Source organism: Grampus griseus (assembly GCF_964374135.1).
Source record: "Grampus griseus genome assembly, chromosome: X".
Lineage (NCBI taxonomy): Eukaryota > Metazoa > Chordata > Mammalia > Artiodactyla > Delphinidae > Grampus > Grampus griseus.
Genome location: NC_138999.1, coordinates 27,168,024 through 27,240,112, shown reverse-complemented (window position 1 = coordinate 27,240,112; position 72,089 = coordinate 27,168,024). Strand labels below are relative to the sequence as shown.

At 37.2% G+C, this 72,089-nt stretch overlaps 1 pseudogene across 1 annotated transcript; it reads left to right on the top strand.

Moving 5' to 3' along the window:
• Positions 1-18,720: 18,720 nt before the first annotated feature.
• LOC309840004 (lysosome-associated membrane glycoprotein 1-like) lies at positions 18,721-51,344 on the top strand (annotated as a pseudogene). Its single transcript has 2 exons — positions 18,721-18,781; positions 50,543-51,344. The product of its transcript is annotated as a lysosome-associated membrane glycoprotein 1-like (transcript).
• Positions 51,345-72,089: the final 20,745 nt, after the last annotated feature.

Below are 72,089 nucleotides of genomic sequence, written 5' to 3'. Positions count from 1 at the left end.
CGCATATGATTTCAATTTTTTTTTTTTTTTTTTTTTGCGGTACGCAGGCCTCTCACTGTTGTGGCCTCTCCCGTTGCGGAGCACAGGCTCCGGACATGCAGGCTCAGCGGCCATGGCTCACAGGCCCAGCCGCTCCGTGGCTTGTGGGATCTTCCTGGACCGGGGCATGAACACGTGTCCCCTGCAACAGCAGGCAGACTCTCAACCACAGTGCCACCAGGCAAGCCTTGTTCAATTTTTTAAACAATTGCTGATGGTTGTTTTATGGCCCAAGATAGGGTCTACACCCTGGTATCTGTTTCATGGACACTTAAAAAGATTGTATATTCTGCTGTTGGTAAGTGTTCTATAAATATGTAATAGATCCTGTTGGTTAATGGTATTGTTAAGTTCTTCTGTATCCTTGATGATTTTCTGTCTAGTTGATCTATCAATTACTGAAAGTGGAGTTTGAAGTCTCCAACTATAACTGTGGATGTGTCTATTTCTCCTTCCAACTCTATCAGTTTTTATTTCACATATTTTGTAGCTCTATTTTTGGGTGCAAATACATTTAGAATTGATATTGCATATTGCTTCTTGGTGTACTGACCCTTTTGTCATTATGTAAAACTCCTATCTATCTCTTATAATTTTCTTTGTTTGGAAGACTACTTTACCTGATGTTAATTTAGCCACTCTTGTTTTATTTAATTAATGTATGCAAGTATATATTGTTCTAACCTTTTACTTCAGCCTACCTTTATCACTAGAGTTTAAGTGATTTCATCTAGATTGCATATTGGTGGGTCATCTTTTCTTTATCCACTGTGCCAATATCTGTATTATAATTATTTTACTTCAACTATCTACACTTACGGTAATTATAAATATGTTATGGCTTAAGTCTGCCAATCTATTACTTTTGATTGTTTTCTCTGGTTCTGTTCCTGTGTTTTTCTTTTCTTGACTTCCTTTGGGTTGCTTGAAAAATTTTTAGGATTCTTTATTATAGTATTTTTTAGGACATCACTCTGTATAGTACATTCAGTGGTTATTTTAGGTAATACAATATACACACATAGCTTTTCACAATCTACTGATCTTGCTCTTTTACTACTTTAAGTAAAGCATAAATATTTTACTTCTGTTTATGTCCCTTTACCCTCCAAACTTTGGAAATATAACTATCTGAACTATTTCCTCCACACCCATTAAGCACCATATCAGGTGGTGGTACAACTTTTACTTCAACAATAAAACATGATTTAAGAAGCTAATGGGAAGGTGAGTCTATTATACTTATCCTTATTTTTTTCCATTTCAATGTTCTTTCCATTCTGAGGTTCCAAGCCTTTTTTTTTTCTTTATTTCTTTTCTGCTTAGACAACTTCCTTCAGTCACTCTTTAAGGGCAGGATTGCTAACAACAAATTAGCTTAGTTTTCCTTCATCTGAGAATGTTTTTATATCCCCTTAATTCCTTAAGCAATGTCTTCCGTGTCATGGGAATCTCGTCTATTTGTATCCTCACATTTTGGGTCCTATTTATAATTGTTTGTTCCTGTCATGTACTTAGTGCTAAATCAGTGTTCACTGTATGAATGAATCTTCTTTCACTTTACCCATATAATCACTGCTTTAATCAAGGTTGTGATAATCTTTCTTCTGTATAAATTCTTTCTTCCTGGTTTGTCCAAATTAAGTACTAGAACATCCATTCTTTAATTCCCCTGTAAATATGAGTGTTTACACATTAATCAAATAGGTATCTGTTGAGCACTTATGATATACTTTAACACTTAGAGGGTTAGTTTTGAAGTAAAATTAAAAAAAAACCTCATGCCTTTTACAATATTACACTGTAGCCAAGAAGAATGTAAAGAAACATGAAACAGCTTATTAAAAATGGATAGCAACATATACTTAAGTTCGAAAATCATAGGGACTCCTTCACTTTAAAGGCCTCTTTATATAAGAAATCTATTTTAAATTTCCACCTGCATATCCTATGGTCAGAATTACTATGAGAGTACTATGCACATAAGAAGGCTATTTTATCTAAATCGAAGTTCATTCTCATTATAATTTTATAAAGCTCTTCCAAAATCAAGGAGCTAAGGGAGATACATGTTGAGTCTCAAGATTCATTTAAGATATAAAATATGATGCCCAAATACCACAACTAGTTAATAAAACCAACAAACCAAAACCCCACAGATCCTGGCTACTAATCTTTTTTGTTGTTTCTATCCAATCATCATTTTATGATCCTATTTCTCAGCCAGTCTCCTTCATTCCTCTGAAGTACATCTAGTTAAAGGCTTTTCCTCTAATCACTGTAAGAAGTAAAATTTATAAAATAACTATTACTCTAAGTTCGTGTAGAATATTGTCACATTTTACAGAATTTGAACAATGTACTTACAATTACCCACAAGTTGTGTCCAGAGCTAATTTTTTCCCTATTACTTTCTCCCTTTATTTCTTTCTTACTAATTGGAAGAGAAGGCAACACCCCCTTCCCATTTGGAATTCCAATACTCTCCATCCCACTAATAGCTCTGGCATTTGCTATATCACATTCTGCCCTAATTAAGTGGAGCACCAAGAGTAACATCCTCTTGCTTTATGTGGTCAGTGTATTATCAAATGCTCTTCTGCATGAGGTGATTTGTCAGGATGCTAGAGGCAAGACTTTTTCCTCCCAGGTATCCACCCTCTCTTCTGCTTTTTTTTCTTTAAGGGGCCATCATGTAGGTTTTCCCCTTCCTGGCTGTACCACTAAGCGTCTTCAAAACTGGACCAGTGTTGATTGGTTTTCTCTGACAGCTCCAAGCTGAGAACTCTTACACTCCAAACTTAACTGGTATTATTCTTTCACGTACATCTGGTCTCTGTGCCTGCCAATGTAATAACTAACCTAACTAATAATTTCCACTAATAGTGGGGAGATTGTTGAGCCACAGATAATATCACTCCCAGGTAATATCAGCCAAGGTATTTGTAGGCATTCTTCTGTAGATGAAGTGATCACCCATCTTTTTTCAAACCTAAAAAATGACACCAAGGTTGGCAACTCAAATTTTGTAAATATGAGTAGTAATGCCATTGTAGACTAGGTATTTGTTACAAATGGGCCTTTTAAGTATCTCTCAAATCACACTATGTATATAACACCAATTATTCCAACATTTTGGACAACCCTGCATTAAAAAAGGCAATTCATTTTGACTAACAATCCTTCTTAAGCTTGAAATCTCTTAAGAAGTAATCCAAAAATCTCTGGTAAATATTTAATTGCCTTAGGTCTCAAGTGTTGGCTTATTAATTAAATCTGAATAAAAGTGCCACATTAAAGACCTTTATTCTTTGCAAATGGTTAACACGAAGTTTCCTAACAACCACACTTTCCCTAATACACGATAAGAACATAGTAATCTATCTTAGGTTCACAGTAAGCACTTCATATTTCGAGTTGAACCTGTGTATTCAAGTATCATATGGGAACAAACAGCAGCTGGGGGTCACAATCACGTATGTCACCTAGAGGAAAACAATTGACTTTTTTCCCCTAATCTTTCAGTATTTCAATGAAGCTCAAAATGCTAACCTGAAAAGACATGTATGCATTTCGGTAGAAGAGAACTTTCAGTTCATTCTTTCAAACTTTCTTGGAATTGAAAAGAGCTCTTTTGTGATAGAGAACGGCAATTTAGGTCAAAGAAATAATAATAACCTCAAATAAAAGAGCAAATTTACCACGAGCTATGAGCACGGTTTACTTAACCGTTATCTTACATTTAATAGATAAAATTTATAAATGACAAAATTGCCCTTACTTTTAGATCATGGATAAAAATTATAGTCATTATATACACAAAATTATATATATATATAATTTTGACCAAGAGGGAATTCCTCTTGTGTATATTTTATGTGGTTGTAGTAACTCTAGACTATTATTTCTGTTTTTGATGGTAAATGAAAATATCAGATACCCCAAATCTTTTTTGCAACCTACAGCCATTAGTTTATTGTAACAAGCTTTACAATTGTGCACTGCATCATTTACTGCAGACAATTTACTTTTTGGGTTCACTATTGTTTCTCTTTGTCCCTTTCCTTCTTCCTTTGAGCCGAGTTGCTAATGATTCATGAAAGGAAGAAAAGGAAAAATTTACAGGGAAATAAGTTAATGCAATAACATTTGTGTTTTCTTCCAAATGCTCAAAGTGATAGCCTGTATATGCTTTCTGAAATCTAAAGCAGCATCTCACAAACAAAAGACATTTTTAATCCCTCTTCACAAATGGATTTTTCCTCCCTCTTTTTATTTGTAAATAATCACAAAGATAACACATTTTGGAGAATAAGCTAAGAGAGAGTAGCCAAAAACCTAAGACAAAATACATGAAAAAATGTCTACATGGACCACATCCTTTAGTTAAAATCCATACTAAGTCAAAAGATCACCTTTCATTTTGCCTTATAAATAAGTTCAGCATTTAAATTCATAAGATTTCTCACCAATGTGACATTGTGGACATGATTCCTTATCAAAAGCAAAAGTTTCACTTCTGTGAGGCAGCCAATTTATTTTTCATAACAGTGATGTATGTGACAAATCAGACATTTGTTTTTCATTTAAAAAAAGTCACAGTCTGGATACTCAGCTTCAATTGTTTTGCTGTAGGAACCAAAAAATATATACTTCTTATTGTATTTTTGCAAGGACATAGGCACAGTGACAGCACAATAACTCCATGCACAGCTTAGCTACTCACAAGTGGAGATGGATCCATCTAGTCATTGAGTAACAGATCCTTTTGTGCCAAGAATTCGCTCTTTAAACATAGAATCAAAAGATGTTACAAAAAATGAGGGACTAAGCTTTTACATCATTTTGCTACATAAAGATAGAATCAGAGGATATTAAAAAGAAAAACAAGGAACTGACCTTTCAGATCATCTCTTTCAAATCTTTCTATCTATGGATAAGAAAACTAAGGCTATAAAGAAAAGGACAGCCCACAATAGAGAAGAGTTAGTAACTGCGCTGAGACAGAAACTCTGAATGCCAGTCCAATGCTCTTGTAACTTTTAGGAGCTTCTAAAGGCCATGATCCTTTAAGGAATCGGGTGGCTCCTGGTTTCTGCACTTACTGCACACCTTTTAAAATAGTCCCTGTGTAAATAAACTCTGCTCAGAGTACTTTGAGTGTGCTCTCTGTTTTCTATTAGGACCCTACGGATATACTATCTCTTAGTCATAACACAAACTTTCTGAGCTTCAATTTTTCATCTGTAAAAAAAGAGGTGATGAAAATATAGACCTCACAGAAATGAGATGAAAATTGAATGAGATAATGTATGCAAATCACTTAACAAAGTGCCTGACACATAGTAAACAATTAATGTTAATTATCACTAGTGTGTGTACTAGGTCTTACTCTTCTCCATAAGTAAAGGTGTATAGGGAATTTTGATATCTAGCATATTTAGGAGATAGAACGTTGTGGGAATCTCAGTAGCTACTTGAGAAAACTATCCTATTATGCATTTACCAATTTCAATTAATACATAGATACAGAGGATCTAATTTTAAGGTATCCCCATCTTTTATACCCAAACGTTCCCCAAATAAAAACTATTAATAACGAATCCAAAAATCTCATAATATTACCATTTTCTATCTTGTATCATAAGTGAGGTCATAACTTAAAGATCTGTATCTCACATTTGATACATATTTTTAGAAAGAAACAAGTTTCTTAAGGGACACAATAGGCATCACGGGATTCTGAGGCTAACCAATACCATCAACGTGATCACTTATCATCATACAATTGATATATACAAGGGGGACTGAAATATTTTAATCATAATGCCAAATAAACTTTCTTTTGCATTATTTAGAGGTTTAATATGGACTATGTACATATGTACTAAATCCAGTTCTTTCACGAGATTCAAGTATCTGTTTAAGGGAGTTCTTTTCTTTCAATCAAAGGTTGACATAAATATAGCAGAGTTGGTTTATATTCTGTTTACCTGAAACTTTTAATGATGATTTAGAACACGTAAATTTGCTCCCTATTTGTTCAGTGAACCTTCAAAAGCGGAAAGAAATAGGTCCTCAAGAGCACAGTGGTTCCCTTAGGGTGAACTAGAGTTAAAATATGAGTTTGAAGTAACTCCTAGTTAGAGAAGAGTGGCATGAAAATAATAAGATTAAATTAATTTAGCTTTTATCAGCATCTCTGGGAGACTCTGCTTACAGGATGCCCAGGGATGAAATAACATTGGTGCCTGTCAGTCATATGCTGGAATCTTGGCAGACAGTCATGGCAGTGCTTATACAGACCTTACGAGTACACAGTTTTTACTTCTTTTCTCGTTTTCTTAAGCATTAGGTATTTTTTTCTATGCCCAATTAGAAAATAATTGTTAAGAAGAATTTTTTTTTAGCTTTTCACATATTTTGTTCCTCGCCAAGGCCCCACAAAGTAGTCGTAAAATTTTAACAATCTATTGTTAATTCTTTAATCTTATAGAAAAACAGCAAGGAATTTTGAGCAAGTATCACCCTCATTAAGAATCAAGGGACAATCTACTCTGAATATCCAAATAAATGTTAAAGCCATTAATATCAAGATCCCAATGACAATTAATTTCACTTTAAAGAAGAGACATCAGGAATATTTTAGACAACTATCAGGACAAAGCTAGACAAGTTCAGGGCTAAACAAGATAAGTCACAAGGTGAAAGGTAATGTTCAGAGTTTCCATAACAAAGTTCCAAAGGTGTAAATGTTTTCTTGGGGGAATGCTGGATGCGAAAGAAGAGATAGATACAACATTTACCATATGTCTCTAGGTAGCAAGATATTTTGGAACATGTCAGACAAATATGAGCTCAGCTGAGCTCTTACAAGAATATTACTATGGATTAAGTACTTAGGGTTTCCAAGTTCAGTTCCCTTATTTCTATGATATGGTACAAACCCACTTAAGAGGTTGCTGTAAACATCCATTTGTTCATCATTTATTCATCCGTTTAAAAATATTTCTTGTTTCTTATGTGGCAAGCTCTGCTCTAAGTACTATGGATTCAGTAATAGAAAACCATGGTTTCAAATTTTGGGAGCTTATAATCCATGGAAGACAGATACACCAACACACATCAAAATAATGTGTGGTAAGTATTACGAGAAGGGAAATATAGAAGCTATGATCACATGTAGCAGATGGAAGCCTCACGGGAAAAAATGAAGAATATTAGGTGATACATATAAAAAGATTTTGCAATAAACCAGTAACTATATTGTGTCAAAAAAGTGAATAGCAAGTGGTCTGGTAAACATACCAAAATGGTTAAGACAGAAGCAGCAACTTTAGCCAAGGCATGTACTTTTGGGGATCTATAAAATATAGAAGCAGGCCTTAGGGTAAGATGAGATTGGAAAAGTAACTGGGAAAATATCTTTAATGGTATAAATGCCAGGCTAATAACTCTGGACTTCAGTCTATATGTCCTGTTTATGGTATGCCAAGGAGAACTTAAAATCATAGTACAGAGAGTATGGTATAGCTTCCTAGAGCATTAACTTACTCGAAGGTATATAAAAATCTACAAGAGACACATTGAAGAATATTACATGATATTCACATGACTTATAAAGAAAAATATGAAGTAGATAAATTTCTGACTGCTGGTAGCAACTTCAGCATTCAAATTTATTCACCTCTATAATTAGGAGATTTTAGGAATAGTTATTTACTCATTTACTGGCAGGGAATCATGGAAAATTTTAGCCAAGCAATGTCATGCTCACAGCACCTAGCAAGACTGCAATTTATTAACATAAAGAGGTTAATTTTCTATCAAGTTTTCTTAGTAAAAATTTAGATTTTAATGTTTATTTTTCTAAGAAATTACTTTTAGTCTCACTCCATGTATATATAAAATTCTGAGGAAAGTGACACACAAAAGAGATAAATCTATGTTTCAGTAGTGGTACCTGGCAGAATTTTTGGCATTCAGATGTCTGCCAAGGAATGATGGGCCAGGTCGACAGTTCATGGTTATACTCCTAGAGAGGAAATCTGCATCCTCAGCTTCAAATGAGAAGATACTCTGCTACCTAATAAGGGATGTTTAAGTTAACTCCAAGGCAGTGATAGATAGATACACAGATACATAGATAGACGGATAGAGTAAATAAAAGTTTTTCAGAAAGATTCATTTCCTTAAATTTGCTATAACAAAGTATTACTTGACTGAAAATAACGGGAAGTTTTTAGTGTGGTAAATCTAATGAATGCAGGTGCCTTTTGAATAGTCTAATTTCTTCAAGGCTCCAAGAGAAGACAAGGAGGAGGTACAAGATCAAGCTGTGACAGCCAATCTCTCCAGATACCTAGGGTAATGCCAAGAAATCCAGGAGTGCATCTTTCAGCCTGCTCTGCTAGAATTCAAGATGCCATACAAGCATTCAAGGGCTAGACATAGCTTGCCTTCAGAAGACAGTGAGCAGGAAATAACATGGATACTACCTCCTTAAAGGGTGTTTGTCTATATTCACATACAAATTTCTTTCAATCACATGGTATTGACTTATCTTTCATTATTTTGTTATAAAATTAAAATAAAGATACTGAAATGAAAGAAAATGGACTTTTTCCAAACAAAATCTACACTTGTCAAAGTATTAAAACTAATAAATGTAATGAGTATAATTAAATAAATAATCACCATTTTGACTTTTTGAGAAAACACAATTATTTTACAGGCCTTTCATGGGAATACTGTTTTCATGAAATACATTTATGTTTGTAGTTGTGGGATCTACGTAGCAAGACAAATTTTTACATGGACTCTAACAGTGTATACACACATACATAGAATAAGATACAGTTTGCAAATAGTCCAGTTGTTTCTTTCCCTAGTTTTTTTTTTCTCCACAAAAGTTCCTCTACTCATTGAACTAGCATCATTCATCCAATCAAATTTGGCCTCTGAGTTATGAAAGTCTTTTGAAACCCATAGCACAGAAAATCTTGACAACCAAGTCATTTTATTTTCAAGAGCGTAGGTATTTTGCAACACAATAAGCTGAGTCTGGACAGAAAACGTATACACTAAATGTTAGATTTGAAACAGATAAAGAAGACTCAAACTACGCTATCTTCACAGCTTAGGTAAAGGTTGTGGGGGCTGAACAAAGAGTTCCTGGGAGAGGGCCTGGTATCATTTCATCCCAGAATGATGAATACATCACACAGGTTTGGGGGGGGATCTGAGAGCAAAGAGTTGTGATTCACTCTCTGGGTGAACTCCAAGAAAGAAGCAGGTGTCACAGTAAATTTTTTCATTCTTGCCTGGCATAATATTTCTGGATTATAATGATGGTAGGGCACATATAAAGGAAGAGTGCTTGAGAGCAAACAGCATCTATGGCCACAGAGAACATTCCTAAATTATCTGTGCCATCAAAGGGGGTGGCACAGAAATGTCTAAGAGAAGATTCATTTTGCCCATCAACAAAGTAGCATTACAGTAAGGTCCCCATCTCTCTTGCTAGTGATCACCCTCCCCCATAACCCATGGCCAACCCCCGGGGATAACAGAAGACCAAACAGATAAATGAATTGCAATTCACCTGTAAGTGACTAGACTAAATTTTCTGTCAGGTGAAAGGACCCTGAAATAGAGATTGTTACATTATAGAAACATTTCTTTAGCATAAATCGTTTGTTGCTCTAGCAAATTTTGCTATATATACAGATAGAAACTTGAAGAAACACAATGGTTGTTCCAATTTTCCCTTTGCTCTAGCAATTGCCTAAGCTATACCTGTTTATAAAAATTCTCTTCCTTCTTGCTTGACCCTATCAAAACTCCTATTCACCTCTGCTCAGGAGCATATACTGTGAAGTGACTATAATAATATGATGAAAGTAATTCACACCAATTTATGGTAAGGCTGAATCTGAGGAAAAAGATAAAGAGAATGGTGGGTTTCAGAGCAGTGGATCTACATACTTTGTATGTCCAAATGGAAATATATGTAACTAAAGTTGCAGTTTATAGCCTCTTTCATCTGCCATACCCACGCTCACACCCAGAGGATATAAAGAATCGTGCTGCCTTCAACTTTGCAAACGGCTCTCATCTCATACAAAACAGTTATTGCTTCATAAATTTGAATTAGAATAATGTATGCTGAACACGTATAACATTATGCTAGAACCTATCAAACACATGAGTATTCCCCTAGATAAAAAAAAAAAAAAGACAACTACTATCTTAAAATCCTTCCCCAGGTACAGATGGGTGATCTGAATATATGAATATCTCAGATGTCATCTTCTTTTCTGTAAAGAAAGAATAATAAGGATAATAACAATACCCACTTAAATAGATTTTTTTTTTTGAGGATTAAATCAGATCAAGTTAGAGAAACAAGCTCAAAAACCTTGGATCTCTACCCATGGACACGTCTGTCTCAGGCTTAGAAATGTCAAATCTATTTACATTTTTAGAAAATTTTATTTATTTATTTTTGGCTGTGTTGGGTCTTCGTTGCTGTGTGCGGGCTTTCTCTAGTTGCAGTGAGTGGGGGCTACTCTCCCTTGTGGTGCGTGGGCTTCTCACCACAGTGGCTACTCTTGTTGCAGAGCACCGGCTCTAGGCACGCGGACTTCAGTAGTTGTGGCACGTGGGCTCAGTAGTGGTGGCTCGCGGGCTGTAGAACACAGGCTCAGTAGTTGTGGCACATGGGCTTAATTGCTCCACAGCATGTGCGATCTTCCCGGACCAGGGCTCGAACCTGTGTCCCCTGCGTTGGCAGGCGGATTCTTAACCACCACGCCACCAGGGAAGCCCCTCTATTTACATTTTTAATGGACTGGATATACAAATAGGATAAAGTAGGAGAAATAAGGGCTGTACAGTCTCTATATATTGTGAGAAACTAGCTATAGCCTCTGACACGTGATTTTGATGATATAAATTCCTACGTGAGAAGAGGTAGATTGTTAAAATATATCCAAGAAGAGCAATTTAAGAAAATGTGAAGGATATTCAGAGGATCTGAAAAAGAACAAGAAGTAAAGAAAGCCTTTGGACTTTCAAGGTATTTATATTGATTTTTCTATCACACAAAAAAATACCATCACAGTACTCAACTTTTTACAGATTAGAAATCACTCCTTGTTTTGATTTTGTGAAGCACTGTGGTATTAATCTGTTTCCTTTCTGCCCATCCCAGGCCCAGAATCTGGAGAGTGATGGGCCACCGCTTTGTTACTTCATTCCAAAATTTCTACAGAACTCAGCCTGGAAATGGTTGAATGAAGTAATTAATAGTAAAAGCTGTAAACTTGCAGGTATTTCAAGAAGAAACATAACCCTGCATTCATGACTTGCTTTTCCATATTCTCCTTCATCTTCTCCCACCATCTCAGATGTTGGGGATACTTTAAAAGTTTACAAACACTGTGCAGTACTAGAAAAAAAAAAACAAACATGGATGTGGAAGTTAAAACTCTGGCTCCAACATTGTGTAGCTCTATTATCTTGGTGAGTTATCTTCCTACTCTTACTGTCAATTTCCTAAAGTGTAAAATGGGAAAAATAATACTTCACATGTGAAAATAAATATAGCTTTTAATTTAGTACCAGGAACAGAATGGATGATCGGGTTTTTTGAAATGAATAAACTATATTAACTAAAATTTATTTGGCATTTGTCACATAATAGGACTCCATAAATGTTAATGAAATAAATGGAAGAATGAATGAACACATGAGTAAACTAACCAACATAGAGGAAGGTTTCCAGTGGTATGTCATGGAGTTCTCTCTTTGGCCAATTGTTGTTTTTGCCTCAGTTGCTTATACAGGAGAAAAGCCATGCTCAGACTATAGGCTTTCAGAACATCTTTGTAACCATGTGTGTGGCTTTTACGCTGCTAAACATTACTAAGAACATCTTAGATTCTTTTGATCACGACTGTTTTATAATGTCTTTCATATGATGTTCTAAAATATTTTGCTGAATTTTATTTACTATTTTATATGTATTCCTTAAACATAGAACTGACTACTAGTAAAATTAAGGAAAGGTACCAATAAAAATGACTACTTTACTCAAGGTTTACAAGTTTTACCAAGTCTGCAAGTTTACTCAAGGTTTACAAGTGCTGTATATAATTAACTCGTCTCATACATAAGACAAAGAAAATAAACGTTTTTATTAGAAATATGAGATGTGCACATAGTTGACACTCATCTCCTACTATCAATTTTAAGGCAAGTCTCAGTGCCTTACTATGTACATGAAATGTGCTACTGTGAAACATGTATAATATTAAGGAAGGCTGTATCTGTGGAGAATAGTTTTCTCACAGCTATCATGAGATAAATGTGTCTGTACCAAGATTGTAGAAAAGGAGACATTTTTTCATAGTCTTCTATAACAGATATGTAGGTGAAGAGAATATACTAATCATAATGAGCACTTTTCTGTTCCCCAAAAAATCCATGTTTCCTTAATTAAAAATTTCCTAAAGTTCATATATTTTTTAAAAAGTAGCTCCAGTATTAAAACAGCAATCACTTCCACATCGGATATGTTCTCAATGCTGTGCCTGAGGCAGCTGCCAAAACTTACACAGAGTTAACAGCTGTCACAGAAATCTGAGGACTCAGGGAGCCCACGGCACCAGAGAGTCCACCTTTTAGATGGAATGTCAAACCAGGTCAGAGCATATGACTTCAATATTCGTGGGTCAGAGAGGAACATCTGTGTCTGTAGGGGTGGAGGTGTAGGAGGGTGTACATGTACACTGTGCTACTCAGGAAGCATTTGACTGACAATTACTGTCACAGTTAACTTTGCTATGCACCTCTGAATATATACTTAAATTGAAAACCCTTTCCAGTGTCCTAAATTAATGTACGAAGCCATGGAGTACTATCCTTCCAGCTAAGTTGAGGCTGCATAAGAAACCTATTATAAGACTCATATCTTGGTTATAGACTGAGGCGGTTTTCCGATTTAGAAAATAATGTCATATGTTGGGGATCTAAAATGATATGGTCACTAAAGCACAGACGCAGATGCCAAGAATCTAGTCAGCAAGTTGACATATTGTATCACAAACTATTCATAAATTAAGTTTTTCATTATTTTAAATAGCAGGTTGATTAAAGTTGAAAATTCCATTATGTTAACTCTTACATTCACAGCATTTAGATCTGCAAGTAACTTTGGTGGTTACCCCCAATATCTGCTCTATCTTTTCTTGTGTTCATTCATTCATTTATCTTACAAGCAAAACAACTGTTCTCTTATTTTCTAAAATTCATGGGAATAATTCAATATTTATTAACTCAAAAATTTCTTGCTACGAACACTGCAAGCAACCTAAGTGTCCATCAACACATAAAATGGACAAAGAAGGTGTGGTGTGTGTGTGTGTATACACACACACACACACACACATATATATACACACACACACATACATACATACATACATACATACAATGGAACATTACACAGCCATAAAAAAGAATGAAATTCTGCCATTTGCAACTACATGGATGTACCCAGAGGTTAATCATGCTTAATGAAATAAGTCAGAGAAAGACAAACACTCTATTTTATCACTTATGTGTGAAATCTAAAAAAGTAAAACAAATGGATGAATATAACAAAACAGAAACAGACTCATAGTGAACAAACTAGTGGTTACCAGTGGGGAGAGGGAACAGGGGCGGGGCAAGATAGGGGTAGGGGATTAAGAAATACAAACTAATACTATGTATAAGTAAGTAAGAAACGAGGATACATTGAATCGCACAGGGAAATATAGCCATTATTTTGTAATAACTTACAATGGAATCTACAAAAATCTTGAATCACTTTGTTGTACATCTGAAACTAATATTGTAAATCAACTATACTTCAAAAAAAATTATTGAGGACTTCCATGGTGGCACAGTGGATAAAGAATCTGCCTGCCAACACAGGGGACACAGGCTCGATCCCTGGTCCAGGAAGCTCCCACGTGCCGCAAAGCAACTAAGCCCGCGTGCCACAACTACTGAGCCCACCTGCCACAACTAAGACCCGGTGAAACCAAATAAATAAATAACTAAATTTTAAAAATTTACTGACATATCTCTCTTTTTCCCTAAAGCCTATTAAAATAAGAACAATACTTTCATCAAGTTGATGTTTAGAAATGTTAATTCTTCAAAAATATGTAATAATTCACACTTCATAAGATTGTGATATATAAACCTGATACAGCAGCTGGCATGCAATAGATAGCAAAAACTTGATGCTTATTTTTTTTTTAACTGAGATAACACTGGTTTACAACATTATATAAGTTTCATGCGTACAACACTGTATTTCTAATTTTGTATATACTACAGTATGCCCACTACCAAAAATTTACTTTCCATCTGTCACCATACAGGTGATCTCCTCTACCCATTTATGACAGATCTCAAGATGGCTCCGATTCAAAGAATCACACATTTTGAGCCAATGATCACTATGAATCTGTTTCAGAAAAACAACATACAAGCTGATATTATAACCCTAACTTTATGAGTAAAAGTTGCAATTACTTTTTCCATGTTTATATTAGGTTAGGCCTCTAATTTGAGGGTTTCTCTCACCATGCACAGAGTAACAGGGTTGTAATAAGCTTTAGTTCTAGCCTGGGGAATCCTGTTATTTTTGTCCTGGGCAACTCCTGAAAACAGTTGTGCCAATATCGCAGCTGTTTTGGATGAAACATTTACAGTTGGAGAAAGATCAAAGTCAACACCTTGAATGGAGACCAGAATCTGATAGATAACTGATCTGGATATAATTCACAGGTGTTGCAAGCCTGCTTTTGGCCCTTCCGTCTGTTCTGCATCAGCCTGATTTTCATTAGTTAGCACTTCAGTCAGTTCATGCTAATCCAATATTCCTAACTGGACACTGCCATCATATGACCCAACTCTCTGGCTTAAGTAATCAAGACCAACATGTTTAGGGAATACATCATTAAGTGGCTATATGTGCCTAGCAAAGGACACAAACTGTCCTAGCCTTTTTTTTTTTTTTAATAATGCAAAGAATTCAGGACATCCTATATGCAACACGAATTTTCAATCATGGTATCACAGAACCTTGCACAGGGATATACTCTATGTCCACTAAATGGTATTTTACACTGTGTTTGAACCTAGGCCTAATTCCAAAGCTTAAACAACATCAAATTTCAGAAAATAAAGATGAAAAGATATTATCGCTGTACTTAAGGGTTCAGGGTCAGTGTAGAACAAGAATGTGAAAAAAGCACATATATTCATACCTATCTAATGTATGTAAAATAAAAGGTAATTGCTGATGTAGACCATCAAACAAAGAGTCATGGTGGTTCAAAGGAAAGCAAAAGGCCATAACATCAGTCTGGGCAAGGTGAGAGGAAAATAGATTTCATGTAAGAGGTTGCATTTATCATGGACTTGAACAAGGGATGATCATTTCAAAAAGCTGATAAAGAGAAAACTGTGAAAATCTACTCTGAGAGAACACCAATACACATAAAAACACTGAAATATTAACCTATTATAGTGCACTGCAGAGGTGTGGATGTAATTCATTTCAAATAGAACAGAAAGTTTCAGGAAGAGTCCAGAGGCATAAAGTTGGAAATTCATTTTGACGTCAAGATACTAAATCCCGAATTGAAACAATTTTATTGAATACTACAGGCAATGGGGAGCTATTGAAGTTTGCTGAACAGAAGGTTGACACTGATAGACCTACCCTTTGAAAAGACAACTTTAATTCCAGTGAATATAATCAATAGGAATGGAAGATTACTCAGGAAAGTATCTATGTGACTGTGTAAGAGGCTTTGAAGTATACTGAGGACATAATACAGGTTGATGACATTGGTTATGGTAAGGGAGGAAGAAGACAGGGCAAAATTAAGGCAAATTCTATGGACTTTGCAAGTGAATTGGAGGCTGCAAACAGAGATACAGGGAAATTAAGATATCAAGGGGCCCACGGGCCACCATCTCTAATCCTGACACATCATTGAGTAATAAGTGTTACTTCTTCTGATTATAATAAGGATTAACTCTGTCATATCTCCCAGAAATTCTGAAATATATGAGGTCCCATGAGGAAGAAAGGAGGGAGGAAAGAACTATCTCCCATCTCTCTTCCCTCAAACACACATACTACTTTTTAGGCTGTTGGACAGACATAGACACTGACAAACTGTCAGGGAACAAAAAAATAAAAGGCATATTGATATGATACAATTTTCCAGTAGTTATAATGGCTACAAAAGAATTCACAACCAAAAAAGTCTGGAAATATAAATACTGGAAATACAAAAAGAGATCATGACATGTGTACTCCCAGTAACATGGCATCGTGCACATGGTCAAGGTGAATAAAAATTGTTAGATGAAGATGACAAATGAATTGTCATTATCATGTGAGTTATAACAAATTCTATGAAAATTATATGAGTTTAATGATGCTAGGAGAAATACATAAGCATTATATATGCCATAAATTTCATATACTGCCCAAGTACTCTTTAATGCGTCCTAACATCTGCACCTCCATGCCTCTCTTTATTTCTCTGATGGTGAAAGAATAACTGTGCCCTTACCAGAAAGACAGTCATGAATATAAACTTATTTTGGTGAAAGATGATAAGTTCAGTTTTGGCTAGAGTTTCATGAACTACTTGGGAAACCTAGAAGAAACAACAACTAGGAAACATGAGGATGGAGTTGTAAAGGATGTCAGAGATTTCAACTAGTTTATAGAGAAAAGTGGAATAAATCACTGTGTAAAACTGGAAAGTGAAAGAAGAATTCACAGGCCACAACACTTGGTTGAAAAGATGTAAGACTCAACACCAGGTTGAGAGTAAAAGCTCCTGGAGATCATTTTGAATATTGATTCCATAACTCTTGACCTTGATTCTATAATTCTTGTTATCAAATGTACCTGAATTCGCCTCATGTGATTTGGTGGCAAAACATAATTCCAAGTAGCTTCTGATGGACATGGCACAATACAGTCTGGCTGTTTAGAAAACACTCCTTGATAAAAAGCAGCGATCAGGAGGAAATCATGCAAAAGAGGTCATGTCCTGACTGAAGAGTTACAGGGTAACATTTACTGGTATCTTTCTCATTCTAGAACTGAATTATTGTCACACACACAAAAAACCAAAACTCAGTTTGGCAATTAAAGGTCTACGTATACCAGCAGTTCACAGCTGACAGTCTAATGAGCAGAATATCAGTACTTAAAATGTGCAAGTCACAAATAAAACAGGGATAAATCATTTAAGAATTAGTGATCCTGGGACTTCCCTGGTGGCACAGTGGTTAAGAATCCACCTGCCAATGCGGGGGACATGGGTTCGAGCCCTGGTCTGGGAAGATCCCACATGCCACGGAGCAACTAAGCCCGTGTGCCACAACTACTGAGCCCGCGTGCCACAACTACTGAAGCCACGTGCCTAGAGCCCATACTCCGCAACAAGAGAAGCCTCCACAATGAGAAGCCCGTGCACCGCAACAAAGAGTAGCCCCCCGCTCGCTGCAACTAGAGAAAGCTCGCACGCAGCAACGAAGACCCGATGCAGCCAAAAATTTAAATAAGAATTAGTGATCCTGAAATGAAAACCAAGGATCCTCAATTGTATGTGTAGACTTTTTATTAATCGCAAAAGATGTAATATCACTTAAAGGAATAAGGTTGGAGGTAAGGTTCATATGGGAAACTGAGAGCAGCTCTGCATAAAGAAGAATACTGGAGAACACGGTGGGAAGAGAAATATGATAACAAAATATGATACACAAATCTGTGGAGGGAGAAAAGTGATCATCCTAGACAAAAAAAAAAAAAATTCTGTGCAAAAGCCCTGCGGTAGGAACATGATTCGTATAGTGGACAAAAGACTTGTCTGGATTGTGTGTGAGGAGGAAGGAGTACTTAAAGGGACATTCTTCCATCTAGTCACTCATTTATTTATTCAACATATATTTATTGAATATATCTCAAGTGCCAGAGACTGTTTTAGCACTGTGGTTATGGCAGTGAACAAAAATTTCATACTCTTGAGAAGTCTGCATTTGGGGGCAGGGAGTCATATTACAAATAAAAGTGTGAGAGCCAAGGAGAGAGAGCTATGTTAGAAAGGTCACAGAAAGCCTGTGTGGGGAGTGATCTGAATGAAATGAGAAAGGAAGTCATACACAAATCTGTGGAGGGAGAAAAGTGATCATCCTAGACAAAAAAAAAAAAAAAAAAAAAAATTCTGTGCAAAAGCCCTGAGGTAGGCATATGATTCGTACAGTCAGCCAAGAAACATCAAGAAGGCCAATGAACTTGGAGGAGAGTGAGTCAAGGGGAAAATGGTGGGAGATAAGGTAGAACAGGAAGTCAAAGACCAGATAAAGTAAGCCTCACAGGTCAAGGTTAAGAATTTGCATTCTGTTTTAAGACCGACAAGAAGCCATTAGACAGGCATAATCTGATGTATGTTTGAAAGGAATCTCTCTGGCTGCTGTGTGGATAACAGGCTGAAGAGGGGTAAAACTAGGAGCAATAAAACTAGTTATGAGGCTGGCTACTGCAGTTGCCTAAATGAGAGTGATGGAGGGTTGGACTAGGATGAGACAATGAACGAGATGTCTAAGAAGAATGGTTCTCAAAGTGTAGTCACTGGACCAGCAGTACCAGGTAACTGCTTACAAATGCAACATCTCCAGTCCTGCACCACCTAGTAACTCAGAGGCTCTGGGAGTGAGACCCATCAATCCCTGCGTTAATACACCCTGCAGGTGCACTGGATTGGACGCAAGTTTGAACATTACTGCTTTAGAAGCAAAGGCTCACCTAGTTCTGTTATGGGTTCTGAATAATTTCAGCACTTAGGTGTCTCTAAGCAAATTAAATTAGAAATACTAGTGAAATGTAAAAAAAGAATAATTCTGCCTTAGAAGGAATTTGTTTATTCAATGTAAACATCTGGAGCAATATGAAATGGTTAAAAAAATTCAAATATGGGATGTGTCAACCCAAGTATACATTGTCCTTAGTACCCAAAGACTGACTTTCTTGCTCTAAATTCAGGCCACATTCTGATTCATTTCTAATACAGTATCAAGCTACTTAGTACAAGCTTTAATTTAAATTGCCAACACTCTTTCAAGAAACAAAAATATAGCTAAATTTAATGACCTCATTATCAGTGATAAACAATTACTTTGCAGATTTTTAGACAAGCCATGTCTGCAATATTTTTAAGACACTTGTTTTTACCAGTAATGGACATCTACATTAACAGAAACTGAAAACCCAAAAACAACATGAGTTGTATATAATGAATGGGTGCCACAGTCTACAATGTAAAATTGAGAAGTGCCTAAAAACCTGAATATTTTGAGTTGCTATTTTGGGCTGAAAGCATAATTAGTCATAACACAGACTTGAAAGCAAGAAGATTCTAGAAAGCTAACTACCAAAAATAAATCCATTGGGGAAAGCCTCTCTGATTTGATGGTCTGCATTTCCACTTGTGATTATATTTAAAATATATTTCAGAAAATCACTTTGCTGGAAGCAGAAATTTGAAGGAACAGAATTAAAAATGATTAACCTTGAAACAAAACATTTAAAACATACACACATACATATGCATTTGTGTATCTATATATCTCTATATACGCACATGTATCCATGAAATATGACTATAGATATACATGAGAAAGAAATTCTCCAACTTTCAAGCCTAGTTCACTAGGAACATTTTTAAACTGAATAAATAAAACATACCACGTAGTGACTAAAGACCATTCTAAAATTCATCAAATCATATTGAGAATTGAGGCCAAATGTTTTAGATGTCCACCAAAGATAGAATAAAATGTGACTAACATAGAGGCATGTATTTAAAACCATGAGGCATCCGAGATAACCAAATGGTGACTTTCATAAAAACTGCAGTGAATATTCTAAACAAGAATGTCTGACTACATAGCATGTTCAGAGCTGAGGACGCATGCCAAAGGGCTTAAGCTGTTAGGGCAGTTTTGCTCCAGAGTTATATCACACAAAATATAATAATGCTATAAGTTCTGGATATTCAATGTACAGCATGGTAAGTACAGTTAATAATACGGTTATTGTATACCTGAAATTTGCTAACACAGTTGATCTTAAGTATTCTCATCACACAAAAGCTTTGTGACAAAAAAATAATAAGCTTTGTGACTTTGTAAGGTGATAGGTATGTTAATTAGCTGGTGTGTGGTAATCATTTCACAATGTATATGTATATATCAAAACATCAAGTTGAATACCTTTAATATAGGTAATTTTTATTTGTCAATTAACCCTCAATAAAGCTGGAAAAAATAAACATCTCTACCACCTAAAAAAATCTAATACTCCTCACTGAAGCTCAACACATTGGGATTAAATTACAACCCCAATGGACAGGGGACATATTGTCATGCACCCCACTAACTTTACACTCAGGATACTGGCAACCCCACAGGACAAGAAGTTCACAGGAACAGCAGGGTTAATTTTGCATTATATCTCTCTGGCAGAAGATAGTGTTCAAAAGGTAGGATGGGCTCTCTTGATCACTCTGGTAATACATATTCACAGTACATCCAGAAGACAGGGCAACAGACTCAATGGCATAGAAGTTTCTGTTTACACATATAATTTATTAATTTAAAAAAAAATTATGCAATTTTTAGAGATTACTTTCCATTTACAGTTATTACAAAATTATTGGCTACATTCCCCATGCTGTACAATACATCCTTAAGCCTACCTTATATCCAATAGTTTGTACTGCCTGCTCTCCCACCCCTATAATGCCCCTCCCCCTTCCCCACTGGTAACCACTAGTTTTGTTCTCTATATCTGTGAGTCTGCTTTTTTCTTATATTCACTAGTTTGTTGTATTTTTTAGAGTCCACATATAAGTGGTATCAGAAAGTATTTATCTTTTTCTCTCTGACTTATTTCACTTAGCATAATGCCCTCCAAGTCCACTCATGCTGCTGCAAATGGCAAAATTTTACTCTTTTTTTATGGCTGAATAGTATTCCATTGTATATATGTACCACATTGTCTTTATCCATTCACCTGTTGATGGACAATTAGGTTGTTTCCATGTCTTCGTAACTGTAAATAATGCTGCTATGAACACTGGGGTGTATGTATCTTTTTGAATTAGCGTTTTCGTTTTTTTCAGATACATGTCCAGGAGTGAAATTGCTGGTCATATGGTAGTTCTACTTTTAGTTTTTTGAGAAACATCCATACTGTTTTCCACAGTGGCTGCGCCAATTTACATTCCCACCAACAGTGTACGAGGGTTCCCTTTTCCCCACATCCTTGCCAACATTTGTTATTTGTAAGCTTTTTGGTGACAGCCATTCTCACAGCTGTGAGGTGATATCCCATTGTAGTTTTGAGTTGCATTTTCCTGATGATTAGTGACACTGAGCATCTTTTCATGTCCCTATTGGCCAACTGCATTTCTTTTTGGAAAAATGTCTACTCAATGCTTCTGCTTATTTTTTAAATCAGGTTATTTTTTTTATGTCGAGTTGTATGAGTTGTTTATATATGTTGTTTAAAATTAATTTTTATTGGAATATAGTTGCTTTACAATGTTGTGTTAGCTTCTACTGCACAGCAAAATGAATCAGCCATATACATATACATATACCCCTTCCCTTTTGGATTTCCCTCCCATTTAGGACACCACAGTGCATTAAGTAGAGTTCCCTGTGCTAGGCAGTATGTTCCCATCAGTTGTCTATTTTATACATAGTGTCAGTAGTGTATATGTGTTTGCCACATCATTTGCAAATATTTTCTCCCATTCAGTAGGTCATCTTTTCATTTTGTCAATGGTTTCCTTTGCTGTGCACAAGCTTTTACATACATATAATTTAATTTTCACAAGAAAGAACTAGAAGTCAGACAAACAACAGCTACATGAATTCCGTAGTTTGACCTTCGTTTTTGGTATTATTGTCTATTACTTCCTTTCACTGCTACTGTTCACCAACTCTCATTTACCCTTTTATGAGTCTCCTATATAATTCATTTGCAAACATGGTCGCAAGACATCTTCTCAATGCACAGGAGGGTCCAGAGTACAAGTAAAAGAGCTGACATAAGAAGTTATGCTTAACCTATCTGCGACCAACAGCAAATTACCATCAAAATGGGGACCCCCCCATAGCATGTCCACTTATGATATTGTTTTCCAGCAGAAAAAAAATGCTGGAAAACCTCTAGGACTCAAACGGTCTACCACCTTCAATTTCTCAAAGAAGTGCCATACTTCATCATGATTTTAGATTGCTTCTCTGAAAGAACTTTGAAAATTCTCCACAATATACCAGATTAAATATAAACAGTCTGCTCTGGAATTTCACGTCTTACATTAACTTTAGCTTATTTCAACATTTTATATGGGGGGATATATTCATATGGATATTTATATCTCATTCTCTACTCAAACTTTATTGATCACCATTCACTGAACATACTCAGAGCTCTGAACTTACTCTGTCTCTCCATTCATGCTTCTCATGCAATTAATAATGGCATTATGAATATATTTTGTGCAAAGCCTTGTGTTCAATATTTAAAGGAATTTAAAGGGAAGAAAATAACATTAAATAACAGCTAAGGATCACATGGGAGTGATATTATAAAGACACTTTAAAAAGGATTTACTTATTTATTTTAGAGATAAGGAAATTCAGATTCAAACAGGTTACGTGCCAATATGTCATTAAGTTACTGGTCCATGGTCATACATTTAGAAAGTACTAGAATCAAGATTTGATATTAGGTCTAAGACTGAAGCCTCTGGATTCTTCCTCTTCTCCACACTGCCTATCTTATTCATTTAAAAGAGTATGTGGTTATATACTCCAAAGTCTCAAGAGCAACAACTATCCCAATGGCTTTTGGTCAACCTATCCACCTAGCACGATACCTAGCACATAATATAGATGCAACTATTTTCTGTAATTTAACTGAAGATAAATCTGCTTAAGGAATTTTGTATCTTGTAAAGTACAACTAGTAGGTGAATGACAACAATAAAAAAGAGTGCAGGGCTTCCCTGGTGGCGCAGTGGTTGAGAGTCCGCCTGCCGATGCAGGGAACACGGGTTCGTGCCCTGGTGCGGGAAGATCCCACATGCAGCGGAGCGGCTGGACCCGTGAGCCATGGCCGCTGAGCCTGCGCGTCCGGAGCCTGTGCTCCGCAACGGGAGAGGCCACAACAGTGAGAGGCCCGCGTACCGCAAAAAAAAAAAAAAAAAAAAAAAAAAAAGAGTGCATGTTAAATGTCAAGAGAAATGCAAAGAGTCCAGTAAAGGGACAGAGAGGAAGTTTGAAATTAACTCTGACTTAGGGAATAGGTCACACAGATACAGGGTGCTGTTCACAGCCCATTCAGATGGAGCTCCGTGCATCCATACCCCAGCTCCTACACATGCTGCTGCCGAAGGCTCCCTTCTGCAACATTCTTAGGATTGTTCTTGGGCAATGGAGGAGGAGAGCTAGAAGTGCCAGGGTGTTTTACACGCCCCACCTTCCCGGGAGGCCCCTAGCTAATGAGTGAATGATGTGAGAGGATGAAAGTCCAGTTCCTTTACTTCAAGAAGAGATTCTCAAGTATAAATTGCATCCATCCAGTTCCTCATGGCATCAGGCCGAGTCTGGGACTTTGCCTGAAAGTATACGCTTTCTTGGTTTCTTCTCCATCCTCACTGCCCAGGTTTGTTACTGAAGGTAGAGAGAATAGTGAGTGTAGAAATATACACATTATTTTTGGTAAGAAAGCAGAAGGCTAATGTGGAGGTTTCCTAGTTTGTAGTGGTAAATAAGCTCAGAGAGAAGGGTAAAGAGATGGTATTTCGATCCTGAGGCAGCTTTATGAGGCAATGAGGTCTTCGTTTGGTAGATAAAGAGAAGCTATTGAAGGTCCCCATCCACCACCCATGAATAAAGTGAACAGTTCTCTGTATTTCTGCCTCTCTGCTTTCTGTTCAGCAACATTCTGATTGTCCTTCAAGATAGTTTGCCATGTTTCTGTATGATACTTGATATTTCTCTTGATTCCACAAACCTTCAGGCATTTTTCTTTCTCTACTCAGTCATTTATGTGCACTCTTTCCATATAGGAAAGGCAAAAAATGTTTGCCTTTTTTTATAATGCCTTTTATTCTCCTGCCCTTTCTTCATTGTAGACATAATTTTCCTCACTGCAGAGTCAATTTCCGATGACTGTATCCCTGAAACTTTTGCCACTGCCTCCTCCATAGAGCACTCAGTACTTGCTGAATTGGATTGAAAACTGAATATGAAACCATAGATTTGATCACACATCACTTTTTTCCCCCTCAGCACAGCCTCTGACAGGAGTGGGAGAGCAGGTGCTCAGAAATCATTCATCCTCTCCACATTCTCAAAACCATGTAGGCATCTATCTGGATATCCTACTGAATGGCGAGGTCATTCAATCAATGGTTATCTGAATACCCTTTAAAATCTACAATACTCTGAAGGCAGGGGGAGGGGAGAAACAGGAAAATAGGAGAGGATATTTCACTATTCTTTTCACTGTTACAGAAATAAGCTAACTGGGCTTCTTTAATTAAAACACTGATTAAAAAATAAGAGTAAAATAAATCAAATATGACTAGTTTTTAAATATTCTGTACTATGATAGAAATGGTCTTGTTATTTGCAAAGTCTCCAAAAACTGGTCAGTAAATTATTAGGTGATAAATTGTGAGCAAAATCTCATGTAATTGCTTTTAGGTAATAAGTTGACTCAATGTTGAAGTGACTTCATAGGGGTGTCGGTAGCACACTTTTCTTAAATTATGCCACTGAAAGACTATATCCTACCATGTTTCTTTTGCATAGGAAAAAGTTGGTCATCATCACCTTGGTAGTGACTATTACAAGAAACATTACCAGTTTAAAATGACACTTTAAATAGATTTAATACTTTTTATTTTTTTTTTCTCTTTTCTTGATTACTCTTCTGCCCTGCTGTTATTTTTACGCTAGGAAATTTAAATGTCATCTATAAATTTTAATAGGACACATTTTAGAAACAAATGTATCCACCTCAATAACAAGGCATATAATATATGAATTTGAAATCATTAGGATTTTTGCTCTGGTGTTCAATGAAATGAAGTTCAATGAAATATATTATGTTGATGATTGACCCTAACGGCTCTTACTATTTTTTTTATATACTTTCATGTTAAAATTTCACTGAAAAATTATTTTAGTCTTGGCATAAATATCTTCTTCATGAAGCTTTCTCTGTAAGAGATGAATAGTGTGATCAAACAGTCCATGTGCTCTCTTACCTATCCCAGCTTTTCTGCAGTTATGATGGCATCATGTGACTAGCCCTGTCCAAGGGACTGTGAACAGTGTGATATTTGTCATTTCCAGGCTTAGACTATTAAGAGCTGGTGAACCTCTTTCATTCCTCTTTCCTGTGAAGAGTTTTGGGACTAAATACAATACTTGTGTAACTAGGAGATGGAGGAGCACCACCTGAGATATAATCAGATAAATAACACTGGATTGTAGTAACTTACTGAGTTTCAAGGCTTTGTATGTTTTGGTAGTTAGCATTACTTATCTTAAATAACACCCATTCCCTGACAACTTTATTTAGAATGGACATCCTCACTTTTCAGTTCACCTATTTCCCTTTCTGGTTGATTTTCTCTGTACTTAACACCATCTAACATAAAATACTATAAATATCACTTACTTATTTCATTTTAAATAAACCTCAGTTGGATCAAAAGCTCCATAAAGTGCATTCTCATTTCAATTTAATGTACTGATGTGTTTCTAGTGACTTGAAGTGTACCTGAAACACAGTAGACACTTCACAGTTTTGCCACTTGAAGTTACATAATTTCTCAAGCCCCAGTTATGCTTCTTACCCTACAGTTTTGAAGATAAAAGGAGAACATATGTAAAACTTCAACTCACACTTAGTATACATTTAATAAAATTAAATTCCAATCCCTATCAAAATTCCAGTGGCATTTTTCACAGAAATAGGAAAAAAAATCTCAAATTTCATATGAAACAATAAAAGACCTTAAATAGCCAAAGCAATCCTGACAAAGAATGATGCTGGAAGCATCACACTTCCTGATTTTAAACTATATTACAAAGCTACAGTAATCAAAAAAGCATGGTACTTTCATAAAAACAGACACATAGACCAACAGAACAGAATCAAGATCCCAGAAACAAATCCATGCATAAACAGTCAACTAATATCTGACAAGGGAAACAATAAAACTCAGTGAGGAAAGGATACTTTCAATAAAAGGTTCTGGGAAAACTATATACATGGAAAAGAATAAAACTGAACCCCTATCTTACACCATTCACAAAAATTAACTCAAAATGGATAAAAACCTTAAAGGTAAGACCAGAAACCATAAAACTCCAGAAGAAAATGTAGGGGAAAAACCTCCTTCCCAATGGTGTCGGCAATTATGTTTTAGATATATTTTAGATACTAAAAGCACAAGCAACAAAAGCAAAAAAATCAGTAAGCAGGACTACATTAAACTAATAAGCCTCTGCACAGTACACAAAGTCAACAAAATGAAAAAGCAACCTGCAAAATGAGAGGAAACATTTGCAAACCACATGTCTATTAAATAGTTAATATCCAAAATATATAAGGAAGCTATACAACTCAATAGCCAAAAAAAATAGTAATAATAATCCAATTTAAAAAGAGGGAAAGGACCTTAGTAGACATGCTTCCAAAGAAGATATTTAAATGGCCAACAGGGACATGAAAAAGTGCTTAACATTAATAATAATCAGGAAAATGTAATCAGGGAATGTAAACTAGTGCAGCCACAATAGAAAACAGTATGGAGGTTCCCCAAAATACTAAAAATAGAACTACCACATGACCCAGTAATTCCACTTCTGGGTATATATTCAAAGGAAATAAATCACTATCTTGAATAGGCATGTGCACCTCTATTGTTCCCTGCAGCATTATTCACAACAATCAAGACATGGAAACAGCAAAAGCATCCATCAACAGATGAATGGATAAAGAAAATTTGATTATATATAAATATTCAGCCGTAAAAAAGAAGGAAATTCTGCCACTTGTGACAAACCTTAGGGCATTACTAAGTGAAATAAGTCAGATAGAGAAAAAATACTGTATGATCTCACTTATGTGTGGAATCTACAAACACTGAACTCATAGAAACAGAGTAGAGAATGGTGGTTGTTAGATGTGTGGGTGGGGGAGTGGGGAAAAAGGATGAAAGCTGTCCAAGTGTACAAAGTTCCAGTTATTAGATGAACAAGTTGTGGGAAAGTAATGTACAGCATAGTGACCATAGTTAACAACATTTTATGGTACATTCAAAAGGTGTTGAGACAGTAGATCTTAAATTTTCTCACCACACACACACACAATGTAACTACGTGAGGTGATGGATGTACTAACCTTATTGTGGTAATCATTTCACAATACATACCAATATCAAATCATTACAATGTATACCTTAAACATACACAATATATGTGTCAATTATATCTCAATAAAGCTGGGGGAAAAAACATTATAAATTCCTCCTTTAAAGAAACCTCATCACCTAGCTGTGGAGTAAGTTTTACTATGAATTTTCTCAAGATTATCTGTGAAGAAATTTTGATCTCTATACCATGACAACTGAAGTCTGTCTTATAAATAGCACTCACTGCTTTCTATTTGTAGCACTGTCATTTACAACTTATCAAGATACACACATATGTATGCACATACAAATACACACATATATGGGTATATGCATGTATACACATATATGGGATATAAATACATACTATATATTTATAAATATATGAAAGATATATGTAAAAATATATTTACAAATATTTAAAATATATGAGAGGGGAAAAAAAACCTCATGTTTTCTAGGTTTCATCTAATGAGCCTGGGGTTTCAATCCCCAATGGTGTGGAACAAAGTAATGTAAATATTTGTTGAATAAATATTTGCCTTCCTCTTTTTAGGATAAAGGTGATGCAGGGGGTAGGTAAAGAAAAAAATAGATATTCTGACAAGTATTGCTCAGAGTCCAACTTAGATACACTAAAGTTATTTCGCTTTATTTGGAATATGAAATGCAAGCAGCAATTTGCCACTTTTTAGCAGATGTCACTGCCTATCAAAAGATTTTTCTTGAAGAGTGACTCAACCTAAAAAGAAAATCAAAGTAATTCAACATTATCTGCAGTGACAACAAAAACCAATTCCTTTATGCTAAAACATTCTCTGAGAATATTTTTCCACCTCACAAAGTTTCTTCCAGACTACACACTAATAACGATAATATCTTTTAACAAAAAATTAGCTCATAATAAGGAGAAAATGCCAACAAACTAAAATAAAATTATTAAGCAGCACACTGCTTTAAGAGGTTCTGAACTTCCAGAACAGAAATAAACTTTCTAAATTTGCTCAAAGAGAAAACAAGTATACAGATATATAATTATGTTTTATATTTGCATTTTTACATATTTAACAAATTTGAAGACAGAAAACTCTACATAAAACAAAAATAAACCAAACATTTGTGAGTCATACATTTTATTTTCCAAAATGTCTCAAACTTCACATTGGTATTTACAGTTTATTTCAGGAGAGAAGAAGTTAATTCTTCACTTAACCACAGATGAAGGAGGTGGGAATACAAAACAACAGGAATAAATGAAAACTATCTGAGAAGAGACTGTTTGACAGACTTTCAGTAAAGATGTATAGGTGGAAAGGAACATATCTTAAACAACAAGCATTCACTTCCCTAGAAAGTGACCACAGATAAAAATAGCTGAGGACTGGGCTTCCCTGGTGGCACAGTGGTTAAGAATCCGCCTGCCAATGCAGGGGGCACGGGTTCCAGCCCTGGTCCGGGAAGATCCCACATGCCATGGAACAACTAAGCCCGCGCGCCACAACTACTGAGCCTGCATTCTAGAGCCAGCGCTCCTCAACAAGGGAGGCCACCGCAATGAGAAGCCAGTGCACCACAGCAAAGAGTAGCCCCCACTCGCCTCAACTAGAGAAAAGCCCGGGTGCAGAAACAGAGACCCAGTGCAGCCAAAAATAAAAACTAAATAAATTTTTTAAAAAATAGCTGAGGATCCGAATTGAGACCTAAATATGTAAATAGTATTTCTCAAGGTTAACTACATCTTCTAGTAACGATTTTGTGTCCTCACTGTTACCTGCAATAAAAGTCAAAGAGAAAGAGATTTTACTACTTTTTTACTTATGGAATTCCAAACAACAACTTTTCCTAAACCATTTTTCTACTATGATGAGGAGGCAAACTGAAAAACCAAAAGCCCATAGAAAACTGATTTTTATAAACTGAGATATAATTGACATATAACATTATATTAGTTTCAAGTATACAATATAATGCTTTGATGTTTGTATAACATATCATTGATTTTTATAAGGCTATTGTCTTATTCTGTTTTACCTGCCAAGTGTTTTCAAAGGCAATGTAACACCAGAAATCAAGTACCCAGCCAGCTTGAACATTCATGTGCCCTAGATTTTCTGTAAAGGAACTGTACTGCCTAATTCCTGACTTAGACACTATTCCCTCCCTTCTCATAGATGCTAAAATCAAAAACATAAAATACCAAAACTCACAGATAAACTTTAGTACTCCTAAGAAAAACACAGCTGGGCAACAAATACTTAAAGTAAAACCATGTAAACCCTTATCTTTCGTGTGTGCTTTAAAAATTAAAGCACAGGGTTATCCTCTAGAACTGCCCTGCCTTACAAGGGGGACCTTCAAGATGGTGGAGGAGTAAGATGTGGAAATCACCTTCCTCCCCACAAATATATCAAAAATTCATCTACGTGTGGAACAACTCCTACAGAACACTTACTGAATGCAGGCAAAAGACCTTAGACTTCCCAAAAGGCAAGAAACTCCCCACATACCTGGGTAGGGCAAGAGAAAAAACAAAAAACAGACACAAAAGAACAGGGACAGGACATACACGTTGAGGAGGGAGCAGTGAAAGAGGAAAAGTTTTCATGCATTAGGAAGTCCCTTCACAGGCGGAGACTGGGGGTGGGTGGGGGGAAAGCTTCAGAGCCACGGAGGAGAGCGCAGCAACAGGGGTGCAGAGGGCAAAGTGGACAGATTCCCACACAGAGGATCGGTGCCAACCAACACTCACCAGCCTGAGAGGCTTGTCTGCTAACCCACTGGGGCAGGTGGGGGCTGGGGGCTTCGGCTTCGGAGGTTGGATCCCAGGGAGAGGACTGGGGTTGGCTGCGTGAACACAGCCTGAAGGGGGCTAGTGCGTCACAGCTAGCTGGGAGGAAGACTGGGAGAAAGTCTGGACCTGCCTAAGAGGGAAGAGACCATTGTTTCCGGGTGCGTGAAGAAAGGGAATTCAGAGCACCGCCTAAATGAGCTCCAGAGACAGGCGCGAGCTGTGGCTGTCAGGTTGGACCCCAGAGACGGGCATGAAATGCTAACGCTGCTGCTGTAGCCACCAAGAAGCCGGTGTGCAAGCACAGGTCACTATCCACATTGCCTCCCACCTCCCCTCTGGAGCCTATGCAGCATGCCACTGCCAGGGCCCCATGATCCAGGGACAAGTTCCCCGGGAGAACACATGGTGTGCCTCAGGCTGCTGCAAAGTCCGTTGGCCTCTGCCGCTGCAGGCTTCCCCCGCATTCCAAATATAATTACCACACACCCCCGCCCCCCAGCCTGAGTGATCCAGAGCCCCCTAATCAGCTGCTGCTTTAACCCGGTCCTGTCTGGGTGGGAACAGATGCATGAGGGAAACCTACATGCAGAGTTGGAGCCAAAACCAAAGCTGAACCCCAGGAGCTGTGCGAACAAAGAAGAGAAAGGGAAATCTCTCCGTGCAGCCTCAGGAGCAGCAGATTAAATCCCCACAATCAACTTGATAAACCCTACATCTGAAGAATACCTGAATACACAACAAATCATCCCAAAATTGAGGTGATGGACTTTGGAAGCAACTGTAGACTTGGGGTTTGCTGTCTGCAACTGACTTGTCTCTTTTTTTTGCGGTACGCAGGCCTCTCACTGTTGTGGCCTCTCCCGTTGCGGAGCACAGGCTCTGGATGCGCAGGCTCAGCGGCCATGGCTCACAGGCCCAGCTGCTCTGCGGCATGTGGGATCTTCCTGGACCAGGGCACAAACCCGTGTCCCCTGCATCGGCAGGTGGACTCTCAACCACTGCGCCACCAGGGAAGCCCTTGTCTCTGATTTGATGTTTATCTTAGGACAGATTTTAGCACTTGTTATCATTGGTGGATTTGTTTATTGGTTTGCTTGCTCTCTCTTTTTTTCTTTTTTTCCCTTTTTTAAAGTTATTTTTTTTATTTTAATAATTTTTAAAATTTATAATTATTATATTTTTTTCTTTCTGTTTTTCTCCATTTTCTTCTGAGCCATGTGGCTGAAAGGGTCTTGGTTCTCCAGCCTGGTGTCAGGCCTGAGCCTCTGAGGTGGGAGAGCCAACTTCAGGACACTGAACCATGAGAGAGCTCCCAGGCCAACATAATATCAACTGGCGAGAGCTCTCGCAGAGATCTCCCTCTCAACACTAAGACCCAGCTCCACCCAATGACCAGTAAGCTCCAGTGCTGGATGCCCCATGCCAAACAACTAGCAAGACAAAAACACAACCACACCCATTAGCAGAGAGGGTGCCTACAATCATACCAAGTTCACAGACACCCCAAAACACAACACCGGACACAGCCCTGCCCACCACAAACACAAGATCTGGCCGCACCCACCAGAACACAGGCACCAGTCCCCTCCACCAGGAAGCCTACACAAGCCACTGAACCAACCTCACTCACTGGGGGCAGACACCAAAATAAACGGGAACTATGAACCTGGAGACTGCAAAAAGGAAACCCCCAAACATGGTAATTTAAGCAAAATGAGAAGACACAGAAACACACAGCAGATGAAGGAGCAAGGTAAAAACCCACCAAACCAAACAAATGAAGAGGAAATAGCCAGTCTACCTGAAAAAGAATTCAGAGTAATGATAGTAAAGACGATCCAAAATCTTGGAAATAGAATGGAGAAAATACAGGAAACGTTTAACAAGGACCTTGAAGAACTAAAGAGCAAAGAAACAATGATGAACAATACAGTAACTGAAATTAAAAATTCTCTAGAAGGAATCAATAGCAGAATAACTGAGGCAGAAGAACGGATAAGGGACCTGGAAGATAAAATAGTGGAAATAACTACCACAGAGCAGAATAAAGAAAAAAGAATGAGAAGAATTGAAGACAATTCAGAGAACTCTAGGACAACATTAAACACACCAACAATCAAATTATAGGGGTCTGAAGAGAAGAAAAGAAAAAGAAAGGGTCTGAGAAAATATCTGCAAAGATTACAGTTAACTTACAGAAAAACCTCGCTTTAAGTTACAGGGAAGTTATAGAAAACTTTCCTAACATGGGAAAGGAAATAGTGAATAAAGACCGGAAAGCACAGAGAATCCCATACAGGATAAACCCAAGGAGAAACACACATATTAATCAATCTATCAAAAATTAAATACAAAGAAAAAATATTAAAAGCAGCAGAGAAAAGCAACAAATAACATACAAGGGAATCCCCATAAGGTTAACAGCTGATCTTTCAGCAGAAACTCTGCAAGCCAGAAGGGAGTGGCAGGACATATTTAAAGTGATGAAAGAGAAAAACCTACAACCAAGATTACTCTACCCAGCAAGGATCTCATTCAGATTCGATGCAGAAATTAAAACCTTTACAGATGAGCAAAAGTTAAGAGAATTCAGCACCACCAAACCAGCTTTACAACAAATGCTAAAGGAACTTCTCTAGTCAGGAAACACAAGAGAAGGAAAAGACCTACAAAAACAAACCAAAACAATTAAGAAAAGGGAAACAGAAACATACATATAGATAATTACCTTAAATGTAAATGGTTAAATGCTCTAACCAAAAGACATAGACTAGTTGAATAGATACAATAACAAAACCCATATATATGCTGTCTAAAAGCGATGCACTTCAGAGCTAGGGATACATACAGACTGAAAGTGACGGGATGGAAGAAGGTATTCCACGCAAATGGAAATCAAAAGAAAGCTGAAGTAGCAATTCTCATATCAGACAAAATAGACTTTAAAATAAAAACTTGACAAGACACAAAGGACACTACATAATGATCAAGGGATCAATCCAAGAAGAAGATATAACAATCATAAATATTTATGCACCCAACGTAGGAGCACCTCAATACATAAGGCAAATGCTAACAGCCATAAAAGGGGAAATCGACAGTAACACAATCACAGTAGGGGACTTTAACACCCCATTTCCACCAATGGACAGAACATCCAAATTGAAAATAAATAAGGAAACATAAGCTTTAAATGATACATTAAACAAGATGGACTTAATTGATATTTGTAAGACATTCCATCCAAAAACAACAGAATACACTTTCTTCTGAAGTGCTCATGGAACACTCTCCAGGACAGATCTTATCTTGGGTCACAAATCAAGCCTTGGAAAATTTAAGAAAATTGAAATCATATCAAGTATCTTTTCCAACCACAACGCTATGAGACTCGATATCAATTACCGGAAAAACAACTGTAAAAAATATAAACACATGGAGGCTAAACAATACACTACTAAATAACCAAGAGATCACTGAAGACATCAAAGAGGAAATCAAAATATACCTAGAAACAAATAACAAGGAAAACACGATGAACCAAAACCTGTGGGATGCAGCAAAAGCAGTTCTAAGAGGGAAGTTTATAGCAATACAATCCTATCTCAAGAAACAAGAAACATCTCAAATAAACAACCTACCTTTACATCTAAAGCAATTAGAGAAGGAACAAAAAACCCCCAAAATTAGCAGAAGGAAAGAAATCATAAAGATCAGATCAGAAATAAATGAAAAAGAAATGAAGGAAACGATAGCAAAGATCAGTAAAACTAAAAGCTTGTTTTTTGAGCAGATACGCAAAATTGATAAACCATTAGCCAGATTCATCAAGAAAAAAGGGAGAAGACTCAAATCAATAGAATTAGAAATGAAAACGGAGAAGTAACAACTGACACTGCAGAAATACAAAGGATCATGAGAGACTACTACAGGCAATTCTATGCCAATAAAATGGGCAACCTGGAAGAAATGGACACATTCTTAGACAGGTATAACCTTCCAAGACTGAACCAGGAAGAAACAGAAAATATGAACAGACCAATCACAAGTAATGAAATTCAACCTGTGATTTAAAATCTTCCAACAAATAAAAGTCCAGGACCAGATGGCTTCACAGGTGAATTCTATCAAATATTTAGAGAAGAGATAAGACCCATCCTTCTCAAATTCTTCCAAAAAAATTGCAGAGGGAGGAACACTCCCAAACTCATTCTATGAGGCAACCATCAACCTGATACCAAAACAAGACAAAGATACTACAAAATAAGAAAATTACAGACCAATATCACTGATGAATATAGATACAAAAATCCTCAACAAAATACTAGCAAACAGGATCCAAAAACATACACCATAATCAAGTGAGATTTATCCCAGGGATGCAAGGATTCTTCAATATATGCAAATCAAGCAATGTGATACACCATATTAACAAATTCAAGAATAAAAACCATATGATTATCTCGATAGATGCAGAAAAAGCTTTTGACAATATTCAACACCCACTTATGATAAAAACTCTCCAGAAAGTGGGCATAGAGAGAACCTACCTCAACATAATAAAGGCTATATACAACAAACCCACAGCAAACATCATTCTCAATGGTATAAAACTGAAAGCATTTCCTCTAAGATGAGGAACAAGACAAGAATTTCCAACTCTCGCTACTATTACTCAACACAGTTTTCGAAGTCCTAGTAACGGAAACCAGAGAATAAAAAGAAATAAAAGGAATGCTAATTGGAGAAGAAGAAGTAATACTATCACTGTTTGCAGATGACATGATACTATAAATACAGAATCTTAAAGATGCCACCAGAAAACTACTACAGCTAATCAATGAATCTGGTAGAGTAGAAGGACACAGAATTCATGCACAGATATCTCTTTCATTCCTATACACTAACGGCAAAAAATCTGAAAGAGGAATTAGGGAAACACTCCCATTTACCATTGCAACAAAAAGAATAAAATACCTAGGAATAAACCTACCTCAGGAGACAAAACACCTGTATGCAGAAAACTATAAGACACTGAAAGAAATTAAAAATGATACAAACAGATGGAGAGATATACCATGTTCTTGGATTGAAGAATCAACATTGTGAAAATGACTCTACTACCCTCAAAATCTACAGATTCAATGCAATCCCCATCAAACTACCAATGACATTTTTCACAGAACTAGAAAAAGAAATCTCACAATTTGTATGGAAACACAAAAGACCCCTAATAGCCAAAGCAATCTTGAGAAAGAAAAATGGAGCTGGAGGAATCAGGCGCCCTGACTTCAGACTATTCTACAAAGCTACTCTAATCAAGATGGTACAGTACTGGCACAAAAACAGAAATATAGATCAATGGAACAGGATAGAAAGCCCAGAGATAAACCGACACACATATGGTCACCTTATGTTTGATAAAGGAAGCAAGAATACATAATGGAGAAAAGACGGTCTGTTCAATAAGTGGTGCTGGGAAAACTGGACAGCTACTTGTAAAATAATGAAATTAGAACACTCCCTAACACCATACACAAAAGTAAACTCAAAATGGATTAAAGACCTAAATGTAAGGCCAGAGACTGTAAAACTCTTAGAGGAAAACACAGGAAGAACCCTCTATGACATAAATCACAGTAAGATCCTTTTTGACCCACCTCGTAGAGAAATGGAAATAAAAGCAAAAATAAACAAACGGGACCTAATGAAACTTAAAAGCTTTTGCATAGCAAAGGAAACCATAAACAATACGAAAATACAACCTTCAGAATGGGAGAAAACATTTGCAAATGAAGCAACTGACAAAAGATTAATCTCCAAAATATACAAGCAGCTCATGCAGCTCAATATCAAAAAAACAAAGAACCCAATCCCAAAATGGGCAGAAGACGTAAATAAACATTTCTCCAAAGAAGATATACACATTGCCAACAACACATGAAAGGATGCTCAACATCACTAATCATTAGAGAAATGCATATCAAAACTACAATGAGGTATCACCTCACACCAGTCAGAATGTAAAGATGCAGATGTAGAGAATGGACTTGAGAACACGGGGAGGGGGAAGGGTAAGCTGGGACGAAGTGAGAAAGTGGCATGGACATATATACACTACCAAATGTAAAATGGATAGCTAGTGAGAAGCAGCCACACAGCACAGGGAGATCAGGTCGGTGCTTTGTGACCACCTAGAGGGGTGGGATACGGAGGGTGGGAGGGAGATGCAAAAGGGAGGAGATATGTGGATATATGTATATGTCCAGCTGATTCACTTTGTTGTACAGCAGAAACTAACACAACATTATAAAGCAATTATACTCCAATAAAGATGTTAAAAATATTACAAGATAAAAAACTAAAGTACATAAAATCACTTTGCTGAATAAAGAAAAAAACAAATTTCATTGTACCCTTTGCAACATTTGCGTCAATGGTAAATTTATTCTTCCTTATCATATGTGCTAAAGATGCCCAAGAGCTTTCTATCTTCATTTTGAGCATGGTTATTCAAATTTAAAACTACGTCTTCTAAGTACATTTTTCTTGTTGTCAAATTGGCAGTTTTTACCCCAATTTCATCTCCCTCCTAGTTCTCAGACATGGAGTGGATCCAGCCACTTCAGTTCTCCAATACTCATAGGTTTATATTCATTAAAATAATTACATCAATAAACAGAATATTAGTGTTGGGGTCATAGGAGTAAGAAAAGAGGATGTCAAGGTCCATTGCTTTTTGAGACACACAAAATGACACGGCAACTATTTTTTATTGTGGTATTCAAAATAAGTTGCTATTAAGGTAGACTCAGTTTGAAATTTATAGTTAAAAACAGCATAAAGAAACAGATTTCAGGTGTTCTATGATTTGCACGATGGTAATTTCTCTTTGATGCATCATTAATATATTGTACCATCACAACATATCTTAGTTAACTTGTGCAGGAAACATAAAGAGAACAAGAGAGGGGGAGAAGGAGGGGGAGGGAGGGAATGGAAGAGAGCAACGATGGAGAGAGAAATAGAGTGAGAAGGAAAGCACCCTGCATCATGCTGTTAAGCACAGCTGCCCTCCATTACATGTGTCCATTTCCCCCCAAAGGAACCAGGAGAAAAGAACTGTAGCTTCTTTGGGGATATTAGCCTTCAGCCGCTGTCTTATCTAATGTGTTTCTATGAGTGTGAAACTCTTGCCATGCCATAATATGGGGTACTTTAAGGATTTTTAAGCATAATTTTATCTGTCCTCGTTTTTCACCATACTCTGACTTTAGAATCTAATTTCTGCTTAAGTATGGACTCGAGTGTACTTTCCACTCAAAGAACGCAATTAAGCATTTTAGCAATAGACATGTATGATTTCACTGTCTTCTGGTACTACAATGTAGAGTCACAGTTTTCTAATCAGTAAATCAGACAAAATTGGCCTCAAATAATTCTTCCGGGGATCGAATGAGATTAATACACCTTAAGGCCCTGGTGCAGTGCCCGACTCATAACAAGAAAACAAAAATGTGGAGTTAATATTATCTGCAAGTTTTACATTTCTTTTCCTATTGTCTAGAACAGCACTGTATTGCTCCACAAGTAGAGGAAGTTTGCCTAATATAAAGGAACTCCCTCAGCAGGTTATAGCTTTCATGTTTATTTGCCACAAACTTGTACAGAAGTGAGAATATTATTTCCCATAATATATTACGAGTTGTCATGATTCACATTTACTGAAGCTCTACTATGTTTTAGCCTTCACAGTAAGAGCTTTATATGTCATTTGTTTAATCTTTACAGTAGCTGTGCAAATAACTTATTATTGCTATTTTCGAGATGAAGCAGAGATGCAGAGAGTTTTACTAGTACTTCTAAGGTCAGAATTAAGTAGCAACTGAGGTATGTCCAATTTTAAAACCAGTGCTTTGCTTGTAGTTAGCTTACAATAGTTGATTAAGGGACTGCCCTGGTGGCACAGTGGTTAAGAATCCACCTGCCAATGCAGGGGACACGGGTTCAAGCCCTGGTCCAGGAAGACCCCACATGCCACGGAGCAACTAAGCCCGCGTGCCACAACTACTGAAGCCCACACGCCTAGAGCCCGTGCTCTGCAACAAGAAAAGCCACCGCAATGAAAAGTCCATGCACCACAACAAAGAGTATCCCCTGCTCACCACAACTAGAGAAAGCCTGCGCACAGCAATGAAGACCCAACACAGCTAAAAAAATAAATTAAAAAAAATAATTGATTAAACACACAATAGCACAGGGAGTAATCATGTATCATCTTTGAGTACACGTCAGTGCCTCCTGGTATCCTCTATCTGTATTATTATTTGTAATATAAAATGCATTTGTTGTGTTGAAAATGGAATATGGCAGTGCTGCTGAAACATGGCTTCGTTGTATTTTTTAGACTGACTGATTTGTGACTTAATAGGTATTTCCTCATGAAGAAAAAAAGTAGGCCATGCCATGTGGATGGATGGAAGGAAGGAAGGAGAGGAAGGAGAGGAAGGAGAGGAAGGAGAGGAAGGAAGGAAGGAAGGAAGGAAGGAAGGAAGGAAGGAAGGAGGAAGGAAGGAAGGAAGGAAGGAAGGGAGGGAGGGAGGGAGGGAGGGAGGGAGGGAGGGAGGGAGGGAGGGAGGGAGGGAGGAAGGAAGGAAGGAAGGAAGGAAGGAAGGAAGGAAGGAAGGAAGGAAGAAGGGAGGGAGGGAGGGAGGGAGGGAGGGAGGGAGGGAGGGAGGGAGGGAGGAAGGAAGGAAGGAAGGAAGGAAGGAAGGAAGGAAGGAAGGAAGGAAGGAAGGAAGGAGAGAGAAACCCCTGTTAACAGATTCTTGTATCCACTGCAAAGAGCCTACATGCATTTGGTTCTTCCTCATTATCACTTCAGCAAAAACTAATCAAACAGTCAAAGAAATGAATATGAATGTCATGTTGTAGCCAATAAATATTACATGGATTAAAATAATCATAAATTTCCATTTTCCTGGAAGTTACTGTAAATGGTGTGTTCCACTGAAACCAGAGAAGCCTGACGTGGGAGGCAGTAGTGATTCCCCCATTACCTCCACCTTTCCTCATTCCAGAACCACAGCACATACAATGGTCCCACTCAACTGAAGTTAGGGGAGACTGCATAATTTGCTCTGACCAACAAACTGCAGACAAAGTTTTGTTTATTATTCTCAATCTTGCCCTTCCTCTGACACTCATGGAAGTACATGTCAATCCTGAGGTGCATCCCTGAACCTTCACCTGGAGGGCAGCTGCCTTCCACTGTTGCTAAAAGCCACACAGACTTGATTTCAGAAAGGAAAAAAAATGTTGTCTTGAGGTACTAAAATGTGTTTGTAATTTTTACATAACTGATACACTTGACATAACAGGATGCCACATCAGCACTGAGAAATGTATTTCACTACGATGTAGGAAGTGAAAATTTTCAAGACAGCATTGAACAATGACAAAAACCGGCATGCATAATCATGTTTCCATACAGATACTCACTGATTACAGTTTGTTCACAAGTTATACTCTAAATTATGATGAAAAATATTGGGAATATATTAAATATTATATCTAACAATATTGTAACTATGTGAATCATGTGTTTTGATAGTTCCTCCACATGCTTAAAATATATAATGTACTTTTGCAATTTTAAATTTGGCACAGCAAGTTCTCTCAGGTTTGTAATAAAGATTAAAAATCAAGAGAGATGGGGGGAGCTTCAAGATGGCGGAAGAGTAAGACGCAGAGATCACCTTCCTCCCCACAACTACATCAGAAATACATCTACACGTGGAACAACTCCTACAGAACACCTACTGAACACTGGCAGAAGACCTCAGACCTCCCAAAAGGCAAGAAACTCCCCACGTACCTGGGTAGGGCCAAAGAAGAAAGAAAAAACAGACACAAAAGAATACGGATGGGACCTGCACCAGTGGGAGGGAGCTGTGAAGGAGGAAAGGTTTCCACACACTAGGAAGCCCCTTCACTGGCAAAGACGGGGTGTGGGTGGGTGAGGGCAAAGCGGAGAGATCACCACACAGAGCATAGGTGCCGACCAGCACTCACCAGCCAGAGAGGCTTGGCTGCTCACCCACCAGGACGGGCAGGGGCTGGGAGCTGAGGCTCCGGTTTCGGTCAGATCCCAGGGAGAGGACTGGGGTTGGCGGCTTGAACACAGCCTGAAGGGGCTAGTGCACCACAGCTAGCCGGGAGGGAGTCCAGGATAAAGTCTGGAGCTGCCGAAGAGGCAAGAGACTTTTGCTTCCCTCTTTGTTTCCTGGTGCGCAAGGAGAGGGGTTTAAGAGCGCTGCTTAAAGGAGCTCCAGAAATGGGCATGAGCCGCGGCTATCAGCGCGGACCCCAGAGAGACTGGCATGAGACACTAAGGCTGCTGCTGCGCCACCAAGAAGCCTGTGTGCAAGCACAGGCCACTATCCACACCTCCCCTCCCAGGAGACTGTGCAGCCCGCCACTGCCAGGGTCCCGGGATCCAGGGTCAACTTCCCCGGGAGAACGCACGGCACGCCTCAGGCTAGTGCAACGTCACACTGGCCTCTGCCGCCGCAGGCTTGCCCCACACTCTGTACCCCTCCCTCACTCCGGCCTGAGTGAGCCAGAGCCCCCGAATCAGCAGCTCTTTTAACCCCGTCCTGTCTGAGTGAAGACGCCCTCAGGCGACCTACATGCAGAGGCCGGGCCAAATCCAAAGCTGAACCCCAGGAGCTGTGCGAACAAAGAAGAGAAAGGGAAATCTCTCCCAGCAGCGTCAGGAGCAGCGGATTAAATCTCCACAATCAACCTGATGTACCCTGCATCTGTGGAATACCTGAATAGACAATGAATCATCCCAAATTGAGGAGGTGGACTTTGGGAGCAACAATATATATATTTTTTTCCCTTTTTCTTTTTTTTGTGAGTGTGTATGTGTAAGTTTCTGTTTCTGATTTTGTCTGTATAGCTTTGCTTTTACCATTTGTCCTAGGGTTCTGTCTGTCCGTTTTTTTGTTGTTGGTGGTTTCTTTTTTTAAGTATAGTTTTTAGCACGTGTTATCATTGGAGGATTTGTTTTTTGGTTTGGTTGCTCTCTTCTTTCTTCGTTTTTCCCCTTTAATTACTTAAAATATTTTTTTAATAATTAATTTTTATTTTAACAACTTTATTTTATTTTACCTTCTTCTTTCTTTCTTTCTTTTTTTTCTCCCTTTTATTCTGAGTCATGTGGATAACAGGCTCTTGGTGCTCCAGCCAGGCATCAGGGCTGTGCCACTGAGGTGGGAGAGCCAACTTCAGGACACTGGTCCACAAGAGACCTCCCAGCTCCACGTAATAACAAATGGCGAAAATCTCCCAGAGATCTCCATCTCAATGTCAAGACCCAGCTCCACTCAATGACCAGCAAGCTACAGTGCTGGACACCCTATGCCAAACAACTAGCAAAACAGGAACACAACCCCACCCATTAGCAGAGAGGCTGCCTAAAATCATAATAAGGCCACAGACACCCCAAAACACACCACCAGACGTGGACCTGCCCACCAGAAAGACAAGATCCAGCCTCATCCACGAGAACACAGGCACCAGTCCCCTCCACCAGGAAGCCTACACAACCCACTGAACCAACCTTAGCCACTGGGGGAAGACAACAAAAACAACAGGAACTACGAACCTCCAGCCTGCGAAAAGGAGACCACGAACACAGTAAGTTAAGCAAAATGAGAAGACAGAGAAACACAGAGCAGATGAAGGAGCAAGATAAAAACCCACCAGACCTAACAAATGAAGAGGAAATAGGCAGTTTATCTGAAAAAGAAATCAGAATAATAATAGTAAAGATGATCCAAAATCTTGGAAACAGAATAGAGAAAATAAAAGAAACATTTAACAAGGACCCAGAAGAACCAAAGAGCAAACAAACAGTGATGAATAACACAATAAATGAAATAAAAATTCTCTAGAAGGGATCAATAGCAGAATAACTGAGGCAGAAGAACAGATAAGTGACCTGGAAGATAAAAGAGTGGAAATAACTACTGCAGAGCAGAATAAAGTAAAAAGAATGAAAAGAACTGAGGACAGACTCAGAGACCTCTGGGACAACATTAAACGCCCCAACATTCAAATTATAAGGGTCCCAGAAGAAGAAGAGAAAAAGAAGAGGACTCAGAATATACTTGAAGAGATTATAGTTGAAAATTCCCTAATATGGGAAAGGAAATAGATAAAAAGTCCACGAAGCACAGTAAGTCACATGCAGGATAAATCCAACAAGAAACACACCAAGACACATAGTAATCAAACTATCAAAAATTAAATACAAAGAACAAATATTAAAAGGAGCAAGGGAAATGCAACAAATAACATACAAGGGAATCCCCATAAGGTTAACAGCTGATCTTTCAGGAGAAACTCTGCAAGCCACAAAGGAGTGGCACGACATATTTAAAATGATGAAGGGGAAAAATGTACAAGCAAGATTATTCTATCCAGCAAGGATCTCATTCAGACTTGATGGAGAAATTAAAACCTTTCCAGACAAGCAAAAGCTATGTGAATTCAGCACCACCAAACCAGCTTTATAACAAATGCTAAAAGACCTTCTCTAGGCGGAAAACACAAGAGAAGGAAAAGACCTACAATTACAAACCGAAAACAATTAAGAAAATGGTAATACGAACATACATATTGATAACTACCTTAAATGTAAATGGATGAAATGCTCCAACCAAAAGACATAGACTGTCTGAATGGATACAAAAAAGAGACCCGTATATATGCTGTCTACAAGAGACCCACTTCAGACCTAGGGACACATACAGACTGAAAGTAAGGGGATGGAACATGATATTCCATGCAAATGGAAACCAAAAGGAAGCTGGAGTAGCAACTCTCATATCAGACAAAATAGACTTTAAAATAAAGACTATTAGAAGAGACAAAGAAGGACACTACATAATGATCAAGGGATCAATTCATGAAGAAGATATAACAATTGTAAATATTTATGCACCCAACATAGGAGCACCTCAATACATAAGGCAAAAACCAACAGCCATAGAAGGGGAAATGGACAGTAACACAATCATAGTAGGGAGTTTAACACCCCACTTTCACCAATGGACAGAGCATCCAAAATGAAAATAAATAAGGAAACACAAGTTTAAATGATACATTAAACAAGATGGACTTAATTGATATTTATAGGACATTCCATCCAAAAACAACAGAATACACTTCCTTCTCAAGTGCTCATGGAACATTCTCCAGGATAGATCATATCTTGGGACACAAATCAAGCCTCGGTAAATTTAACAAAATTGAAATCGTATCAAGTATCTTTTCCGATCACAACGCTATGAGACTAGATAGCAATTACAGGAAAAAATCTGTAAAAAAATACAAACACATGGAGGCTAAACAATACACTACTTAATAACCAAGAGATCACTGAATAAATCCAAGAGGAAATGAAAAAATACCTAGAAACAAATGACAGTGAAAACACGAAGACCCAAAACCTATGGGATGCAGCAAAAGCAGTTCTAAGAGGGAAGTTTATAGCAATACAATCTTACCTTAAGAAACAAGAAACATCTCAAATAAACAACTTAACCTTACACCTAAAGCAATCAGAGAAAGAAGAACCAAAAACACCCAAAGTTAGCAGAAGGAAAGAAATCATAAAGATCAGATCAGAAATAAATGAAAAAGAAATGAAGGAAATGATAGCAAAGATCAATAAAAATAAAAGCTGATTCTCTGAGAAGATAAACAAAGTTGATGAACCATTAGCCCGACTCATCAAGAAAAAAAGGGAGAAGACTCAAATCAATAGAATTAGAAATGAAAAAGGAGAAGTAACAACTGACACTGCAGAAATATAAAGGATCGTAACAGATTACTACAAGTAACTCTAAGCCAATAAAATGGACAACCTGGAAGAAATGGACAAATTCTTAGAAATGCACAACCAGCCAAGACTGAACCAGGAAGTAATAGAAAATATGAACGGACCAATCACAAGCACTGTAATTGAAACTGTGAGTAAAAATCTTCCAACAAACAAAAGCCCAGGACCAGATGGCTTTACAGGAGAATTCTATCAAACATTTAGAGAAAAGCTAACACCTATCCTTCTCAAACTCTTCCAAAATATAGCAGAGGAAGGAACACTCCCAAACTCATTCTACGAGGCCACCATCACCCTGATACCAAAACAGACAAAGATGTCACAAAGAAAGAAAACTACAGGCCAATATCACTGATGAACATAGATGCAAATATCCTCAACAAAATCTGGCAAACAGAATCCAACAGCACATTAAAAGGATCATACACCATGATGAAGTGGCGTTTATCCCAGGAATGCAAGGAGTCTTCAATATACGCAAATCAATCAATCAATGTGATACACCATATTAACAAATTGAAGGAGAAAAACCATAAGATTATCTCAGTAGATGCAGAGAAAGCTTCTTATGAAATTCAACACCCATTTATGGTAAAAAACCCTCCAGAAAGTAGGCACAGAGAGAACTAACCGCAACATAATAAAAGCCACATATGACAAAGACACAACCAACATCGTCCTCTACAGTGAAAAACTGAAACCATTTCCACTAAGATCAGGAACGAGACAAGGTTACCCACTCTTACCACTCTTACTCAACATAGTTTTGGAAGTTTTAGCCATAGCAATCAGAGAAGAAAAAGAAATAAAAGGAATCCAAATCGGAAAAGAAGGAGTAAAGCTGTCACTGTTTGCAGATGACATGATACTCTACATAGAGAATCCTAAAGATGCTACCAGAAAACTACAAGAACTAATCAATGAATTTGTTAATGTAGCAGGATACAAAATTAATGCACAGAAATCTTTTGCATTCCTATACACTAATTATGTAAAATCTGAAAGTGATATTAAGAAATCACTCCTATTTACCATTGCAACAAAAAGAATAAAAAGAATATCTAGGAATAAACCTACTTAAGGAGTCAAAAGACCTGTATGCAGAAAATTATAAGATACTGATGAAAGAAATTAAAGATGATACAAATAGATGGAGAGACATACCATGTTCTTGGATTGGAAGAATCAACATTGTGAAAATGACTCCTCTTCCCAAAGCAATCTATAGATTCCATGCAATCCCTATCAAACTACCAATGGCATTTTTCACAGAACTAGAACAAAAAAACTCACAATCTGTATGGAAACACAAAAAACCCTGAAGAGTCAAAGCAATCTTAAGAAAGAAAAACGGAGCTAGAGGAATCTGACTTCAGACTATACTACAAAGCTACAGTAATCAAGACAGTATGATACTGGCACAAAACCAGAAATGTAGATCAATGGAACAGGATAGAAAGCCCAGAGATAAACCTATGCACATATGGTCACCTTATCTTTGATAAAGGAGGCAATAATATACAATGGAGAAAAGACAGACTCTTCGAAAGTGGTGCTGGAAGAACTGGACAGCTACATGTAAAAGAATGAAATTACAACACTCCCTAAAAGCATACACAAAAATAAACTCAAAATGGATTAAAGACCTAAATATAAGGCCAGACACCATTAAACTCTTAGAGGAAAACACAGGCAGAACACTCCATAACATAAATCACAGCAAGATCCTTTTTGACCCAACTCCTAGAGAAATGGAAATAAAAACAGAAGTAAACAAATGGGACCTAATGAAACTTAAAAGCTTTTGCACAGCAGAGGAGACCATAAACAAGATGAAAAGACAACCCTCAGAGTGGGAGAAAATATTTGCAAATGAAGACACTGACAAAGGATTAATCTCTAAAATTTATAAGCAGCTCATGCAGCTCAGTATCAAAAAAAAACAAACAATCCAATCCAAAAATGGGTACAAGACCTAAGTAGACAGTTCTCCAAAGAAGGTTTACACATTGCCAACAAACACATGAAAGAATGCTCAACATCATTAATCATTAGAGAAATGCAAATCAAAACTACAATGAGATATCATCTCACCCCAGTCAGAATCGCCATCATCAAAAAATCTACAAACAACAAATGCTGGAGAGGCTGTGGAGAAAAGGGAACACTCTTGCACTGCTGGTGGGAATGTAAATTGATACAGCCACTATGGAGAACCGTATGGAGGTTCTTTATAAAACGAAAAATAGAACTATCATATGACCCAGCAATCCCACTACTGGGCATATACCCTGAGAAAACCATAATTCAAAAAGAGTCATGGACCACAATGTTCACTGAAGCTCTATTTACAATAGCCAGGACATGGAAGCAACCTAAGTGTCCATCAACAGATGAATGGATAAAGAAGATGTGGCACATGTATACAATGGAATATTACTCAGCCATAAAAAGAAACAAAATTGAGTTATTTGTAGTGAGGTGGATGGACCTAGAGTCTGTCATACAGAGTGAAGTAAGTCAGAAAGAGAAAAACAAATACCGTATGCTAACACATATATATGGAATCTAAGAAAAAAACATGGTCATGAAGAGCCTAGGGGCAAGACGGGAATAAGGACGCAGACCTACTAGAGAATGGAAGTGAGGATATGGGGAGTGGGAAGGGTAAGCTGGGACAAAGTGAGAGAGTGGCATGGACATACATACACTACCAAATGTAAAATAGATAGCTAGTGGGAAGCAGCCACATAGCACAGGGAGATCAGTTTGGTGCTTTGTGACCACCTAGAGGGGTTGGATAGGGAGGGTGGGATGGTGGGAGAGAGGGAGATGCAAGAGGGAAGAGATATGGGGATATATGTATATGTATAATTCACTTTTTTATAAAGCAGAAACTAACACACCATTGTAAAGCAATTATACTCCAATAAAGATGTTAAAAAAAAATCAAGAGAGATAGGACTCTCTGGCCTAATATTATAAATATACACATATGTGTGTGTCTATATATATGTGTGTTCGTGTGTGTAAATATATATCTAAATTATTTACCAAAGGAAAATACTCTGATTATGAGTTTCTTATTAAGATTTTTACAATGAAAAGTAACACTAACAGAAACCAGACAAATATTTGGCCAAAATAAATTGTTAATCACTAGCCTATTTCTGCATAAACTTCGTTACCTTGACAAAAAGTAAATCAAAATAAACTAAAGTAAAACAAAATGCACACTGAATTTTGGATTCTGAATACTCACAAATTTGTACATTTAAAAGTCATTTTCTAGTAGCCTGTGAGTAACTGACACTTTCATTTATAACGATAACGTATCAATATACTGAACTTTAAAAATTTTTTTTTTTTGTATCAACACTCAAACTACAAATAACTTCAAATCCTAACTCAGCTACATATGGAGAAGGAAGGGAAAATATTCATAGTGAAATAAAGCTAGTACCTGCTAGATAACCCTGTAATGGGTTCTTGATGATTATTTTTCTCAGACTAATGATGTGATGACCTCTCCTAACATACTCTACAGAAAAATCATTTGCTATAGAAAGACATCACTGACTTGCTTCAAGTGCTGCCACATATGAATTAACTATATTATGATGGTCCTACCCTGTACACCAAAGGAAACAACCCATTTCTTGCCACACAGTTGATTTCACTGCTTGAGAAAACTACAAATAATCATCCCAGCCTTCAAAAATTCTTCACGACTGCATCACCAAATTAAACAATTCCATTTCAAATGTCAAAATATGTTTTAACATGCAACATTTGGTTAGTGAAATTTTTCTCCAACATTTGTAATGCAACCAATTTAGAAGTGGAAGTTAATTAAAAATGAATGAAATATCTCCATTCAAAATACCATTGAACAAAGCTCCAATATTTTACTGTATCTTTCTTAAATGTTACATGTTATTGGGTTGACCTTTGTATTTGGTGCAAAGAACAATGACTTTTGTTCGATTCTTCTGTTCCTTCTTTTTTTGAACACAGTTTATTTGGTAAATAGATGAGACCATATATATCATAAAGTATCATGAAACCCTAAGACAGGCTCATTTTTTGCCATATGACTGATTCTTTAATAACTTGACCCAGGAATAGCTACTAGGAATTACTGTGAGACGGGAGAATTATTTCCCTGTTTTTCCCTTTCCACTCCTAGCAAACACGCTCTTAATATGGCCAAGGATTCCTTGGGCAGCTACCCTTCCTTTCCCACCAAACTTGGTCTATTTTCTAAATGAGAAGCACTTAGTTACCATGGCAACAAGCTCTATATAAATAGGTCTATAGAACACCTAGCTTAGTCTAGCATTTGCTAATAAGCATCAAATGAATAACAAAAGCAATATTCAGGCAGTCATATTTAAGAAAAGAAAATATGTATTCCAAAACACATTCTACAAAGCCACACAAATGCGGGATATAATTCAAGTGCACATCAACGTGAAGTATTAAACTGAACATTCATTCTAAGTAAATCAGAGCCTTGTTATCTTTGTCCGCTATTATTTTTAGGTCCCCATAAATAAAAAGAACAGGACTGTACATCCTTGGAGGACACATATTGGATAGATTTAAAACCATGGATGTCAATATCTGCTTGTATCATTAAATCAATGAACATATTAAAAGAAAATACAGCAGTACTTTATAATGAAACACAGCTCTACCTCTCAACTATGGGACACTTAGTTCTTCATTGTAAAAGACAATAGTTTGCAAAATAACTTTGAAAACAAACCAGAGCTACTTCAAGTCAGCCTATATTTCGGTGTGTCAAATCTTTGGAGTATTACTTACATGATGAATGCAATGAACCACCAAGACCCTTCTTCAAGGAAGGATCTTGCCCCAGATCTTTGCCCCAGCTTTCATCTGTCATCCACTTAAGGGAATGCCTCTACTGTAAAGAGACACATTTTTCAAGGTCATACCCTTCCTGGGTCAGCCCAAAGCCAATGACTGATGAAAGCAGGAGTGTCAAGTACTGGCCTTTTTGGCCCATCATGCATTGATCCTGGCTCTCCAGAGCTCCCCCATGGTGACACCTGAGGCCCGACATCACAAACGACTGGACTTCTGCTTCCTTCTCTTCCCTTACACAGGGTTTGATCACCAGGCCATCCCTTTACTACTATGCAAACTAAAATCTCCATCAGAGTTAGCTTCTTGAAGAACTAGGGAATTAAGAGAAGCATAAGGCAGTTGCAGGAACAATGACATCACTGTCAATCATTATTTTCAAAGGCAAAATAGAGCATTTGAATTTTTCAGTAGCTGACATTGTCAAATATTAGGATATGGCCCTAAAGGAAAACCTCACCCATTCAGTCACACTGGAGTAGAACACAGATATCTAAGTTTGAAAGCTTAAAAATAGTAACAAAACCACCACAAGAGGGGGCTCACATGATAGTGTTCACAGGGCAGGCAAAGCAGTCTGTGCCACCAAGGTCTCCATCTTGGTCCAAAGGGCTCAAGCAACAGGGTGCATCTCAATTTTGCTGACATGTTTCTTTCTTGCCATATCCTAACCCCTGGATTAGTGGTCTTTTTGCCTATTTCCTAACTTCCAAATGTAGGCAGATACACCAGAGATCCTGGCAGATGGTGGAGGTGCAGTGGAAACCCACCTGGGCCTCCTGTTCCAACCCTTCCTGTCCCTGGCAGCCCTGGGTGGTATTTGGAGGGGGTAACTGCTCATGCAGCTGCTTTCATGACCGCGGCACAGTACACCTGCAGTGTTTAAGATGAAAAGCGGTTACTGAGCATCTTGCACAATGGACGACTTCTCAAGCTGCTTTCTTGAGGAAATATTACACAAAATTGATGACAAAAATGTGACCTTTAGGGCTTCCCTGGTGGCGCAGTGGTTGAGAGTCTGCCTGCCGATGCAGGGGGCGCGGGTTCGTGCCCTGGTCCTGGAGGATCCCACGTGCCGCGGAGCAGCTGGGCCCGTGGGCCATGGCCGTTGAGCCTGCGCGTCCAGAGCCTGTGCTCCGCAGCGGGAGGGTCCACAGCAGTGAGAGGCCCGCGTACCGCAAAAAAAAAAAAAAAAGAAAAAAAAAAAAGTGACCTTTAATCTACCACCTAATGCAGAAATACTGAATAGTAGCCGCTGTGGTTAAGACAAAGCTTCTGACGCGAGTACAGTGACTGCTTTTGAAGGATATACACTGACCTTCGATTCCATACGGAATGCAACGCCTTACAGTGTCCAACTGTTCAGTTTTGGTTGTAACTTGTCAGACACAACTATTTCTCCCAATGCAAGGGCAAAAAGAATCAAGATTGTGGAATCTATACCTGACATCATGGCAGACATAAATAGAGGCATGTCAGAGGCAACCAGATACACACAAATAATGTAACTATTAAACTATATGAAGGAACTATCCAGGAATACCTTTCAAATAACTTCAACAAGGAAGAAATACTCTGTAAGCAGAGACTTTCCCAATAACAGCCCCAAGGCCCAAGCCTACCAGTTCCCCAGAAAGTCCACCTGCTTAGAAGTACACTATGTATAGCACAAATGGAACTGGTCTGCTTATAGCATGGGCTGACGAATGATTATCACCTATGAGAAAAGCTATAAGGCAGTTGTGACAAGGGCATTTAATATCAATCCAAATAAAGCCACTGAGCTATAATTCTCATTTAGTGACACTGGAACTCCTCAGTGAAACTGTGACTCCTCTTGTCTTCAGTGTTGGAATAGATACAACTTCTAGCCTGTTTTTCCTACAAGGAATCCAGTTAAATCCAACTCCATACAGCATCAGAAATTCCACTTTTAAAGCTTCCAATGGCTCACTGAGAGTCTTCAAGCCACCACTGGCAATTTCCCTAAGGGCAATCCTGAGGAAAATGTCCAAGTCACAAATGCATCTTCCGTCAACATTTTCAAAGTTTGGATGGGTCCAGGCTTTTCAAGTTTGAAGGTAACAAGTTTGGATCTGTTGAATAATGTTACTGAAATGGAAATACCATGCTGAGTTCTGTTGCCACTGGGGGTGCCCTTTCAGGAAATGCCCTCTTTGTCCTAATTGCTTACCTCACTGGCATGAACAGAAGTCATGATGGGCATTAGACAGTTTAGCATTTGAAACTACTTTCCACCACTATATATCAACAGCAATTGCAAGAGGTTATATTCATTTTCCCTGAGTTAAATTAGCATTGAAATGGAGATGAACTTTCTTGTAAACTTTTTTTTAACCAAGTCTGCTTTATCAAATATGAAGTTCATCTTGCAACGTTTACTATACATGAAAGGTTAACTGTTGAAATAGTGGTGTTAGTGTTGCTAACTGGTTAAATATTAACATTTACCAAAGTAGAACTCTAAGGTAAGGATAAGAGCACTTTTCTAAATTGGGACTGGTTCCTTTATCATTTAATGTTTTTAAGATCCTGGCATTTGCTTTCTTCATTCTCTATTCTGATTTAGGCCTTATGAAGTCAAAGCCTTGGGTTTTAACACTTATAACTGACGAAGAATAGTTAACGGCTACACTGACACAATTAAGAGATTCAAAACAATAGAAGAAGGAAAAATCTAAAACAAAAGTATTCCAAAACATGAAAATTTCAAATGCTTAAGCTAAGCTTTAAAAATCAGGAGAGGCATGACTCATAGAGGGATGAACAGCACAAAATTCAAGCATTACAGAGTCAACTGGACTTATCCTTTGGCATTTTTATATTCTGCCACTTAAAAACTGGCACTTTTAACTAAAATACTAAAAAAAAAATGGGTACTATTTTTACTTACGATTTTCAGTCTCTGTTTCAAGTTCACGGTGATCCTGTTTCTGTACTTGTGTATAATATGGGTTTCACTGTACTGCTTTATCCACTTAAAGCTGGGTTGTGACCGTACACTTAAAGGGTCAGTTCATATGCAATTCATTGTTTGTAATAATGCTGACAGAATTCTCTTGCTTGTTTGTGTGGAAACCACAACAACAGTGAATGTCAGTCACCACTGATCTACGGGCCAGGCATTGTACGGTGAAATTTACATCTCTTATCTTCGGGTATTTATTTGTACTCTAAATATGCTTCTTACTATTTTAGAGATAAAGAGTAACTTACACATGGTCATAGGATGAACTGAGATTGAATTCCTATCTTACTGACCTTAATATTCAATATGTAGGTTTCTGCCACTCTGTACACTGCCTCTTTTGGCATCAGGAAACAATTTTAAATAAATATATTTCTATTTTTTCAAATATATACCTAACTGTTCCTAGGTTAATACAGTTTCTATTCTCTTGGCCTGTCACAGCACTGGTTTCTCAGAGTAAAAAGCCCTCCGCTAAGGCCCTGCTAAGACTAAGTCCATGACACACACCTCCTACTGCTCCATCATCCACAGGACCATTTCTACTCATCTACAGAATCTTTCCTCTTTGCCATGTGCCTCAGGCCCAATATTGATCGCACTCTACTTCAGTAGCATTTTCCTAGGCATTCTGAGCATTGTACGTCTTACTGTCCCGCTGACTGAACTCTGGCTTGCTGCCTATTTCACCTCCCTACCCTCCTCCAAATATTTTGTTTCTAGTGGAAGCAGAAATGGTATGACAGCAAAGAAGCCCCGATGACAAGTATGTCCCCAAAAGCTACAGGATTTTCTGTGTGACAGTGGACAATTCCAAAAAAAAAAAAAAAAAAATGCTTATTTTTGTTAAAAAGAGGCATTTTAAAACTAAAAATGATGTCAATTTTATTTATTACTCATCAAGGTCTATTCTTCAGACTATATAGGCTGAAGAACTATGCCACTTAGGACCCTTCACTAATATATGGTGAAGGCAAAGCTAATTAATGATACAAGTGCCTATTTTCAGCCTGCCTGCCTGCCTACCTATCAATTGATATATCATCATCTTTTTCTCTCATTTTTTCTGTAATACTCCAGTGTTAGGGGCAATGGTGGCAAACAGAGTTGAGAGATCAGACTAGCATTTGTGGTAATAACTGGTTTTGTCGTTGAAGGATGGTTTATTCCACGTCTAAAATTTACTAGTACACAACTGAGCTCTTTATCTCTAAGTAAGTGAGATAAAGAAACAGAAATATGGTATGATATTGCTTGTATGTGGAATCTTAAAAAAATGATACAAATGAACTTATTTACAAAACAGGAACAGACACATAGGCTTAGAGAAGGTGCTTATGGTTACCAGGGGGAAGGGTGGGGGGGGAGGGATAGTTAGGGAGTTTTGGATTGACATGTACACACTGCTATATTTAAAATCGATAACCAACAAGGACCTACTGTATAGCACTGGGAACTTTGCTCAATATTATGTAATGACCAAAATGGGAAAATGATTTGAAAAAGCATAGATACATGTATATGTATAACTGAATCACTTTGCTGTACACCTGAAACTAACACAACATTGTTCATCAACTATACTCCGATATAAAATAAAAAGTTTAAAGATAATGTGCAAAAAAAGAATAAGAAAAATAAAAAAATATATTTTACCTTCAAAAACAAAGTTGATTTAAAAGTTTCTGAATAACAAGGAAAAAGAGAAAGAAATCACTTGCCTGAAGGAATAAATGTTTTCATCTTATAGTGCTTTAAAAAGCACAACTTGGAAAGAGACATGAAGATAAGCACAGGTCTTTGCAACAAATTGTGTTGGGAAGATTATATACACATGCAGAAGAATGAAGTTGAACCCTTACTTACTACACATCATATACAAAAATTAACTCAAAGTTGATCAAAGACATAAATCTAAGAGTGAAAAGCCATAAAACTTAGAAAACATAGGGGAAAAGCTTCATGACATTGGATTTAGCAATAATTTTTGAAAATGACACCAAAAACACAAGTAACCACAAAAAAAAGAGTCAAAATTAAAATACTTATTCATCAAAGGACACTACCAACCAAGTGACAAGGTAACCCACACAATGGCAGAAAATACTTGCAAGTCACCTATCAAATAATTTCCAAAATACTCCAATGAATCAACAACAACAAACAAGCAAACAGCATAATTTGAAAATGTTCAAAGGGCTTGAAGATATTTCTCCAAAGAAAATATACAGATAGCCAATAAGCACATGAAAAGAAGTTCAATATCACTAGTTATTAAAAAAGTGAAAATCAAACTACAATCAAATGCCACTTCATACCCTTTAAGATGGTTAGTAGGATGGATGGAGATTTGTATGACAGGGATGTGGAGAAATTGTTGTAACAATGTACCCTGCTGGTAAGAATGTAAAATGGTATAGCCATATGGACAATAGTATGGTAGTTCCTCAAAAAAATTAAACCTAGAAATTAGCATATGATTCAGCAATTTCACTTTTAGATATATACCTAAAAGAATTGAAAGCAAAAACCTGAATAGATATTTGAATACTCTTGTTTCTAGCAGCATTATTCACAAAAGCCAAAAGGTGGAAGCAACCTAAGTGTCCATCAATGGATGAATGGATAAACAAAAAGTTGTATATACAAACAATGGAATATTATTCAGCCTGAGAAGGAAGAAAATTCTAACACACATCATAACATGGATGAACCTCAAAGCATTATGCTAACTGAAATAAGCCAGTTGCAAAAAGGTAAACACTGTATGATTCTGCTTATATGAAGTACCTAGGGTACTCAAATTCAAAGAGACAGAAAGTAGAATGGTGGTTGCCAGGGTCTAAGGGGAGGGGGTAAAGGGAAATTATTATTTAAAGGGTAGAGTTTTAGTTTGGTAACATGAAAACGTCTGCAGATGGATGGTGATGATGGCTTATTTAATATATTTATGTCACTGAATATTCACTTAAAAATGATTAAAATAGCAAATTTTATATTAGGTACATTTTACCACAATAAAAATATAAGCATAAAATTGATATTTAAATACTAAAATACTATATTTTAAATACTTGGCCCACATATGAAGAAGCAAAAACACTGGAATATACAGTACTTTGGATGACTTTAAAGCCAAGATTAGCAAAAGTCAACTGACACTGAAAGTAAGTTATAATTTAACAACATTCAGACATGTGTCAAGATATAATTTATATATATATATATATATATCACTAATAGTTAATTGCAAACATAATCATTCAGGAATGAGTCAAAAATTTTCTTCTGAGTGGTAATGAGATTTGTGATGGGGGCCAGTCTCATCTTCCTGCTCAGACACACGTATAGCAAATTAATGAACTTAATTTCCGAAAACATAAAAATCAGTGTACAGGTAGGGAATCAGCACAGAATGTAAGAGAAGAAAGGGGAAGAGAGAGAAATAAGGAGGAAAAAGCAAAAAAGAGAGAGGAAGAAAGGCGAAGGATGGAGAGAGAGGGAGTGAGAGAGTGAGAGTGAGAGAGAGAGAGAGAGAGAGGAGTAAGAAGGCACACTGTCAAGTCACCATTATATGTATTTTCGCTTTGCAGCTAAAGTCCTTTCACTCTTTACTGGAGGGCAAAATTATTTCATCTCCTGTTGTAGTTCATGAATCTAAAATTGCAACAGTGCTCACAAATCAATTCTGATGATAACAATGTTTTGTGACACTTTAATCACATCAATGTAATTAAATTTTCCAAGTCATTAAATCACCTTTTACTAAGTATATTACCTTTATTTCAATTATTATTTCAATTTAATGAACATTTCAAGCTCTCTTTCCTCTATCTTTCCCTAAGCTATCATATGTGCTTCCTTATACCTCACCACTTCTTTTTAATTTCCAAAGAGCAACAGATTCAGGACATAAAGGCAGTAAACAAATAAGTGGAATTCAACACATCTTGAAATGTGTCCAGGAAGAATGATCATATTAATGGAATAGATCTTGGAAAATATTTAAGACTAGAATGTACATGGATATATAATGCCAACAATAAAGAATATAAGTGTTTCTTCTGGTTTCATGCATTCTGACCGACAATGAAACTAAAATTTAATATTATAAATTTCAAATGTCCAAACAGGAAGAACAAGATAGGGAAGAAGAGGCAGAAACAGCAGGGATCGTTGTCACTATGCCCCATAAGATTTACTAGAAGAAATGAGAGGAGATTTTCCAAAGATAGACACAGAATGATAAAGGTACTTCTAAAGGTAACACCAAATCCAGAAACCATAAAAATATTGATATATTCAGATATATAAATAAACTATACCATTTTGTAGGATAAAATCCACCACAAGCAAAGGCAAAAAGATTAAAGGGAAAAATTCTATTTTCAGGAATGTAAATTGGTACAACCACTATGAAAACAATATGGAAGTTCCTCAAAAAATTAAAGAGAACAACCATATGATCCAGTAATTCCACTTCTGGGTATTTTTCCAAAGAAAATGAAAACACTAATTTGAAAAGATACATGCACAGTTATGTTCACTGCAGTATTATTTACAATAGCCAAGAGAAAGAAGCAACCTACCTGTCCATCAATAGATGAATGGATAAAGAAGATGTGGTACATACCTACAACAGAATACTAGTTGGCCATTAAAAAAAAAGGAAATGTTGCCATTGGCAACAACATGGATGGACCTAGGGGGTATTATGCTAAGTGCAATAAGCCAGACAGGGAAAGATAAATGCCATATGATTTCACTTCTATATGGAATCTATAAAACAAATGAACAAACATAACCAAATAAAAACAGAGGTGGTGGTTGCCAGAGGGGAGGGGAGTAGGGTAATCTGGAAAATAGGTGAATGGGATTAACAGACATAAACTTCGGTTATAAAACAAATAAGTAATGGGGATGTAATGTACAGCATAAGGAATATAGCCAATAATATTCTAATAACTTTGTATGGTGACAGATGATAACTAGACTTATTGTAGTGATCATTTCATAATGTATAAAAAAACTAAATCACCATGTTGTACACCTGAAACTAATACTGTATGCCAACTGTACCTCAATAAAAGATATATTTTTAACTCACTTGTGGCAAATTTATAATTTTCCCCCATAGTCAGTATGGCCCTATTCTGTAGTATTAGTTTCACTGTGCACAAGGCTGCTAATCTCAAGGCTTTATTTCCCAGATTCCTGAGCATCGAGATATGGTCTTAATCAAAGTTCTGGCCAGTACGGTTTGACTGACAGTGAGGCATATTACTTTTGATTCGGCCCTTAAAAAAAACTGTGGGTAGGCTCCACTGGACCTCTCCATTCTTCTTGATCTCCGGGGATAGTTAAGAATAAGAGCTGTCACCTTGGGCCCATAAGTGGAAGCCATATGTTGATCTGTGGACTCTGTCTCTCTAGTAGAATCATGAGAGTAAAAAAATACTTCTACTTCATTTAAACTAAACTTTATTTTGGAGTACTTTTGATACAGTAATGTAAACTGTCTCCTAATAACACATTATTTCACAAAGTAATAATTTCCCTATTGTATGAGTATCTCCTTCAACAACAACAGCAGCAAAACCCCACAAGATTATACAAGAGAAAACTTAGAAAATATTTCCCAGGAAAGGAAATAAAAATAGATCTTTAACATATGGAGAGTTGTTAAAACTTTTTTAATTAAAAATAACTTTAAAAAAATTTAATTTATTTATTTTTGGCTGTGTTGGGTCTTCATTTCTGCGAGTGGGCTTTCTCTGGTTGCAGCGAGCAGGGGCTACTCTTCATTGTGGTGCACGGGCTTCTCATTGCGGTGGCTTCTCTTGTTGCGGAGCACGGGCTCTAGGCATGTGGGCTTCAGTAGTTGTGGCACGCAGGCTCAGTAGTTGTGGTGCACAGGCTTAGTTGCTCTGTAGCATGTGGGATCTTCCCGGACCAGGGATCGAACCCATGTCCCCTGCATTGGCAGGCGGATTCTTAACCACTGCACGACCAAGGAAACCCACTAAAACTCTTAAATCTCATAAAAGTAAGGAATGAAAGTTGAGCTTCTATTAAAAGGGCAATTTCAACTATCAGACTGGCAAGGATCTGAAAGCTTGGCAACATGCTATGTTCACGAGCATAAGGAGAAAAAGGTACTCTCATGAATTACTGACCAGAGCATAAAAGTATAAAATGCATACACATACTCTTTGAACTAGTAAATTCACTTCCATGAATTCATTGTAAAAATATACATGCAGAAACATGAAATGGTGTAAGTAAAAGGTAATTTATTTCATCATTGTTTGTATTAGCAAAAAATCAGAAGTGACCTAAATATCCACTGGTAAGAGATTGGTTAAATAAATTATGGTATGTTTAGACAATGAAATACAGTATTAGCACGAGAAAGATTGAAGGAATTCCTAATGAACTGATACGGAATTATCTCCAAGATACATTTCAAGTGAAAAGAAAAAGTGCAGAAAAGTATATACACTATAGTCTAGCATTCATGTAAAGTGAGGAAAAATATTCAATATTAATTTGGATTTAATTATATAGTCTGAATACTTCTATACTGGTAAAAAATAGGGAAAAAACTGGTAACCTTGTTTACCTATGAGGACAGGAATACAAGGAGCCATATCAACTATCTGTAACTTTATTTTTTAAAACATATTATTTATTTAAAAATTTTAAAAATCATACAAGTAATATAATTCTATTATTTTTTTCCTATTTTTAATATAATCAAAACTTGGTACCATAGAACTGACACTAATATATTCCAGTTACATCAATAAGAATGTTCATTGTTTTCCTCTGTGAAGAAAGCTAATCACTGGTCCAATATGCAACAAAAGTAAAGCAATAAGAATGAATGATATTCTTAACACATTGCTTTAAACACATTAAAATAAGATATCCTTTATAACTTTTGAGAAACAAATGACTCTTCAAAGCAGAAAGAGAATGAATTAACATTGGGTTGGCCAAAAAGTTCATTCGGGTTTTTGGTACCATCTTACAGAAAAACCCAAACAAACTTCTTGGCCAAGCCAATATATGAAAATACACATCACCTATTTGTCCTCCTAGTTTTCTCATCTTCATGCTACAATTCCGGCATGTAGTCGTGTTTTCAAGATTTTGAATTAAAATTGTATCTATTTATACTAATCTTCAGTGCAAGTAAATGCTATGTGTTGGAAGGTTAGATTTATTCTATCATATTTCTAAAGAATCAGCTAAGCCACATGAAGAATATCTAAAATTTAAAAAATCTATGTAACAAGTGACATAACTTTGTGGGTAACCTAGAAAGTTCTCCAAATTATATACACGGGTTGTTTAATTTCTAATGTCTACAAAATATGTAATAACAGAACTATTCTCCATCTCAACAAGGAGGTGAAGTGGGGATAAGTACATCCGACAATATAATAAGGCAAAATTACAATAGCTTATGATGTTTCTCCTTTTAAATGTCTTCAGTGGCAAATATCAATAAATTAAACTCTTGCTAGCAATGCAAAATCTCAGGCCCCACTAGTAACCTACTGAATCTGAAATTCTGGGAGTGTGACCCAGAATTCTTTGTTTTAACAAGCCCTCCTGGTGACTGTGGTTTGAGAACTACTGTTTTAATTTACCAGTAAGAATCAATAAGAAATATCACCATGTCGATATTATTTTTGGCTTCAGATCAAAAGAAATCAATATCTACTTTAAAAATTATTGCCAAAGTTTAAATATGAGGTATAAATTTAGACTACATAACTATAATATCTATTATATACATTACTTATTTATGGTTTTTAAATATTTTTATTTTTTATTTATGCCAACTTCTTTTATCACATCACACTAACAGGAAGTATTAATGAAGACACATTGACCTCTCATGAAAAATATCCAGTAACCCTATATGCACTTATACTGATTTTTCTATTACATCATTTTTATTGGTAACACACACTCCACCTTAGGTTACCCTCTTTTGCATAATGTTCAAAGTCTTATGGAGAATAATAGCTAAGAAGGTGCAATAAGGCATTCAAGAAAGTGGAGACTTCCAAAAAGTACCTCAGTGTTTGAAATCCACACAGTTATACACCACACCTATGTCCTTGATGATGATAATGATAATTTAATACACCCCACAATAAATAAATCTGAAAAAAAATTACAGGAAGTAGAACCCAGTAATAGCCTTAAAGATAATATGTGTATGTCATAACTTCTACGACAATGATTTGGTCAGTACAAACAATTTCAGCCTCTACGGTAATAGCTATTTTACTGAAAAGGGATTTCAGCCATTTCCTCACAAATCCCAAGCAAGTATTCTCTCTAGTTTGCTGGTACTTCAGTGAAGATGGAAAATAGATAACACTTAGCACTTAAAAAGATCACACTGGGGGGGGGGGGCACAACTGAAAGTGACACTCACCGGCTACAATAATAAACAATATTAAGGACCACAGCTTCACCTAAAACCAACTGTGTGTTCTTGCAGATCTCTAAGAGGTATAAGTCTTGATCCTTCTTTTTCTTGTGGGACTCTTCAAGTTACGGCAGTATCACTGGCTACCTTCCTTGCTGTCTAAACGACTGACAGGATCAGATGTTAACTTCAGATGAGTGTTTATTTTCAAATAAAAACTAAAACTCAAATATTACAATTCACTTAAAGAGATGCTATGTGATATGAATAGTTTTGCTAGTAAGATTAGCACAGTATCAGTAAATACAGGGAAGCATAAATCACTTATTTCCACCTTAACCTTTCTGTTACTTCCTCTTATTGTAGTAGCATGCTTTGTATTATGACTGGCATATAAGAGGTAATAAAACTCTCAAAACAAAACATACTGAAATCCATCTATAATATAGTCATCGTTCAGTAATCATGAGGAAGATTGGTTCCAGGACTCCCCTCAGACACCAAAATCTGCTTATGTTCAAGTCCCTTATAGAAAATAGTGTAATATTTGCATATAAGCTATGTACATCCTCTCCTATACTTTATTTTTTAGGTGTAATTCCACATTTCTTTTTACCATTTTTTTAAATTAGGGTATAGTACTTTTACAATGTTGTGTTAGTTTCTACTGTACAGTGAAGTTCACTGTGCTATACAGTATGCTCTCATTAGTTATCTATTTTCTACATATTAGTGTATATATGTCAATCCCAATCTCCCAATTCATCCCACCCCCCTTTACCCCCATTAGTGTCCTTATGTTTGTTCTCTACATCTGAGTCTCTATTTCTGCCTTGAAAAGAGGTTCATCGGTACCATTTTTCTAGTTTCCATATATATGCATTGATATATGATATTTGTTTTTCTCTCTCTGATTTACTTCACTCTGTATGACAGTCTCTAGGTCCATCCATGTCTCTACAAATGACCCAATTTCATTCTTTTTTATGGCTAAGTAATACTCCATTGTATATATGTACCACATCTTCTTTATCCATTCATGTGTCGCTGGACATCTAGGTTGTTTCCATGACCTGGCTATTGTAAACAGTGCTGTAGTGAACATTGGGGTGCATGTGTCTTTTTGAATTATGGCTTTCTCTGGGTATAGGCCTAGTAGTTGGATTGCTGGGTCGTATGGTAATTCTATCTTTAGTTTTATAAGGAATCTCCATACTGTTCTCCATAGTGGCTGTATCAATTTACATTCCCACCAACAGTGCAAGAGGGTTCCCTTTTCTCCACACCCTCTCCAGCATTTATTGTTTGTAGATTTTTGATGATGGCTATTCTGATCAGTGTGAGTTGATATCTCATTGTAGTTTTGATTTGCAATTCTCTAATAATTAGTGATGTTGATCATCTTTTCCTGTGCCTCTTGGCCATATGTTTGTCTTCTTTGGGGAAATGACTATTTAGGTCTTCTGCCCATTTTCTGATTGGGTTGTTTGTATTTTTGATATTGGGCTGCACGAGCTGTTTGTATATTTTGGAGATTAATCCTTGAAATTAAGGAAACAATCCCATTCACCATTTCAGCAAAAGGAATAAAATACCTAGGAATAAACCTACCAAAGGAGGTAAAAGACCTGTACTCACAAAACTGTAAGACACTGATGATAGAAATCAAAGATGACACAAACAGATGGACAGATATACCATGTTCTTGGATTGGAAGAATCAACACTGTGAAAATGACTATACTATGTAAAGTAATCTACAGATTCAATGCAATCCCTATCAAATTACCAATGGCATTTTTTCACAGAACCATAGCAAACAAATCTTAAAATTTGTATGGAGACACAAAAGACTCCAAATAGCCAAAGCAATCTTGAGAAAGGAAAACGGAGCTGGAGGAATCAGGCTCCCTGACTTCAGACTATACTACAAAGCTACAGTAATCAAAACAGTATGGTACTGGCAAAAAAAACAGAAATATAGATCAATGGAAAAGGATAGAAAGCCCAGAGATAAACCCATGCACATATGGTCAACTAATCTATGATAAAGGAAACAAGAATATACAATGGAGAAAAGACGGTCTCTTCAGTAAGTGGTGCTGGGAAAACTGGAGAGCTACATGTAAAGGAATGCAATTAAAACACTCCCTAACATCTCCTATACATTATAAATCATCTCTAGATTACTTACAACACCTAATATGATGTAAATGCAATATAAATGTCATGTAAATAGTTGCTAGTACATGGAAAACTCAAGCTTTGCTTTTTGGAACTTTCTGGAGTCTTTTCCCAATATTTTTGACCTACAGTTGGTTGAATCAATAGATTCAGCGCCTGCAGATATGGAAGGCGAACTGTATAAAAGAATAAAATAGATACAATAGCCAAGACATGGAAGCAACTTAAATCCCCATCAACCAATGGATAAAGATGTAAAATATACACATGCACACAGAAATACTATATACATAATGGAATACTACTCAGCCATAAAAAAGAATGAAATAATGCCATTTGTAGCAACATGGATGGACCTAGAAATGATCATACTAAGTGAAGTAAGTCAGAGAAAGACAAATACCGTATGATATCACGTATACATGGAATCTAAAATATGATACAAATGAACTTATTTATAAAACTGAAACAGACTCACAGACATAGAAAACAAACTTATGGTTACCAAAGGGGAAAGGGGGCAAGGGAGGGATAAACTAGGAGTTTCAGATTAGCAGATACAGACTAAAATATATAAAATAGATAAAAAACAAGGTCCTACTGTATAGCACAGGGAACTATATTTAATATCCTGTAATGAACCATAATGGAAAAGAATATGAAATGAATATATATATGTATTTATATAAATGGGTATGTATAACTGAATCACTTTGCTGTACCCCAGAAACTAACACATTATAAATCAACTATACTTCAATTAAAAAAAAAAGAACAGAGAAAAAGCAATAAAGATAGTACCATAAAGTAGCAGGAATTAGATAAAAATCTTTGAAGATATATGTACTTCCAATATATTTCTCAGAATGTATTTAACCACACTTGGGGAGACAGTGTGGTATACAGAAAGAATGGACGCCACAGAATCTTACCATCTGCTAGCTATGAGGCATTACACAATTCAACTAATCTTATCTTCAGATTTCTATAGCCACAAAATATAGATATTAGCACCTAATTTATCTGTGTGCTCTAAGAACTAGAGATTTTGCGTATCAGCACACCTGGTGATACGTATTGTCTGGTATATACAGACTTGAAAATATATAATTTGTTCAGTCAGTAACAGCTAACACTATGGCCATAATCATTGTGATCTATTGTTTGTATGAAAAGACCCCTGCCCATTAATGGTCTTGCCTGTCTTTGCTCTACATACTGCTCCCTAACACCTACAAAAGACACTTATTTTTTGAGAAGTTGAAAGCTGCCAACATTTAAAGAAAGGTCTGTTGCCTCTGTTTGCTCTCTTCTCAGTCTTGTTTTATAGAAATACATACTACATTCAAGTAATCCTTGATCCTCGAATACCCTCTAACTTGTCTTTTTTTTTTTTTCTTTTTGACTCCAGGGGTAGATAAAAGTTTCATGGGACCTAAAGTTTATACAATTTTGGTGATCGTGTTTGAAAAGGGGTATACACAATTTTGAATATGAAATTATACAAAGAATATTTATTTATAATGTAAAAAGAAATCACAAGTTTGAAAAACCTGACATGCATCATAAAAAACAAAATCCAGAAATAATATTTTTGTTAATTCACTGCTTGAAACATCTCTCTACTGTTTTTCCTAGAATTTAGTCTGCATATTCTACTCCTCATTTAACATGACAAGAATCTTCTATCCTTTTCCATAAATAACAACATGAGCATTCAGTCTTTCCTCTAGCTCAGTGATATATTTTTTAACAGACTATATAAAATGTTTTTCTAGCTTTAAAATTCATACTAGTAATTTTACTTAAAGTTCAGAATTTTTGTCAAATTTGAGATATCTCTTTTAAATGAACTGTAAGATTTCAGTGTGTATCAAGTTTTCTTGTTCCAACTGATCTTAAATTCTCTTTCAGGAGAGGGGGGAAGGTGGCAGAAGAGTAAGACGCGGAGATCACTTTCCTCCCCACAGATACATCAGAAATACATCTACATGTGGAACTGCTCTTATAGAACACCTACTGAACGCTGGCAGAAGACCTCAGACTTCCCAAAAGGCAAGAAACTCCCCACGTACCTGGGTAGGGCAAAAGAAAAAAGAAAAAACAGAGACAAAAGAATAGGGACGGAACCTGCACCAGTGAGAGGGAGCAGTGAAGGAGGAAAGGCTTCCACACACTAGGAAGCCCCTTCGCGGGCGAAGACGGCGGGTGGCGGAGGGGGGAAGCTTCGGAGCCATGGAGGAGAGCACAGCAACAGGGGTGCGGAGGGCAAAGCGGAGAGATTCCCACACAGGATCGGTGCCGACCAGCACTCACCAGCGCGAGTGGCTTGTCTGCTTACCCGCCGGGGCGGGCAGGGGCTGGAAGCTGAGGCTTGGGCTTCGGAGCTTAGATCCGAAGGGAGAGGACTGGGGTTGGTGGTGTGAACACACCCTGCAAGGGTTTAGTGCACCATGGCTACCAGGGAGGGAGTCTGGGGAAAACTCTGGACCTGCTGAAGAGGCAAGAGACATTTTCTTCCCTCATTGTTTCCCGTTGCACAAGGAAAGGGGATTAAGAGCGCTGCTTAAAGGAGCTCCAGAGACGGGCGGGAGCCACGGCTAAAAGCGCGGACCACAGAGATGGACATGAGACGTTAAGGCTGCTGCTGCCGCCACCAAGAAGCCTGGGTGAGAGGCAGAGGTCACTATCCACACCTCCCTTCCGGGGAGCCTGTGCAGCCCACCACTGCCAGGGTCCCGGGATCCAGGGACAACTTCCCCGGGAGAACGCACAGCGCGCCTCAGGCTGGTGCAACGTCACACTGGCCTCTGCTGCCGCAGGCTTGCCCCGCACTCCGTACCCCTCTCTCCCCCTGGCCTGAGTGAGCCAGAGCCCCCGAATCAGTGGCTCCTTTAACCCCGTCATGTCTGAGCGAAGAACAGACGCCCTCCAGTGACCTACATGCAGAGGCAGGGCCAAATCCAAAGCTGAACCCCGGGAGCTGTGAAAGCAAAGAAGAGAAAGGGAAATCTCTCCCAGCAGCGTCAGGAGCAGCGGAATAAATCTCCACAATCAACTTGATGTACCCTGCATTGGTGGAATACCTGAATAGAAAACGAATCATCCCAAAATGAGGAGGTGGACTTTGAGAGCAAGATTTATGATTTTTTCCCCTTTTCCTCTTTTTGTGAGTGTGTATGTGTATGCTGTATGAGATTTTGTCTGTATAGCTTTGCTTTCACCATTTGTCCTAGGGTTCTATCCATCCTTTTTTTTTTTTTTCTTATTTTTAGTATAGTTTTTACTACTTGTTACCATTGGTGGATTTTTTTTCTTTTGGTTTGGTTGCTCTCTCCTTCCTTTCTATTTTATTACTTTTTAAATTATTTTTAATAATTATTTTTTATTTTAATAATTTTATTTTATCTTACTTTATTTTATTTTCTTTTATCCTCTTCCTTCCTTCCTTTCTTTCTAATTTTTCTCCCTTTTATTCTAAGCCGTGTGGATGAAAGGCTCTTGGTGCTGCAGCCAGGAGTCAGTGCTGTGCCTCTGAGGTGGGAGAGCCAACTTCAGGACATTGGTCCACAGGAGACCTCCCAGCTCCACGTAATATCAAACGGCAAAAATCTCCCAGAGATCTCCATCTCAACACCAACACCACCCAGCTTCACTCAATGACCAGCAAGCTACAGTGATGGACACACTATGCCAAACAACTAGCAAGACAGGAACACAACACAACCCATTAGCAGAGAGGCTGCCTAAAATCATAGTAAGTCCACAGACACCCCAAAACACACCACCAGACGTGGACCTGCCCACCAGAAAGACAAGATCCAGCCTCATCCACCAGAACACAGACACTACTCCCCTCCTCCAGGAAGCCTTCACAACCCACTGAACCAACTTTAGCCACTGGGGACAGACACCAAAAACAACCAGAACTACGAATCTGCAGCCTGCTAAAAGGAGACCCCAAACACAGTAAGATAAGCAAAATGAGAAGACAGAAAAACACACAGCAGATGAAGGAGTGAGATAAAAACCAACCCGACCTAACAAATGAAGAGGAAATAGGCAGTATACTTGAAATAGAGTTCACAATAATGATAGTAAACATGATCCAAAATCTTGGAAATAGAATAGAGAAAATGCAAGAAACATTTAACAAGGACCTAGGAGAACAAAAGATGAAACAAGCAACGATGAACAACACAATAAATGAAATTTAAAATACTCTAGATGGGATCAATAGCAGAAAAACTGAGGCAGAAGAACGGATAAGTGATCTGGAAGATAAAATAGTGGAAATAACTACTGCAGATCAGAATAAAGAAAAAAGAATGAAAAGAATTGAGGACAGTCTCAGAAACCTCTGGGACAGCATTAAACACACCAACATTCGAATTATAAGGGTTCCAAAAGAGGAAGAGAAAAAGAAAGGGACTGAGAAAATATTTGAAGAGATTATAGTTGAAAACTTCCCTAATACGGGAAAGGAAATAGTTAATCAAGTCCAGGAAGCACAGAGAGTTTCATACAGGATAAATCCAAGGAGAAACACACCAAGACACATATTAATCAAACTGTCAAAAATTAAATACAAAGAAAACATATTAAAAGCAGCAAGGGAAAAACAACAAATAACACACAAGGGAATCCCCATAAGGTTAACAGCTGATCTTTCAGCAGAAACTCTGCAAGCCAGAAGGGACTGGCAGGACATATTTAAGGTGATGAAGGAGAAAAACCTACAACCAAGATTACTCTACCCAGCAAGCATCTCATTCAGATTTGATGGAGAAATTAAAACCTTTACAGACAAGCAAAAGCTGAGAGAGTTCAGCACCACCAAACCAGCTAAAGAACAAATGCTAAAGGATCTTCTCTATGAAAAAAAAAACACAAGAAAAGGAAGAGACCTACAATAACAAACCCAAAACAATTAAGAAAATGGGAAGAGGAACATACATATCGAGAATTACCTTAAATGTAAATGGATTAAATGCTCCCACCAAAAGACACAGACCGGCTGAATGGATGCAAAAACAAGACCCATATATATGCTGTCTACAAGAGACCCACTTCAGACCTAGGGACACATACAGACTGAAAGTAAGGGGATGGAACATGATATTCCATGCAAATGGAAACCAAAAGGAAGCTGGAGTAGCAATTCTCATATCAGACAAAATAGACTTTAAAATAAAGACTATTAGAAGAGACAAAGAAGGACACTACATAATGATCAAGGGATCAATTCATGAAGAAGATATAACAATTGTAAATATTTATGCACCCAACATAGGAGCACCTCAATACATAAGGCAAAAACTAACAGTCATAAAAGGGCAAATCGACAGTAACACATTCACAGTAGTGGACTTTAACATTCCACTTTCACCAAGGGACAGATCATCCAAAATGAAAATAAATAAGGAAACACAAGTTTAAATGATACATTAAACAAGATGGACTTAACTGACATTTATAGGACATTCCATCCAAAAACAACAGAATACACATTTTTCTTAAGTGCTCATGGAATATTCTCCAGGATAGATCATATCATGGGTCACAAATCAAGTCTTGGTAAATTTAAGAAAATTGAAATTGTATCAAGTATCTTTTTTGACCACAACGCTATGAGACTAGATATCAATTACAGGAAAAGATCTGTAAAAACTACAAACACATGGAGGCTAAACAATACACTCCTTAATAATGAAGTGATCACTGAAGAAATCAAAGAGGAAATAAAAAAATACCTAGAAACAAATGACAATGAAAAAACGACGACCAAAAACCTATGGAATGCAGCAAAAGCAGTTCTAACAGGGAAGTTTATAGCAATACAATTCTACCTTAAGAAAAAGGAAACATCTCAAATAAACAACCTAACTTTGCACCTAAAGCAATAGGAGAAAGAAGAAAAAAGAGACCCCAAAGTTAGCAGAAGGAAAGAAATCATAAAGATCAGATCAGAAATAAATGAAAAAGAAATGAAGGAAATGATAGCAAAGATCAATAGAACTAAAAGCTGTTTCTTTGAGAAGATAAACAAAATTGATCAACCATTAGCCCGACTCATCAAGAAAAAAAGGGAGAAGACTCAAATCAATAGAATTAGAAATGAAAAAGGAGAAGTAACAACTGACACTGCAGAAATACAAAAGATCATGAGAGATTACTACAAGCAACTCTATGCCAATAAAATGGACAATCTGGAAGAAATGGACAAATTCTTAGAAATCACAACCTTCCAAGACTGAATCAGGAAGAAATAGAAAATATGAAGAGACCAATCACAAGCACTGCAATTGAAACTGTGATTAAAAATCTTCCAACAAACAAAAGCCCAGGACCTGATGGCTTCACAGGCGAATTCCAACATTCTCTAAATTCAAACATTTAGAGAAGAGCTAACACCTATCCTTCTCAAACTCTTCCGAAATATAGCAGAGGGAAGAACACTCCCAAACTCATTCTATGAGGCCACCTTCACCCTGATACCAAAACTAGACAAAGATGTCACAAAGAAAGAAAACTACAGGCCAATATCACTGATGAACACAGATGCAAAAATCCTCAACAAAATACTAGCAACCAGAATCCAACAGCACATTAAAAGGATCATACACCATGATCAAGTGGGGTTTATTCCAGGAATGCAAGGATTCTTCAATATACGCAAATCAATCAATGTGATACACTATATTAACAACTTGAAGGATAAAAACCATATGGTCATCTCAATAGATGCAGAGAAAGCTTTTGACAAAATTCAATACCCATTTATGATAAAAACCCTCTAGAAAGTAGGCACAGAGGGAACTTTCCTCAACATAATAAAGGCCATATATGACAAACCCACAGCCAACATCGTCCTCAATGGTGAAAAACTGAAACCATTTCCACTAAGATCAGGAACAAGACAAGGTTGCCCACTCACCACTCTTATTCAACATAGTTTTGGAAGTTTTAGCCACAGCAATCAGAGAAGAAAAGGAAATAAATGGAATCCAAATCGGAAAAGAAGTAAAGCTGTCACTGTTTGCAGATGACATGATACTCTACATAGAGAATCCTAAAGATGCTACCAGAAAACTACTAGAGCTAATCAATGAATTTGGTAAAGTGGCAGGATACAAAATTAATGCACAGAAATCTCTGGCATTCCTATACACTAATGATGAAAAATCTGAAAGTGAAATCAAGAAAACACTCCCATTTACCACTGCAACAAAAAGAATAAAATATCTAGGAATAAACCTACCTAAGGAGACAAAAGACCTGTATGCAGAAAAGTATAAGACACTGATGAAAGAAATTAAAGATGATACAAATAGATGGAGAGATATACCATGTTCTTGGATTGGAAGAATCAACATTGTGAAAATGACTCTACTACCCAAAGCAATCTATAGATTCCATGCAATCCCTATCAAACTACCACTGGCATTTTTCACAGAACTAGAACCAAAAAAAATCACAATTTGTATGGAAACACAAAAGACCCCGAATAGCCAAAGCAATCTTGAGAATGAAAAACGGAGCTGGAGGAATCAGGCTCCCTCTACACTACAAAGCTACAGTAATCAAGACAGTATGGTACTGGCATAAAATCAGAAAGATAGACCAATGGAACAGGATAGAAAGCCCAGAGATAAACCTATGCACATATGGACACCTTATCTTTGATAAAGGTGGCAGGAATGTACAGTGGAGAAAGGACAGCCTCTTCAATAAGTGGTGCTGGGAAAACTGGACAGGTACATGTAAAAGTATGAGATTAGATCACTCCCTAACACCATACACAAAAATAAGCTCAAAATGGATTAAAGACCTAAATGTAAGGCCAGAAACTATCAAACTCTTAGAGGAAAACATAGGCAGAACACTCTAGGACATAAATCACAGCAAGATCCTTTCTGAACCACCTCCTAGAGAAATGGAAATAAAAACAAAAATAAACAAATGGGACCTAATGAAACTTCAAAGCTTTTGCACAGCAAAGGAAACCATAAACAAGACAAAAAGACAACCCTCAGAATGGGAGAAAATATTTGCAAATGAAGCAACTGACAAAGGATTACTCTCCAAAATTTACAAGCAGCTCATGCAGCTCAGTGACAAAAAACAAACAACCCAATCCAAAAATGGGCAGAAGACTTAAATAGACATTTCTCCAAAGAAGATATACAGATTGCAAACAAACACATGAAAGAATGCTCAACATCATTAATCATTAGAGAAATGCAAATCAAAAGTACAATGAGATATCATCTCACGCCAGTCAGAATGGTGTGAAATTGAGCTATCTGTAATGAGGTGGATAGACCTAGAGTCTGTCATACAGAGTGAAGTAAGTCAGAAAGAAAAAGACAAATACCGTATGCTAACACATATATATGGAATTTAAGAAAATAAAAGTCATGAAGAGCCTAGGGGTAAGTCAGGAATAAAGACACAGACCTACTGGAGAACGGACTTGAGGATATGGGGAGGGGGAAGGGTGAGCTATGACAGGGTGCGAGAGAGGCATGGACATATATACACTAACAAACGTAAGGTAGATAGCTAGTGGGAAGCAGCCGCATGGCACAGGGATATCAGCTCGGTGCTTTGTGACCGCCTGGAGGGGTGGGATAGGGAGGGTGGGAGGGAGGGAGTCGCAAGAGGGAAGAGATATGGGAACATATGTATATGTATAACTGATTCACGTTGTTATAAAGCAGAAACTAACACACCAATGTAAAGCAATTATACCCCAATAAAGATGTGGCACATATATACAATGGAATATTACTCAGCCATAAAAAGAAACGAAATTGAGTTATTTGTAGTGAGGTGGATGGACCCAGAATCTGTCATACAGAGTGAAGTAAGTCAGAAAGAGAAATACCGTATGCTAACACGTATCTATGGAATCTAAGAATAAAAATATGTTATGAAGAACCTAGGGGTAAGACAGGAATAAAGACACAGACCTACTAGAGAATGGACTTGAGGATATGGGGGGGGGGAGGGTAAGCTGTGACAAAGTGAGAGAGTGCCATGGACATATATACACTACCAAATGTAAAACAGAGAGCTAGTGGGAAGCAGCTGCATAGCACAGGGAGGTCAGCTCGGTGGTTTGTGACCACCTAGAGGGGTGGGATAGGGAAGGTGGGAGGGAGGGAGATGCAAGAGAGAAGAGCTATGGGAACATATGTATATGTATAACTGATTCACTTTGTT